The 72,089-nt window shown below is 40.9% G+C and overlaps 1 protein-coding gene across 1 annotated transcript; it reads right to left on the bottom strand.

Annotated features, from left to right (window-relative positions):
• Positions 1-13,653: 13,653 nt before the first annotated feature.
• On the bottom strand, positions 13,654-63,171 carry SI (sucrase-isomaltase). Its single transcript, XM_086468338.1, has 47 exons — positions 63,048-63,171; positions 61,435-61,508; positions 57,096-57,216; positions 56,889-56,998; positions 56,027-56,178; positions 53,699-53,870; positions 52,219-52,318; positions 51,512-51,624; positions 50,582-50,707; positions 49,612-49,743; positions 49,316-49,435; positions 47,997-48,110; positions 46,901-46,985; positions 46,172-46,289; positions 45,612-45,783; positions 44,820-44,936; positions 44,129-44,283; positions 43,465-43,549; positions 42,143-42,199; positions 41,369-41,493; positions 40,889-40,977; positions 38,105-38,154; positions 36,623-36,793; positions 35,557-35,706; positions 33,792-33,989; positions 32,723-32,877; positions 31,329-31,497; positions 30,412-30,508; positions 30,188-30,300; positions 29,968-30,093; positions 29,050-29,178; positions 28,825-28,932; positions 28,480-28,542; positions 28,082-28,216; positions 27,530-27,614; positions 26,476-26,614; positions 23,152-23,285; positions 22,696-22,730; positions 22,488-22,604; positions 21,083-21,231; positions 19,996-20,080; positions 19,846-19,902; positions 19,083-19,207; positions 18,711-18,799; positions 17,163-17,212; positions 14,891-15,061; positions 13,654-13,716 (listed from the first exon to the last, which is right to left on the bottom strand). The coding sequence occupies exons 1-47, from the start codon at positions 63,169-63,171 to the stop codon at positions 13,654-13,656; spliced, it is 5,424 nt and encodes a 1,807-aa protein (XP_086324464.1).
• Between the last annotated feature and the right edge of the window lie 8,918 nt (positions 63,172-72,089).

Below are 72,089 nucleotides of genomic sequence, written 5' to 3'. Positions count from 1 at the left end.
GGAAAATACCATGACGCTAAAAGTGAAAAATTCCCGTGAGAGAGGAAAGGAAGCTTTTTGGAGAGGAAGGCTGATGGAGATGGAGGGATGTGTTATATCCATCTAGAGAAGCTAAACCAACTTGTCACCGTCAAACGCGCGTGGTTTTCGTTCATTCCTTCATTCCTGCAGAAAGCTTTGTCTCTGCTCTTAAATCAGACAATAATTTTGTTGTGGATGGTTTTGCCGTTAGGCTGTCAAATGAGCCAAGTGAAATGGCATTTGCTGTTATCTGTCCTGATTGCTTGCTGTGGTTAATTCTTTTCAGTCATTTTCTATTAAGTATAGATTTTGAAGAGAAGGCAATCTCTTAACTTGATACAGACATATTTTCAGATCCACTGACATTGCGATCCGTTACTTGGTCTGCGCTCCCTTCTGCTAAGGACGGCTCTGAGACAGCTACGTACCCTCTCTGACTGTGGGCACATGTTCTCGGTGATCCCTCCATCCCCTGGGGGCCCATGGCACTGATTTCTGCTAAGCCAGGCTCAGCCAGACTTCGCTTTAGTCTCCGCTCAGCAGCCGACCTATTCACCGTGGCCGTTTGCATAGCCTCGTTTGGGAAGTCAGCCCCTTACCTGACCAGGGCAAGAACCTTTGCGGTGAAGCAGCGGCTGCTGGAAAGCAGATAGGAAGTTGTGCTCTTGCATGGGCTGCCCTCTGATCAAAGGCATCTCCAGTTTTAAGCAGCAATTTGTACTTCAGTGCCTCGTTCGGTGAGCATAGCGCCATTAACTTGCGTAAACGCACGTCAGGAGAAGATTTTTCTTTTTAAGATGTGTCAGAGGCTGCAGTAACGTGGTGAAGGTTGTTGCTGAAGGAAACGGAAGGTGTTCACCGGTCCATAAGTAAAGCAGGTGCTCCTGGCTTTCAGTGCTGTTGTAGTACTATCGAAACAAGGAAAAAAAAAAAAAAATGTGTTAACATTATAATTGTAGTATCATGGTATAGAAATGAACAACGGGCAATTCGGGTTTTGCCCCTTATTTCTCAAAATCAGACAAAATCTCCTGTTAAAAATAACAGATACTGTAACTGCAGTTTAACGGCAGGAGACTATCCACTGAGGACATCACAGGCAACACAAGTGCTTGAAACTCGGGTTGGTTGGTTGGTTTGAACACAGTTATAGACCAAGAAAAATCAAAAGGAATTTTGCTCGTTACTTCTGTAAGTATTAGTGGTAAAATCCTTGAAAGTGTGGCTCAGCTCTCAAGCGATCATCAGTGGTACAGTTCCTTCTTGAATAAGGCTAAACATTCATATACCGTTGCTTCATTTCAGACAGCTTATTTTAATAGACTTATTATTGTCTCACAGTATTTTTCTCTTCCTCAAAATAAAAATGTGGTATGGAAATAGACACATTTAACTTGAGTAAAGGTCCTGGACCCAGCCACCAGGCAGGTTTTCTGACGTCAGTAACACTGAGGTTTCTCCGTCCCGGTTTGTGGCGGTACTTGCAAAAATGGAAAAGGACAACTGCATCAACATTTTGTTTATTATTTCTGCACATTTTTGTGAAGATGCAGTCACCTGTGTGAGAAATAAATAATACCTGCAACTTTTTTAGCATTCTAAGATGTTATTTCACATTTATTGAGGTTTCTGTAATTGTAAGAGAGAAATATGGAGCAGCAAACTGTTTTCACAGAAAGTCTTATCCCCCACTGCTTTCCCAGTATTTGCACCATAGACCACTGCAGTAGGGGTCTGAAAACTGGGTGGTTAATGAAACTGAATTTAGGAGTGAATTTGATCTGACGCTGAATGCCCCAAAATCTGCGTATTTGACTTGGGAGTAGGAGGGTGGCCATGAAGTTGTTAGGCCATGCTTGAAGTTAAATTATCGTGTTTTCTTCTCTGCCCTTTTTAAAGAGGTCTTATTACATTCTTTTTCTTCTTTCCCGTTTCTCTCCTGCAGTAATACTTACTGTCTGTTTCATTAATAAGTTCCAGGATGTCACGTTTATTACATTTTTTTCCATTTTCCCTACCTCCTTAGTTTTATCTTTAAAACTGGGTGCAGTGGCAGGACTTTCAGAGCTGGTAGATCTTCTTAGGGCAAAACTGCTAACAATAAATGTGTTGGCAGGGGCTAGTAACATTCACGATACACGGGGGTTTAGTGGTTTGGGGTAGGCTTGCACCTAACGTGCATTCCCCTTCCTCCTGCTGCTGGGTGGCAATTTTGGGGGGATAATCTGGGAGATTCCCAGCTCCACATCTCTACAGGACTGCCAGGACGGTCAGATAAGGAAACGGTTTCATGTGACTTGGTTGGGTCTGAAGTGCTTGACATCAAATGCCGAATTTCTGGATTTTTCTCCAAACCCAGCTCTTGGAGGTGATTTCTGTTCTGACTTGTACTGACCTGAGTCCAGAGCGGCTGAGCGATGCCTGTAACGTGTCGCTCTCCCGACTTCCCATCTTGAAGTTGCTTCCAACTCATCTGTAATACATGCAGCCCTGCTTAGCTGTTAAATAAGAAAGAACCCACAGAGCACTAAAAATACTTAAATTGCTGCCTTTTCGGCTCCTCTCGCTGCTGTCTAACGGGCCTTCAAACGCGCCTTCGTTGTTTCTCTGAGCACATCGTGCTGGAAGCCCTTGCAGATAGATTCCTTCTGCTTCCAGAACGCATCTCTGTGCCCTGCCTGAGATCAAAATGAATGCTTACCTCAAACTAATGAACAGGCTGCATTTTCTGACAGACTGTATTTGCTAGAGCAATATCATAATGTATTTCTTTTCATCTGTTTGTTTCCCAAGTTGTCAATTAGCGGGAGAGAAAGTGTCACTCTCCCCACCATCTTTAGTTCTGTGACCAGATCTTTCTTGGTACGTTGTTTGTCAAAATGTCAGTCGTGTAAGCTTGCTGGGGGTTTTTATGTGTCTGAAAATATTCTTAAAAGATGTTCTTTCATTATCTAGTGTACATTTAAACCAAATGCTTTTGAAGTAATGTTGTTAGGCTTTGGAAACTTCTGAAGTTGACAACAAAAACGACGACTGGGAAGTTGAAATTCTTTGGTTGCAACAATAACGGTTTTTCTCCTATTGTTAAAATAAGTGACTTGGAATTTAAAAAAAAAAAAAGTTTTCCTGTTTTTTTTACTATTTTTCCACAGTACTACATGGAGAATTCTGCCCCCCCCCACCCCCACCCCAGTGCAGCTCTCGGGGTGGAGGACAGTGCTGCTCCTCTTCTTGTGGCCTCAGGGATGCGGTTTCCCAGCCACATCCCTCCCGCAGCCGTGGGTGTGTAGGGATGTAGGGTGCCCTTGGGAATTTGGGACCCTCCACCTGGGCTGAACCGCCTCATCTTGCCTACTTTTCTGCCTGTGCTCTTCCAGCAGGATGGCAATGAAGCTTTAATTGTACTGGAAAGTTGAAGCGAATAACCCCTCGGTCACCCTGTCCTAAAAGCTCGTTTTATTCCATGGGTCCTGCTAAATATTTGTAGGGTGCCTATAAAAGTGTGATGCTTGTAGTAAAGGGACTGAGGGATTAAAGTTTTCGTCGCTGTGGACAGCAGTTCCCGCTGCTGTTGGGCTGCAGCACGCCCGTGCTTTCATCTTACAGCAGGTACCCAGCACTGCCTTCCGTGAGCACTTGAGCACGATGGTGATGTTCTCATAGGCGTTTTGCAGCGCACAGCTGCTGCTTTTTACTTCGACGTGATAGTGAAACAAACTGAAGGGGTTTTTAATTATTGTTTTATTTTAAAAAATTTCAAAAATGTTTAAAAAAATGATACCGAGCTGTAGGAAATGAAGTATGTATTTTATCATCATTCTTGAAGATAATTACCAAAATGTTAAGAATGTAGTATTTTAGACCTTGCTACTACAGATGTACTGATTTATTAATTTTTGTTATTATTTCAAATTATCTCAGAAAACCGAAGCACACTGCTTACATCCATACATCTACGCAGCTGAAGAGAAGATAGCTGGAAAGGTATGTCTGTGAATACAGGGCATAGAGGTAGCTGTGGGTCTTTCTAAGCATAAATATCCATAAAAGCAAATAGGCACAATCTCTAAACTTTTTACAGACTCACCATAGTATGAAAATAGTATTCTTCGTAGATGCTGGAAAGAACATTGCAATATGTTATGGTTTTTATTATACACGTTATATATTAAGAAAGAGAAAAATGGTATCTTTTGTCAAGTAACTTAAGTATTTTCCTGTTGACATAAGTAGTTCTGCAGAACACGTAAATGCATGGCTGTGTGTGTAAATATTTATCATAATAGACACATTCAATATAGGTAAATGCTATACATGAAAGCCACATTTCTAGCAGCTGAAAATATTTCTTCCCCAGGGTGTTGTTTCTACATAGCAACAACAAAAAGAATATTATGACTCATTACCCAGTATGTAAAGGGTATTGAATCAATCTGTGTTGGAAATATATAGCCTCAAAGTCTGACACTTTCAGTGCTTAGTCATTAAAAAAAAAAAAAAAAGCCGCATTTGGTTTTGTTCCCCCTTTATTTAAGGAAAAAAAAAGTTCCTTTTTGACCCATATATGTATCTGTGTTCTTATAAATATGCTTTATGGTATGGTGCAAAGTATATTCCCTATCTAACGTCTATTGGTAATAAAAAAAATCTCATAGGAATTATCTAGCACTAGGTAGAGGATTCCAGCTTTTGTTCTTCACTTGCAAGGAAATACTGAATAGAAGGAAAGTACGAGTTACCTCTCCAGAACCGTAATGGAAGACTCAATAAGAAATGCATTAAAGTGCATTATGAGAGGCAAAAAGCCTGACCCCAAATTCTTCTCATAAGATATTAATGAATGGTTCTAATTTCTAGGTACTGAGAGAGTATTTAAATAATAACTCTGGTCATGCATGTGGCACTGTCACTGAAAGCCTGCACGGGCTGATGGCAATATTCATTTTCTGAAAGTCGTAAAAGCATAAAAATTTCTGAAGACTTATCAAAAACTCAAGCTCGTTGGAAGCCACTATAACAGGGCATGAGATCCATCCAGTGAGGGAATGCTGATGTGAAAAATGTTTGCATTATAGAGATGAGAAACAACAAACAAGTAGTCCACTGCCAGAAAAGACAAGGGCATCTTCTTCTGGTAGGTTTTTTCAGTGTGATTCCAGAGATTTCACAGAATCACAGAATGGTCTGGGTTAGAAGGGACCTTTGGAGATTGTCTAGTCCAACCCCCCTGCTAAAGCAGGTTCACCCAGAGCAACCCTCTGAGCTCTGTCCTTCAGCCAGTTCTCAACCCACCTCACTGTCCGCTCGTCTGTCCCCCACTTCCTAAGCTTACCTGTGAGGGTGTGGTGGGAGACAGTGTCAAAGGCCTTGCTGAAGTCGAGGGAGACAACTCCCACTGCTCTCCCCTCATCCACCCATTAAACCTGTGCAAACACCCCACAGTATGATATCCCAGCTCTCTATAGTGGCTCTATTCGAAAACAAAAGGGCAAACAAAGTGACTGAAACCATCCCTGTGAAAAAAAAATTATTCACCTAAAAGGATTCCGATTTGATGTACAGGGTGCAGTTACGCAAGTTGCAGGAGAAATGGGACAAGGATAACACGAAGAGGGTAGTTACCCAGGAGTTCAAAGGTAGGTAGCTGATCAAAAGTTAAATACAAGAAAAGGAATTGTTCTATTCAAGTTAAAGATAGGACATTGTAACCTAAATAGATGTTTAGCTTCAATTAAAACTCTTGGAAAAGGCCCTTGTGCCGTGGGAAAGTTCTCAAAGTCAGGCAAACTTTAATGCTTGAAGCGTTACATGGGAAGAGAGTGAGAGATGAGGCTATCACTGGAGGATGGGATATCTCAATTTTCGTTTGAAAATGTTTCTAGTTATAAGAGGTAGAGGGCAGAACTGATTAGATCCATTTAAAATTGCAGTGTGTAGAGGTGGCATGAAAATATTTCGTTTTCTAAAGTTAGAGATGGAATAGGTAGAACCCGTAAAAGCATTTTCTCAAGCCTGATAGCAGCACAGAGTGCTGAACAGAAGGCAAAGGCTGGCAGTGAAAATGAGAAAAGGAGTAGCTGAGGGAGAGATTAGCTCAATTGTGAGAGGTATTTCATTAAAGGAATCAGATGGAAAGTTGTAGAGGAAGCAAGAGCTGCCTGGTATGAAAAATAACAAAACATGCTTTCCATGCCTGCTGCAGTGGAAAATGAATCCAGGAATATAGGATAGCAACAAATTAATCTGAGAACTTGTGTATGCAGTGCAGGAAATTCTATTTTCTTTTCATTCATTATTTAATACAAGGGAAATGTATAATTCTGAAGCATCGGAAAGACCCAGCTGTAAGCAAGCGTGGAGCTGTGGTTTTACCTCGGGCTGCTGCGAGGTGCTCTCTGCCGAACCCAGGTTGTGCTCTCCCGGTCTCTGCAGAGGTAGGGGGAGCCAGGGGACCCTGGGGACGAGGGCTGGGGAGCGGGGCTGCGGGGGACCCCTGGGAATCGGAAAGAAGAGTAGCCGGGGGGAGGCGGCACGGGAGGAGGAGAGGGGAAAGCTCTGGCATTGCTTGCCAGCCAAGGGTCTCCTGGTAGAGTGGCCCAGGGGTCGCTTTCCTTTTGTAAAAGAATGAATGGGCTGCACCCAGAGCAGCGTGGGCAGCAGGTCGAGAGAGGGGATTCTCCCCCTCTGCTCCGCTCTGGTGAGACCCCACCTGCAGGGCTGCGTCCAGCTCTGGGGTCCCCAGCATAAGAAAGACACGGATCTGTTGGAGCAGGTCCGGAGGAGGCCATGAAGATGCTCAGGGGGCTGGAGCAGCTCCCCTGTGAGGACAGGCTGGGAGAGTTGGGGGTGTTCAGCCTGGAGAGGAGAAGGCTCCGGGGAGACCTTACAGCGGCTTCCAGTGCTGAAAGGGGCTGCAGGAGAGTTGGGGAGGGACCCTTGGTCAGGGAGGGTGGTGATGGGATGAGGGGTAACGGCTTCAGACTGACAGAGGGGGGATTGAGATTAGATGTAAGGAAGAAATTCTTCCCCGTGAGGGTGGTGAGGCCCTGGCACAGGCTGCCCAGAGAGGTGGTGGAAGCCCCATCCCTGGAAACATTCAAGGTCAGGTTGTCTGGGGCTCTGAGCAACCTTGGCTAGTGCTGGCCACGTCCCTCCTCGGCATCGCCCGTCCCCAGCAGCACGGAGAGGAGCCGTTGATCCCAGCGCAGTGGGTAACGGCGTCACAATTAAACATCAAACCCAAGTGTTTTTCCTAACAGGACAGATCCTCGCAGAGCTTTCTCTTTCTGTCTGTCCTAATCCGAACGCCCCCGCACAAATGATAAGGTAGAGGTGGGGGCTTGTTGTGAGGAATTGTGTAGATCAAATAGGAGACAACAGAGAGGAGGAAAGAGATGTTGGAGCTGTTATTTTAAATGAATGTAATAAGTTGGGCAGTCTTCTCAGAGGGGGCAGAAAGTGTCATTACAGACAGCATTAAAATATAACTGACAGTGGAAATACTGTTAAGAAATTCTGTTTATTTTCTCATAATCTGTTTAGTAACCAGTAGAATTAAATATACCAGTGAAAGCAGTAACAAAGTGGATGAAGCAAAATGGTTGGCCTTGAAAAAGACCTCAACTCTCGAATTTCTATTTGTTGGCTTCATGTCAAACCTTACAATTGCCAGTCACGGTGTGTTACTCCCCGTTACGTTCATATCCATGAGAAAATACCTCAGGCCGTCAAAGTTCTGTCATTTGAGGCAGCAGCTCTTCTGGATTCAAACCATCAGATCGTGCTCCTCAGTCCTAGGCTTTTACCCAACTATCCAAACCAGACACAAGGTTGTTTTTTTAACGGGCTGTTTCAAAGCATCCTCGTGACGCCTTGTACAGGAACAATCCACAAGCACAGGGCGCTGGGAGGCTGTTGCATCGGCTCCTGTACGCAGCTGATTTAGTTCCAGCTCCCGGGGCTGTGTCCTGACGAGCCCTAAGTTGCACATTCAGGTCTGCACAGAAGTTGAATGTTTTCTATGTTACGCAGCAGATCCTCCAGCTCAGCTCTTCCCATACCAGCGAAGAAAGTTACGGACAGAGAGGGACTCATCTAGACCAGATTCTTTGCTCTCCTCCATCCCCACGGTATTTTTAAGAGGCAATTTATGGCAAATAATGTTTTTAACAAATACTTTTTAGCTGTCCCGCCTGAATGTCACTTTTATTTGCCTTTCCTGCACTGAGTGCTCAATGCAAATTGCTTCAATTTTTTAAAAATAGCTGGAATAGATTAGTATCAGCTGCTTTATGGCCTGACCCTGAATGCAGGGTTTATATCAGTGGGAGTAAATGCTGCACTATATCTGCCTGAAAGGCCTCTTGAGGTTATTAAAAGGGAACCTCTGGTCAGAGAGCGTTTCTAAATTGCTTATTACATAATTATTATAATGTGCATAATGTCTCATAAGCATTAAACATTCAGCTGAAATGACTGAATTTTAGACTAACCATACAATAAGTAAAAAAACCCTTATTTTACATAATAGAATTTAAAACATTAATAATTTAAAGAATATATGTATTGTGTGTACATGTAAGTGTATACAGTTATACGTGCATTTATGAATTATATATATATATGTGGCGTATACCGAAAATGTATTTAAGCACTTAACCTTTCCACAGAGGTTAATTTGAAGTGTTACTTCACATTGAATTAATTTTTAACGTTTTTAGTTTCAATTCATCATCATTCAAAAAGTGCTATTACAATACAGTCGTATCACTAACAGCAGTGAAAACACCATCAAGCTTGACTTACTCCTCAGAACAATGTGAGGTTAGTATTTTCAGCGAATGTAAAGAGGAACCTGCAAACTCTTCATTACTGGTGTAGCTTCTTAAAAAATTTCCTGGTTTAGCTAAAGAAAACCCCAAAAGCTCATCAGCTGATAGGACAAAAGAAACCAAACTTTTTTTTTTTTTTTAATGAAACAGAATTAAAATGTGAGTCTTGGTGCCTGTCACTGGTGTCGGGACAAGCTTTAAAACACATGACCATGCGAGTCGCTCACCACTTCGAGCTAAACGAAATGTGAGGAAGGAAGGGTTTGTCCCACAGGGGAGGTAGAGGTGAGCTCCGTGGGCCGGAGCAGTGCAGACATCTGAAAACTTCCCGCCCTCCCCGTGCCGTCCCGAATGGTGCCACCCCCGCTTGCTTTTCCCAAGCCAGCCCACCCTCCCGCCGTGGTGCCAGATGTTGCCGTCCAGCTGCCGCTGCCAGGCTCCAAGGATAAAAAAATCCAATTAACTGCGCGCGTGCGGCAGCTTCATTAGAACAAGCACAGCCAAGTGTGACTCGGTTTTCTCTTTTACATTAGTAGAAGAGTAATTTCGGGGCCGTCAATGTCTCTTTAGCTACCTGCTCCTGTTCAGCAGAGATCCTCCACCCCCAGACAGCCCATCCGCTCGCTCGTATACGTTGCACCCGAGAGAGGCCCTTCAGAGCAAGAGCGTGCCCCGTTTGGAAATCCTTTGGGGCCACGCTGAAGGCAAATGTGAGCTGATGCTTTATAATTTCCTTCCCACACTAGTTAGTCGTGGTTTTCCTGTAAATTGCCATAAGTGGGCACTTCTTTATTTTTTTTAGCAGTGAAAGAGCTGCTTTCAAAACGCGGTAGCTTGGAGGAAGAAGATCCAAGCTGAGGGAGGAGACCTCGAACAGCTCGCTGCTTCTATCCTTCAGCCGCAACGTGAGACAGCATCTTCCAAAAGGCAAAAAATACGAGCATACCGACTATTTTTTAGTCTGTGAAAAACAGAAATATCTATAAACTCCACTGTTTACGTAGCATGTGCTAGAACAAAGCTATCCCCTGAAATCTGTAGCTTCTGTCCTCTTCCTAGATAGTGGTAATACCAGGTATGACACTGCAGGAATTAACCCTGGAGACTGGGTTCTGGCCCAAAAGCATCCTGGAAACGCTGGTATTTTTGTTATTGTTTCCATAGGTTTTGAGTCGGAATCCGTTTAAGGTCAGTCACTCTCTGGTTATTACAGGGGATTCCTCTGAAAGTGCCCTGCAGCTACTCATCTGGCAAGGCTGTAATTTACGGAGCTGTCACCTCGATGGTGCGCATCGTGTCGTGGTTGCTAGAAGGAAAGCTCCCAGCTATTTCCAGGCTTGTGCTCTGTGTGTTGGATTACTGAAGGATTCTTGGATCCTTCCGCTTTCCAAGCGTGAGGAAGGTAGTGGGCTCTGAGTGCTACACACTGCTGCAGCCACGTAACCGTATTGGAAATGCAGAGCTAAACCACTAAATGGTGCAGGAGGCTGCAGAGAGGTCTGCTGTGCTTGGTGTCTGAGAAATAGGAAGGAAAAGCCGTGAAATGAAAGCCCAGTTCTGCAGGTTTTCTGCTCTCTTTAAGGTCAAAAGCGGTGCTTTCTTAGCAGAGGTCGGAGAGGCCAAAAAAAACCCCGCCTTGGCCTGGCAAACCCAAACGCGCCGCGTTTCGTCAGCGCGCTTTCACCTTCGCTTCGGCTGCGAGGGGCACAAGGGCGAACGCGGCCGCCTGAGGAATTAACAGTTGGGTGCGAAGTGCTTCTGTACAGCGAGGTGCTGCACGTTCCTGTCGCTGGAGGTGGGAATTCCTCTCGATTTGCGGTGGAGCTACGGACCCGGCCTCCACCAGGGCCATCAGGCTGACTTGGGGGGGCTGGAGCACAGCTCGGGCTCGTACAGCGCCTTCATTAGTCAACCGTTTGTTACGTGGGTAAAGAGATGTTTTATATTCCTTAAAACAGTCAGGATTGTCCCTGAAAAGCTGTCGTTTGGAGGGGCATTCGTGGGGCATTTTTCTCTGTGTCCGCTGCTGTCTCATAGCGGGAACGCGGTTGTTCGTCCTGCAGCAGCGTGTTTGCCAAAGCCGGAGGGATCTGCACGACCACCTTTAGCTTTTAAGTGTGATTGCTGTACGTGGCTACATTTCCCCAAGTCCTTTGCATGCCGAGGTGAAAGCAGCTGGAATGCCAAAGTTTTTGTTTGATTCCAACTTCTAATTACACAGCTAGGCGAGACAGTTTATGAGGTTCATTAACCTGTTACTTGACCTTGATTCAATCTCCAGGCTGTGTTTTCGGTCTGCACCAAGGGATTCAAAGGCTTTTTTTTTTTCCTCTGGTAAATGAAGCTGGATCCGTGCTGGGACCCATGCCAGGGGCAGGAGACACAGGTTTTTACAAACCTGACCTCATCTTTCAGGAGTCAATCCAAAGCCCGCAGAAAGAAGCGGGTTCCCATGAGGTTTGGGTCAGCTCTGGGATGAGCTACTTAAAGCTTGGGACAGTTTTTCAAGAAAGAAAAGCGTAAGGTCCTGTTTGCATCTGGCTGCTCTCTGGTGTAGTTCCCTAGAAACCTGAACAGTATTAAAATTTTTTCAAAGCATCAGTAAAGAGGAAGCCTGCTTATGAATGATGAAATAAAGCGCATGTATATATATATATATATATGTATATATGCATGTTATGGTTTTGTATCTATATATCATGGATAAATAGATGTGTATATGGATGATAATAGATGTGTAGGGAAGAGTTAGCTGAAGATTTTAATGTACCAAATAAATTCATGACATTTCACAAGCACCATTTTCTTTGGGTTTATTTTTTAAGACCTCACGGAACAAGAGCCAGTAAAGTTCAGAAAAAGGATATTGAAAGCAGAACTTTATGGGTTGCAGAGAAGATATTGGGCCTTCAGTGAGCAGTGGGCAGGAGGAGCGTGTGAGATCTCTGGGGGTTGTTACGCTCTTTTACGAGTAATTTTTTTTAGTGCTAGAAGGTCAAAATACACAGAGAGCGATAGTCAGAAAACCCCGTGCTCGGCCCAAGTAGTATGTTTGTGGCCGCTCGCTCAATTCTGTTGAAAACCGCCCCGTTGCTCAGCACGGCTCGCGGACTTTTAGGGGACTTGCTGCAGCAGGGGGTGTTTCACAACACGTGCGTGCTCCTGGCCCCAGGAGGAGCCGTGCAGGAAGAGCTGCTGTCGGCCTGCAGAGAAATGCCCCTGCGTTCAGCACAGAGCTTCTCGGGGCGCCCTGTTTCAGAAGGGAGCCGTGGGCCAGGCTCTGCTGGGCTGCACCTCTACGAGCTGCGGGATGGAAGGGTCGCAGCAGGGAGCACCTCCCTGAGGCGGCCGCCCCGTGTTTGAAGCTGTGCTTTCTCAGTCTCTGTGGGTTCCTCACGAATTATTATCTCGGGGACTCAATAACAGCCTTCCCCTGTGGCTGGAACACGGGTAGTTCAGCTGACGTGCTGAGCCTCTCGAAGCCGAGAAAACAATAACAAGGTTCCTCAAACAAAACTAAAGAGTAAGAAAAATGGTGAAAATAAGCTCTTGGAAGCCTCTGGCTGTTCTTAATGTGTCGCGCGTCAGTCGGGTGGGCACAAAGTGGTAGGACGTAACGTAGAGGGGACGGAGCGAAGGCTTGGTGACCCGCACCTCCCCTCTCGGCAGCGATGGGACACGTCCTTACATCTGCCTACTTGGGCAGCTAGCGCTGGAGAAACAGCGCCGTTCGTTCCTTCAGACAGAAATATTTGTCCAAATGGTAACTTTAGTCCCACTTGATTTTCTCCAAATTGCCAATTTCATTATTATTTTACAGGGAGGTTTCCATAAATTCAGCTCTATAATTACGCTGAGCCACCTATGAGATGACGGCTACTTTGCTGTTTTACCACAAAATTTTAAAGCCAAAAGGAATCCTTTAAGTGAATCTTAAGCACAGTCACTAAAGATTACTACTACCACTGACAGCAGTTTATTCCCATCAAATTTAGCTGTAAACATGCTTTACCAATCTGTTTAGATCATATGCTGCACACTTGGGACACAAGGAGTCTTTAACATGAATTACTATTACAGTAAACACACACCAACATTTCCCGCAGTCAAATAAACACTTGGAGACCAACACTCATTAGTTAACCTTGCAACTTCGCGTTCAATTTTACAACTTCAGTTCAAAACACCAGGGAACACAAACGTCTGGCTAAAATCAAACAAAAAAAAACAACTTCAAATGAGTTTTGCAAGTGTCTTAGTGTTTTACAGATGAACAACTTGAAACGTTTCATGCTAAATCAGTAACCTGAAAACATTTAGTTTTACTTCATCTGGCCTTAGATACTTCTCCATCGTAGTGTCTTACATGAGCATAATTAAAAGGAAGATGGAAGTTAAATGAAGGCAGAATTACGGCCCCAAATCCATGCAGTAATACCAACCGTATCTTTTTCACAAAATTCAGCAAGCATGAAGTCAGCCAGAAATTCTACTCTGAGCAAACACAGAGTTTTGCATTCAGTTCTCAGCTTTGAAAGATGAGGTTAGACTGAAGTGCCATACTGTTTACAATGCAGATTTTGCATCACGTGGAGACTTTGTAGTTAGCCTTCAACCATACCGAAAGGTGGCTGCTTTACACGCGTGATACCTTAATGCGAACTGACTGTAACTAGTATGTTTTAACAATTAAAAGTATTCTGAGATGACAGAGAGGCGCTTTGAAAATTGAAAAATTGAAAGATAGTTTTAAAACAATGAGAAAATTCAGCAGTACGGCCCGTGTTACTTTGCAGGCATTTTAGCTCCATTGCACAGTGTAGTTTTTGCCTAATTCGAGCTGAAGCTTCGTGATTGTCAGGAGCTGTGAATGAAACAGACAAAATGAACAATTAGTAACTGCCCTGAAGACCCATGGCTTTTTCTGTGTTCGGTAGAGATAGCGGCTTGTCATTTTAAGTTACAAGAATTTATTCTTCTTGATTTGCTTTTCTGTTTGTATCACTATAAATATAATTTAACAGCATAGATTTTTGGATTTCTGATCATGAGGCTCTGATCCCTTCTCTTCATTCAGAGCCCCTTTTAGAGCTGAGATTCCTGTTATTTAAAAAAAAAAAAAAAAAAAAAAAGAATTTTAAAAAGGCAGCAGAACTGGGAACATACTGTAATTCAACTGCACATATGAATTCCCTTTTTTTCCCATCCAAAAGTCAACAGCAGAATGAAACGCTTCCATTCTCTTCTACATTTTTAGCTCCTCTTTTTGGCTACATACAGAACTTACATAGTTCTGGCTTTCCAGGAAAGAGAGGAAGAACTTACCAGACTTATCAGAGCCCTGAATTTCAAGGGGAGGGTAGTACGATCCTGGTGACAGAGGAGGTTTAGGCCGTCTCCCTCTGCCAGAAAAGCAGCAAGACTGAACGCCTCAGCAGTGCTGTCCATATTGCTCCACAGGGCCTGGGGGAGCGGGAAGGGGTAATGCCCTGGACAGCACGGCCCATGCAGATGGAACCCCCGGTGCTCTGAAGTTGGTGGAAGGTGTGCCAATAGCTTTAGAAGAAGCGGGATTTGACTTGGATGAGTAGGAACCCTGTGCTGCAGGGCCCACAGCCGCAACGTGACATGACCGAATAAGAAATGGTGGTAGGCAAACAGGGCTGGGAAATGAAAATGTTGTCAGACAAAACTGACAACAACGGGGTCACGTAGAGACTATGAAAATACTTGTTGATGCTTTTCCTTCCTTCAAACCTCACAGGTCGCAAGTCAGCTATTAGGAAGAGTGGAAACCAAGCACAAACCAAAATCTGCCATTTTTTCCACTGTCAGAAGCAGTTTGGATTCCTCAACAGTAATTTCTATGCTTAAGAGCTCTACCACACTTACTGCACAATATTTTCTGTGTATTAAACAGTGTATTGTGGAATCGTTACCTGATGGTGGCTTATGTATCTTGCTGAAACATATTTTAAATACAGTATTACAGCTGAATCACCAAACATTTAAGAGCCGACACGCAAACGGCATCTCACCTTCTTGGCGGCGTTGTAGTCTGCGGTGTGAGGCGATGCGCTCGTCCTGCCGTTCTGCGATACGGTCACTTGCTTAACGCGGGTGGGCACCCCCAGGACTTTGATTTCAGTAAACATTAAGTTGTTTGGATCAGTGTAACCGTGATGCAAAACCCTGATATCTAAAATATTCTGAAAGGAAAAGGGAAAAAAAAAATAAAAAAATATTGGTGGTTGTCATCAGACTGGTACAAATCCATTTGAGGTTTTCACTTGCTTTCCTCTCTTCCTATTTTTTAAATTTATTTTTTCTTAAATACCTGTACATTACTTCTTTTCCAGGTATTGAAGGTTTCAGTTTTCTTCACATTGTTAATCTGGCTAGATCCTGTGTCTTTCATTGCTACTCAGCTGATAGATGGGAGGAGCGAAGCAAGGAGATGCTCTTAACCCCTGACATGGGCAGCAAGTGCTGCATGGAGAAACCCTTCGTCCGCTGTCGCAGCCTCATCTGCTAGCTTCTATGAGGCTCGATCCAGGCTCTGCTCTCCTTGCTTTACGTCCTCCCAGAACAGCTCCTCCACCGCCATCATCTCCCTCAGCACTCACAGGGCCCCTCTCATTTCAGTTTGCTGTGATTTTAAGTTGATTACAGGCACAAGGTTTCTTTAGGATGTACCCAGGGCCAGCAGGTCTCCAGAGAGCGAGCCCAGAGATGGTCCCTGCTGGTTCACAGCCCATATGTGATCCCGTGGAAATGTGTTATGACATAATTCTCCATATTTAGTGTTCAGAGGGTATTACTTTTAATGTATTTTTCATTGTTGGTTGATTCAAGATCTTTTTAATAAGGCTTTTCCTTACCAACTTTTTTGTAAGAGCTGGAAAAGGTGCATTTATTTTATAATCTCCTTGCAACTGCCAATACTGAATAGTAGCTAAACAAACTTCTCTTCCTTAGCAATTAACATCCTGCTATTTGACAAAGACAGAATTAAACGAGAAGGAAGAACAGTGTGTATAAAATTAGAAGACACTCTGGCACCCTGGAAATCTAGTGAAATAACAAAGTGTGTTTTCTATTACAATAGAAAAAGAATTTCTTTAAATCAAAAGTCCATATAATTACCATCTAATTTAATTACAGCTATTCAACTGGTTATGATAAAAATTGAAACCCGACATCCTAGAAATGCCAGTCCTTAAAATAAACACTCCTGTTCATTGACTTTGTTACCCAGGAGCGCGTGCCAGATTTTCTGTGCTGAAGACTAAAGAGAAGAAGCAATCCCGAACCGAGGGCGGTGACTGCGCACCAGCTGCTGTGCGAAGCTGTGGCTGGGACCAAGCCGCTTTCCCTGCTCTCCCACCAGGCTGCTTCCCGCAGGCTTTGCACAGCGGCGCGGCCACCGCAGCCATCCCGCGGGGTGCTGAGAAGTTTCTGTGGAATGGGAGTCGAGGCCTGGAGAGCTGGGGCTCGGGTTTGTGACTCGTAACCACAAGCACATCTCTGGTTTGTCGTCGATGGGAGGGCACGAGTAGGGCTCATGAAAGGGGCAGGACTTGTCCCCCGCCTTTGCTCTTTTAGAGAATGATTTATTTTTGTGGTTACCAATGCCTCTGTATTCTGCTTCTTGCTCCAGAACTAAGACTGCACACAGTAAATACATTCTATAGCAAATACGGGCAAACGTGCTACTAACAGAGTTTCCCTCCTTCTGACCCTGTGAACTTTCCTTTCTTTTTGGAGCAGCGGCATAGCTTGAACAACAAGGTAGAGGACAGCAAGGAAGAGGTTGAGCTTGCCGGATGAATTAGGAACAATTCCCATTAGCTGCCCGTTCTTGAGAAGAAACCCAAATTCTTTGCTGGGCAGAGATATTTCTCCTCTGTCCTTAAAGCTCCCTGTCTGCAACCTCCATCTGCCTTCTCACCAGCAAGGGCTGGCGTTCCTGGCGTGGCTGTTCTGACCCATCTACGTGCTCCAGATGTTCTGCACTGATAGGAGCTTTCGCTTTATAAAAATTATTTATGAAATAAACTTGTACTTTCAGACCATATGCCGTACGCTATATACACTGTACAATATACCCTATAATTGATAACGTCAGAATCATTCTTAAATTTGTTTACAGTTTAATCATATTACATGTAATCTATTCAGTCGTGAGCACAACTTCCTGTTAGTTTGGGATATCTAGGATTACGAAGTCCCATTAAAATACCAATAGTTAGAAATATAATATTAATCACTTAAAGTGATTATTCAAAAATGTGAGCTAACGTTACTTACCTGATTAGCAGTAAATGCTGTTAGCAGATATACACCATCTTCATATGCGTCTGTTAAAATGAAAGAATAAAATAAAATGTATTCACAATTCACCTTACTGAACACATTATCAAAGTTTCAGTTCAAGAACTGTGTCCGTGTACTAGACACAACTATATGGTTTGTCTATCTATGCATAAATAAAGTTCTGTATTTCCAGAAGATGTATACTTTTACCCATAAAATGGTTTCATTATGCTGCATGCTGTTTAAATTAGGACAAAATAAGAACAGTTTAGAGGTAAGATACAAAAGCAGGCAATCAAACAGCATTAGGAAGATCAAGGGCGTTAAGACCAGCAAGAGAAGAATGTTTCTCACTGAAGAAGGCGTGGGAGTCAGTTCTTACATCCACCTCTATTCGCTGCCCGATTACACATGACCATGATAAACATTGATGCTTCTTTGAAGTCGCTGTTGTGTATTTGGTCAGTCCCGTTGTTCAGCACTGACTGCACTCAAAGCAGGGCCGAGGATCACGGGCATTGCAGGTTCTCACCTTTCTGCACTACAAAAACCAGGTCACAGGCATCCTGGCAAGATGCACCCTGGAATCGACCCTAATTTCATTTACCATCAGACTTCCACAAACAGAGCCATCATTGCTGAAGTCCAGTGCTAACAGGCGGTGCTGTATGTGAAGCACGCCAACAGACACAATAACAGACCCTGCAAACCTCCCTGTGCAGCATCATGCAAAAAACCACCGTTTTCTGAATTACTTGCAGCCGCCGTGGGTGATGGGTTGTCGTTACTACCAGGGTAACACACTCTGGATGGAAAGGACAAATGGCTTTGAAGTATCTCTTATCTGACGGCAGTTTGCGTTTAGTGATGGTGAGGAAATTAGTTGAGGCTTCCCACACAATCGGTGGTTATGGTTCCCATAGGTTTGAGGACAAATCTTTGTTATCTGTCTTGCCTTGGGTCCAGGGCACAGATTCAGTTACACACCATGTTAATGCTATAAATCATAGCATTATGCGGTTTAAATCAGGAAAAATCATTTTACTATTACACTAATCTGAAGGTTTAATTTCAGTTTTGTCTCTGGAGCATGTTCAGATATGTCCTCCAGAAATGTGACTGCTTTGCCCAGAGTCCATCACTTCCATCTGCTCCTGATGCTCCTCCGCAAACACCCCACTCTACCCTGAGGACTTCGAAGGCAGAAGCAACCACCAGCTCTTCTTTTCCAAAGCCATGGCTAAGCCATGCCGCTTCTTACAGCTTGGACTTTCCACCTTGACAACTGTGTTATTGTTGAAAACCGCAGACAGAAAAGCTTCTAAGTCAGCTCCTGAGCTTGGCTTGGTTTTCAAGGACTGCTGTAATTTGTTTCATCTCTCCCCAGTTCATATTCCTGGGGTTTGTTTTGTCTGTTTTAATTTAGGCTTTGAATATCTCCAAGGGTGGAGGCTCCACAGCCTCTCTGGGCAACCTATTGCACTGTTTGACCATCCTCCCAGCAAAAAAGGATTTTATGAAGGCAAGAAGCATCCTACGTACCAATGCGAACTCCATCGTCCCAATAAAGCTGCCCGTCTGCAAACAGAGTGTCATTCAAAGCCACAGTGAGTCCCATCGGGTTTTTTCGGCTATGGAAAACACAGTAATTTTTTCTCAATTTCCTTGGCTAATGACATGTCTTACTTCTCAAATGTTAGATTTTTTTTTAAAGAAATATTGTGTGCCACTCAATTAACCTCCTATACTTGTCTTCCTAAGCCCATAGGAATTTAAAGGAGACCATTAGGAGGAAACTAAAAAGAAAACCCAGCCATAAAGTTATAGCGCTGTCATACATGGAGCTTCTCTGAGGACTGGTAGTATTTCCATGGAATCGTGCAAAACTACATTTTAAATTTCAGTTACTCATACCTGTAAAAAGTTGTATTAGCAGGTCTCTGCCAAGCAAGGATGTATCCACCTCGAATATGCAGGTTGATATGTTCCAAAGGAGCTGGTAGAAGTTTGAATTGTCCCCTAAAGCCAATGTCTTCATCCTATGTGCGAAAAAAATTTAAAAAGTCTTCTACTGAATTGCTCTCACTTTACAGGGTTCTTTTAGAATGAAACGATAATTTTTTGCTGGACAGATTAATTAGGAGTTGTTACTGTAAGAGTAACTACCTAATATTTTTAAGAGAAACTCTTAAATTCTGGATCTGTAAAACTGGCTTGACCATAAGTGGCAACAGCTGACCCAAAGGTGCCAGTCAGGTGAAATCCAAACTTGTAATTAATAAAGGTTTTTTTTTTTTTTATGCCTGCTCTTGCTGTTACCAAATCTTCTCTTCTTTTCTGTGAAAGGTGATGCGGCTGAACCTGTTTTGTCTTTCTCCATTCCAGCAAAGACGTTCCGTATATCATTTGAGGATTAAAAAAGTCAGTGGAAGGACTAACAATTAGAGGTGTTATTTCACCTTTTAATTTACCCTAACTGTGGATGTGTTATTATCCATTATTATACAGGAATGAAGGATTTTTTATCCGCTGAGTAGATTTTATATGGGTAAGAACTGATACTGAATGCACCTTTGTAAAAGCGAGAGAGAGGGTTCACACCTCACCACACCCCCTGCTGCTGTCTGAACAGCACTGTGAAGAAGACATATAAAATACAATTTTTAAACTGACTTACTGTGTAGTAATCATACCAGCGGGCGTTGGGTAAGTAAGCATTCACTGTTACAGCATTCTGGAATTAAACATACGTGGTTTAGGTACCTTAAATCAAATTGAAGCGTAGCTAAAGTGACTTTACTGATTGTGTAAGTGCTTACAAATGTACCTGTTGCATCACAGGGCTGATGAGCAGTGCAGGTCCCCAAAGGAACTGCTCATATATTTCCCAGGTTGTTCTGTCTTCCACAAACCTGCAAGTTAACAGAATAATGACCGGCCATGGGGCACTGAACTTTTCCAAAAATGTTCTTGCTTTAAGACATTTTGGTCAGTAATTGAATCTGCTTTTCCTAGTGTCTGCTATTTCTTCGGCTTTATTCTACTATTAATAATTCATAGATCAATTAATGCTTACCAGGAATGCATGAAGATCCTAATGTGAAACTCATTAGAGAAATGCAAGCTATTAATTAGCTTTCTTTTTTTTTTTTTTTTTTTGCCATTTCTTTGCATTTGCATTCCAGTATATTTAGATCACAAAGCTCAGAAGGTCTGTTGTGCTTGGCCGGTGTTAGCCCTAAGAAGATTAGGTGGTGCACAGACTGGGAGCCACTTTCTAGTCGGCGCCACTTTTTTCTTGGCCAGTTGCTTTGAAAACAGCACGTCAGTATGTGCAAACAGCTCGGTGTTCCTCAGCCAAGGCATGCACGTGGGTATCAGACCACATCTAACTCCACAACAGAAGGTCTTAAAGCTTTTGCAGGTAGTGCCCACCTGACAAGGAACAAAGGTGTCTTGGTGTGTCTAACAACTTTTTTTTTAAGAACATCTGCTCTATCAGCTTGGAAACGCACAAAAAATTTGCCATTGTTCCCCACAAAACTCTCATGATTTGTGGCAGAACTCCCTCTTTTTTGCTTAACATTTTTGTCCAGGTCTTTTTGCAATGTTTGGTTTTTTGATTCTACATATGTCCAGCGCTATGTCCCCTGCCTCTAAAGAGGTTAAAGGTGAGTTTTAAAATTTAAATATTACGCGTAGCGAATAAAGTGTTCAATTTTGCATAGTTAAAAATGGAGAACTAGTGCTGCTCAAGTGAGACTTGATGTGGAAAGCTCATGTTCTCAATCTCGTGCTTTTTTTTTTTTAATAAAAATTGCTGTAAGAAAGAGAAAACTTTGTTGTCAGAGGGTTGCAACTACAGAGGTTTTAGTGGAAATTCCTGAGAAGGAGAGCAAAGGAGTTGCCCTTACTCGTGGAGCATGGGGCGGATCACGGTGCTGCCGTGGGCGTGGGCGTCGTACATTAATGTGTAGAGGTAGGGTAACAGGGTGTATCTTATATTCAGCACCTTCCTGGAAATCTCCTCAAATGTTGAGTTCCAAGAAACAGGATCTTGCCTCTGGAAGAGAAGAGCCCGTGGTCAGTCAAGCTGCATGGTTTTCCTCAGGAAAGCTAAAACTAAATTCAAGATAGTGAGAAAAAGCCACAGAAATGTCTCCGCCGAACCAGAGCCCCTTCATCTATTTATTCCTCAGTTAAGGAGTAAGCAAGACTAAAACCAGTAGGTATCACTGTCAGCCCTGAGAGGGGAACGAGAAAGAGGGAAGGTGAGAAAAACCTGGGGCGGGGGGAGTAGGGTAAAACCCGTTTAATGCAAAGTGTCCCAAACGCGTGACACGTCGCAGTGTCCATAATTTACGATCCCTCTTTTCTGCAGGGCAGCACTCAGGACTTGCAAGAAGAGAGCGAAGCACTAATGACTGATGTCAGGGAGCACTTCCAGTCTCTATTAAATGGACTGAACAATACCTTGGCAAATTGGGTAAGACTGGAAGCAACATGATAACCCTGAATCTGCATTTTTAAAGGCTTTAAAAGTCCTATCGAAAGGTGTGCCGCTGCGAGATAAAGCACACGGGTTTTGAAAAGGAGACTTTAATCCATTTGATATATGCCGTATAAATAGCTCTACTCCCCTAGACCTGAAGCTTTAACTGGAATAGAAGTGCTGTTTCCATTTTTTTTTATTTTCCAGTTATCTTGTTTTACAGCTTTCTACAATATAGTCCTTAGCCAGCACAGACCAGCATTTCAGCAATTATTTTCCTTTTTACTTAAAAGAAATACAGTATCTGATGGTGGTGAATGTGCAAAGTACAGAAAGTGCTGAGTGTTACTCCAGAATCTTATTACACTTTTCCATTTTCTCATTTGTTGTACAATTATGGGCAATTAGGGCTGAGAGCACCAAGGTCAGTTTTGCTCCTTTACGTGTGTTTGCTGTAACAGGGCTCTATTTTAGTCTTGCCCGTGTAGTGCATTTAAATAAAAAAGGCTCACAGGGGAAAACACGTAGGTGTTTGATTTGGCCAGGGCAAACCTAGAAGAGGCTTCCTTCAAGCGGTCCAAATCCCAGAGCAGCCCCTCGCTGGGCATAAAACCTCCCAGGTGAGGGGGAGGCTCACAGCAGAGCGAGCGCATAAATAAAGACTTTTTTATATATATATAAAGAGCCAAGTGTGTTCTTTTCTCGCCCGTTTTACTTGGAATGTCCCTATTTCTGAGGCAGGCCGGCCTGTGCGACGTTCTGGCCGGTCTCGACATGCGTGTTGTGAAGGCCCAGCCGTTAACAACCATTTAGAAATTGCGACTCACCCTCGTTCCTTTGTGATTGTGATTCCTCGAATACGGGTAAAATGCACCCAGCTGCATCCAGCGGAGACACAGCTCATACTCGGAGTCATTGTAGAAGCCACAGATATCAGCTCCTGTCTGAAATTTTTAAAATGATCCGATTGGCACACTGGAAAATCCTGTACAGCATCAAGATAATTAAATGTAAGGTAATAACTCATTAGCTTACATAAGGTATTCCAAAGAGGCTGAACTCCATCATACCTGAAAGGAAAAATAATTCAACATTAGTAGCTGGGATTTTTTCCCCTTTGGATGCTAAGGGTTACATAGATAATACATACCGTAAGGCTGAATGAGAAGGAAAACTAGTAACAAACACAGATGATTTCATGGTTTTCTGCACCAGAAAGAGATGGGAGCTGGTTGGTCCGGAGCCAACAAAGAAATGAGTGGCAGGACACAGGTCACGAAGGTGGCTGATCCCAAAGGAATAGAAGAGCTCCCAGAACGTGATGCAGAATCAAAGAAGAAGTAGTGAAAGAGGAATTGACCACACATTCTGGTTCCCAAACTAAAGTGCTTATTTCAGCTAACACCTCGTGGATTCTAAAAGCAAGTAGATGAAGGAAAAGAAATCATTGTGCACAGAAAATTGTATACAGATCCTTTTTCTTCTACATACCAATAATCGATTTAGCTAGCTGATCCCAAGCTGCAGTGTTGTGACTGAGCGGGTGTCCTGCCCATCTTCCGCTACTGGGGTATGTGGAACGGGTGATAACGATCCCACGCTCTTTGGTGGCACTCTGCAAACCGCTGACATTGCAAATAGCCAAAAAAAGTGAGAAATATTACGTGAGAATTTATTACATAAGTTCCTGTGAAAAGAAACATAAGGGCTTGTGTTTTCATAGCAAGGGGCAGCATTATGTGCATGAATATGCATGCATCCAATCCAGATGTGCTTTTTACAGCAGTTCACTGTGATTCACACATGCAGAGAAACTCAGCCAATCTGTAGCTGGAAAGGACTGGCAAACAAGGAGGTGCTAAAATTCAGATTTTCAGCTCAGGCTAATTACTGTATGGGAAAATACAAATGTAGCCCAGCTTGCACATTTTCTAAGGGCTCCACGATGTGTTCCAGGGCACGTAATTCCTTTCTTAAAGTACCTGAAAAATTGGGGCAACAGAAAATAATTTAGCAAAACTCATACGAAAAAATAGCATAGGGGGAATAGAGGTGCCAGAAATATTGGACCTGTCAGTATGAATCTAGTTGCTAAAAAGGTATTGGAACAAAAAACTGAGTCATGGATCTGTAGTCACTTTGGAAACACCAAGATCACATAATATTGATATGAAATGACCAACATGGATTTTGTCTAGAAGCAAACTTATTAAACCAGAAGCTTTCTGCTCGCAGCAGGTAACGGGTCTTACAGCTAAGGGGTGGCCACCAATGTGTGTGACTACCTTGGCATTAGCTGGCCTGCCGGTCTGATCATGTTTGGCTTCCTCATAAGCAGAAGACGTTTCAACCAGAGGTTAGCAACCTTTTGAGGATGGTGAGACTTATTTGTCTTTCCCAAATTAGAGGCAAAAAAACCCTACAGGGCAGGATGCGTACAGGTGCTTGGGTTTGGGGGATAGAAGGAAACATGTAGCACCAGGCAAGGAGCGTCATGGACTTTTCAGGATGCTCTGGCACTAAAACCCTAAATCCTTGCTCAGGATCGCTGCTGTTGAGAGGGGAGACTCGCTTGCTGATGACTCAGGAGAAGAGCTCCTGTGGCCCTGGTGTGGGTGAGCTGGATGGAGAACCGATTCACCAAGTAACCCCATTCCTCAAATAATTTAAAAAAAAAATATAATTTTTAAGGTTTTGGCCATTGCCACAAAATACCTGCAAAGGCAATCAAGTAAGCTTTAGGCAAAAAAGAAAATAAATCACTGAGTTCATGGGAATTTGTGCTTTGTCGTTGCCCCGCCAAGGACACGAGCACCTTTCCCTGCAGCAGGTGCTGTCGGTCGATGCCATGGGACCGGCACGGGTGCATAACTGCTCCGCTGAGAACGATCCCTGTGCAGCCCTGCACACGTGCTGTGGATCAGGACAGCCAAAACCTCACCCACAATACTAGTGAGAAAGCCTCGCTGATTAAATCGCACTGCTCTCCAGTGCTAGCTCCACAATAATTGCCTAAACAGCTGCTTCAATAAGGCACTATTTATTTATTTTTCTACAGGATTCGCAGCTTTAGTGACACTATAATTACAGCAAAAATACACAAGTCACTTAAATTACCGCAGTAATTAAACTAGACTAATGTGCTGTAATTATTTCTTCCAAGACAAACAGCAAGTTTTCTGCTATCTCTTATTTCTTTGTAACAAACTATCAAACAGTTTCTGCCTCTGCTTGAATCACAAAACTTCCACAATGCTTTGGAAATTGCAGCAAAAACTTCAAATGTACAGAAAGTCGATGTTGCACATGGAACTGCTCAAGGGTGAGCAAGGCCCGAGTGTTTTGCTGACTCGAGGTGCCAGCTCTCTGCTGCAGGACTGAGCCAAAGCCGTGCCCATGTCAAAAGCTCGATATCAAACTCCACATGGTTACTGTATTCTGCACTTTTCGGGTCGATGCAAAAGCCTCTTTACAAACAGCAGCATTAAGGCAACACCCAGAAGCTCCCTCTGTCTAATGGATGGGGAACCGAAATGACATCAAGTTACATAAAAAACCTGAGGTTCACTTTCACGTGACAGGCTTTTGCAAGCTTGGCCTGCAAACAATCTCCCTGTTTGGGTGGTTTACTATTAGAATAAGTCATATTACAACACGTTTTCAGTTGCACAAGTGCTCCTTCAGTCAATACCAAAGAATAACTGGGGAGCTGATACATGTGGACGTTTCATTTTTAATCTCTCATTTTTCTATACATCTCAAGTGTGAGAATATCTGTATAATCTGCGTAATTTATCACAGTCATTTCTGTTATGGTACCTCTCAAAACAGAAGGAAACCTTTCACTACACTTGAGTTCACACGTAACACACAGAAAAGACGGCCATGTTCCTCGTGCTCTCCAACTGGTGTCTGCTCACAACGCCCAGGTCGCCCCGATTCGGCTGACAGCAGAGGTACCAGACGTTCCCTCCTGTCCTGTCAGCAATTTCGCTCCTGCCTTGACTGGCAGCGCTGCCACGGCACGCTGCCAAATGCAACAGCCACTCAGTCGAAAACTCAAGCAGCCTTGGTATTTTCTTCCTTTATGGTAATATCAAAGTTACCAAGGGCTTTAGGGTCGTTAAGACCTATAAAGTAACACTCTTCCCTGCTTACTCGTTGAATGGGAAATGAAAGAGCGCAGATACATTATCATTAGATCAGACGTTATCTAAAGGAGGCCGGGGTGCTATTCAGAAAGGCACAGATAACGGCGTCTGCCTGGGAACCGAGAAAATAAATTCCGAAAGGGAAAGCCTTATGCACACACTTTGCATTTTAAAAGTCACCATTTCCTCCTTTCACTGCTACTCAGTTTGTTTTACACAGACAACATAACTGAGCCCTTCTTAAACTGAGATTGTTAAAAAGCTGTGCTCATTGTCCACCACTGGATGTATAGTGTAAGGCTGAAACAGCATCAACCTTAGGAGTAAACCAGGCTGTCCCGGCACAACCTAGGGACAGCAATCCTTTTCTGTTTTAATTATTATTAATTCTAATGACTTATATTTAATTAAACATAATTAGTAATTATGGGAGACTATCCCTGAGTAATTACTGTTCCCAGCTGATCAGAATATTCAGACCTGTTCTCCATTCTCCTTGTGAGTGAATCCCCAAGTGAAGGATCAAGGATGTCAGAACGAAAAGGAAGATTTCTCAGGCATGTTAAATAAACTGATGAGAATTTTGGCCGTAAGAATATAGACACGGAATGTTAATTTGTAACATATTTTGGAGGGAGGAAGCAAGTATGGAAACTCCACTTACTCTAGGGTAGGTTTTGTCTGTGACCATCCATAAAGACTGTGGACATCGTAGTGTCTAACTGGCGTACCATCTGGAAGATATTGTTGACCTTCCATGCATGGAGTTTTGACAGTTAAGCCATCTGACCGGAACCCCAAACCTAATGGAAAGGGAACAAAAATATTTATTTTTTTAATAGTGAACATTCAATAATGATTTGAGTTACTTTTTCTTAATTTTCATAATCTCTTAGGCGTTCGGTCTCTTTTAGGCATGTTTACTGTCGTTTATTTATTTTTAATTATAAAAATAACATTTCCAAATATTTCTAATATTCCTATGTGGGCATCTGGGTCTGTGAATGTTTTAATTGCTTAGTTACAGATGCTGTAACTGAAGAGGCTCAAAGAGTAAACAGAGTATATCCAAATTCAGAAGATACTCCAAATCTTTGTAAACACTGTCGTATCATCCATATAAACAGAAAAATGGGTGTGGTGGGGGGTATGGTCTGCGTCTGAATAGTCACTTCCTGACAATTCCTGACACACTATTCATAATAACCGAAGACAACAGTAAGCAACAAGGGTAATTTAATAAACCATTAATAAATATTTACTAACTAGTACTACTTTACACCAGTACTTATCTAATGCCAAGCTAAGACAGTGAAGTATTTCAAGTATTTGACTGTATATACAAATGGTAAGGAGAGGAGACACAAGGATATTTACTAAATTTTTAATTAATTGCATTAATCATCTGAGAAAACTGCAAAACTGAGAACTGCATTCTCTGCCATGCCTAAAGCAAAGCAACTAGATATAAAACAGATATCAAAATCCATATGCAGGCAAGTAGGTGAAAATAACTTTGTTTTTAGAAAGTGCCGTGCAGTTACTGCTCCGACCGAAACAGATGGAATTGAAGCGTGCCCATAATCTCAGGGCCACTTTCAGTTAGGAGCTGTGGTTTCATATACCTAACCTGAGGCATTTATGCTGCATATACCATAGAAGGAATTACACAGTAACCAGAATGACCTAGAACTATTTTAAGGAGTGGTCAGACTTACGAGGTACATATGGTGGCATATTTAGGAGGTCATTTCTACAGCCGTCAATGACACCATTTAGAAAAGCTGCCGGTTCATTCATGTCCTAAAAACATAGAGCAAAACCCGATTGTATTTGCTACAAAGCTAAAAAACACCCTAAATTCTAAATTGCAAACAAGAAGCCTTGTAGAAGTCCTCAGGAGCTCTTGCAGCTGCGGTCTCAGTCTGCCATTCCATGTTTTCTTGGCACGTTCACACGTGGCATGGTGCAGGGACAGAGAGCCGCAAAGTGTTTCCAGAACAGTGAGTCTGGGCTCTGTTTCCCCTGTGCAAACAGTGTCACAGTGGAGGAGGAAAGTCACAATATACCCAGGCAGTGCAAGCGCACAACCTAGAGCCAAAGGTGGTGCCTTTGGCTGCGGGCTCAGGTTCTGCCTGGTGCTCTGCTTACTTTCCCTCCAGCCTATTTGTTTGTACTTCACTTAATTTAACGCCACATACCCTCTGAGCCTCAACAGCAGTACATATACTGTGAAACATGGCCCTCTGCTAGTGAATTCCTACACTTACAATCCACAGGCCATCAAACCTGACGCTTCTCAAGGGGTTGGTGGGATTGTTGTGGAACTCCAGGATTTCTCTCTTCCACCACCTCACCGTGGAATTGCGGAAGAAGTCTGGGAAAGCAGCATGTGCTCCGTAGATCTGTAAAAATAGTAGGAAAGCAAAACAGATACAGGATGGAAAGCGCCCTGCTGTTAAAATGTTGGAATTTGTTTAAAAAATAAAAAAATGGGAAAAAAATAAATTACTTGTTCACTAACATTTTTAGCTCTGTTGGAAAGCTAGCCAGTGTCTGCACCTTATTCCTCCCATGAGATTTATCAACTAGTTTTCTGCTATTTTCCTTAATTAACGTGCTGCTCTGTCTGTATTTGAGTCTATAGCCAAACCATACCAACATTTACCTGTATCTGGGTTTGCTCAGGCAGTGACTCGTTGACTTGTACGTTGGGAAGAAATGGCCGAGCCTAATAGGACCAAGGACATTTTAAAATAATCAGACCACACTGAATATAAACTGAGCGTAAGCAACAGACAGATATAACCATTCTTCCCTGAAACCTGCGTGCATGACAGCACAAACCAAGGACAATTCGGTTTGTAGTATTTATTCAATGTGTCATTTACAGCCAGGCACGAATATACCGTTAGCAGACCTTACCCCATGGACAGCACTGAAGTCTAGGCTGACATGTTGCTCACTTGGATACAGCATGCTTCTACGAGCATCAGCTTTTTAAGAACAGTACCTTGGAATATATAATGTCATTGGTATTGGGCCATTTGATGAAGACATCGTCCTGCACACCTCTTGAGAAGGTAGGATAGTTGGTTTCATTCCCAGAGATGGCTGGATCCTACAATAAAAACACTTTCACCCTTATGCTCAACAAAACAAGTTTAGAAATGCTGTTGAATGTATTCTTCATTCTGCAATGATAGATTGAAATTTAAAAGCAGTTTTCAAAACTGACCAGGATAATGATAAATCTCATTCCTTCTTCTTTTATTCTGTTAATTAGAGCTGGTAATCCAGCAAAGCGTGTGCCAATGGTGAAGTCCAGTCGCCTTTCCATATAGTCAATATCTGCATATTGGACATCCTGCAGTTCACAAAAACAATGAATATAAAATGATTTTTTTGAGAAACACATATTTATTGAAAATCTGCCAAAATAAGTAAACTACTGAACTTTCTAACGGTGAAATTGGAAGCAGCTGTAACTTTAAGCTAAAACTATTAAATGAGTATTACACAACCTATCATCAAGCTGAACACAAAATAAACCTTTCACTACTGCATCTAGTCTGAGGGCAGAAGTTAATACATGAAAAAAGTCCTGGATTTGTACATACTGTATGTCCACAGAAACTGCACATTATGTTACCATATCTATAAGGAAACAGTGGAAACTGTTGTTCTGTATTGAAATAGTGATGTTAATTACATTTAAAATGAAGAGCCACATTCAATTTACAGTATAATTTTGTTAGATCTATGTGCTGTTCCAACTTTCCCAACAACAATCTGTGCCAAACCATAGCTGACTTGGCACAGAGCAATGTACCACTGAAACAATGCTACTCCATCTTCTTTCCTGCTCGTTTTGCTTGTTGATCGCTGCTCCTTCACAGCCAGCATGGCGGGAGCCCGTGACTGGCTAAAACATCTGGGTGCTTCTTTGGTATGAACAATAAAGAAAATAAAGCGGCCTGAGGCCTACACTTAACAAGGCCCAGAGTGTGCTCTGGCATAAAACATAGTCTGCTCTACTCTACCATGGTGGTGGGTTTTTTGGTTGGTTTTTGATTCTATGTTTAAATGGTCTTACTTAATATTACGAAACCAAAAGTTCAGGCATGAGCTCAAATGTTAACTGCTACCAGCATACATAGGGAATCCCAGCAGCCTTCATGCCCTCCACCAGCTGGGAGATTTCCGAGTCGCTCCTGTATCCATAGCGGCACAACTGGAATCCCAAAGACCAGTAGGGTGGCATGACCGGCCTTCCAATCAGCTAAAAATAAGAAAGAATATTTGTGGTGAGTAGGTGAAAACAAACCAACCAAACGAACAAAAACCATTAGTTTGTAATAGAGTAAGAGTCCTACTGCAGTGTACTGCTGAACAACAAGTTCTGGAGTTGGGCCCAAAACCATGTAGAAGTCAAGAATTCCTCCAGTGGTGCGGTACGTCAGGGCAGGGGTTGGCTGGAACATCACATCTGGAGATGAAGGAGGTGAAATGAGAAAAGGATGCGTGGATTCGCCACTATTGCAAAACACTGACCATAAAAATAAAACACATTGTGAAAATAAAGCGAAGGTTTTCTTACCCATTGCATTGCTGTTAAGCAAGAGAACTCCATGGGCATTGCCATCTTCTTCAAGAGCCATGTAAAATGGCTGATAACCATAGGAATTCGACTTGTACTGCAAAGAAAATAAAACACATTTTACTGGGGAAACATTGTGAGCATTCACTTATTTACATTTACTAATTAATTTCATAAAATATGAGACACACAACAAATAAACACCAAAATTACATACATAAACCCTACATACCTACAAAACATACCTACAGAAGATTGCTTTCAACTTCACAGCTTGAGTCAGTCTAGTTCAGACTGAGCAGGCAGGAAGGAAAGCAAAGGCATTACTGCTTTTAAAACTTGCTGATGAGAAAGCGTTTCCCCATTACAAAACTCGCCCTTCTTTTCAAACAGTAGCAGGTGTCTATGTGATCAGGAGATCCTGGTGACATTCTGCTCTCTTTCATTTATTCAAAAATATACTCGAACCAGAACTGGAAATTAGAGCTATGATTAACCACCACTATTTCCTTGGTCATTCCTTGCAAATCGCAAACGTGCTCTCTCGTAGGAAATAACACAAGTATACACATAGACATAAGATTTCTGGTTTGCTTCTGTAAGTACTAAATTAATCCCAAAGAAGTAGGACTTGTCCTGACTCATGTCTTGTTTTCAGAATAATTAGCTGAGAAGAATAAAAAAAAAGGAGGATTGTGCTGTTATTTCTAAGCCATTTGTTGCCTGCTGATGGCTGACTCGGGGCCTGAGCTGCAGACGTTGGTCTTGCTGGTCACAACGAACAGGTTTAGAGAAGACTATCGCCATTGAGATACCATCCAAATTAAAAGCCACGAATAAATACGATCAAAGCCAATAGGTGAAGACTTCCACACATGAGGGTCATTGGTCCAAAAGCCACGTTTGCTTCTACTTACAGTAGGAGGCTGGTCCCTTGTGAACATTCCCCAGGTGTGCCAGCTCATGTTATGTCGAAATGTGCTGTGCTCGGTTTCTCCAAACCCATATACATACTGGGATGGTAAGTGAGTAGAAATCTGAATGAATGTGTCACTGAACATGAAGGTGGGCAGCTGCGAATCCCAGCTAGAATGGAAAGAGGAAAATAAAACCAATAATACAGCATCTTCGGTGCTGTGTTTAGCTGGGTGACACTTTTTTTTAGGCTACTTTTTCTCACTGAAAAATCTCACTCTTCAGTAAAGGTGGAATAAACCTGTTATGGTTACTGAGAAAACTTAAAGCACATGAAATGGGGATGACTAAGATTTTGGTAGACAGTTTACAGACACAAAAATACTATGCACAGGCATCATTCATGGCAAGTTGCATTGTATTTTGGCAATTCAGCTGGAAAATCAGTTTCAGGAGAGTATGATCACATTCTCCTTCCAGACTGATTTCTTGGTGCCACATGAAATACAGTAAATAAGATGCTCTTAATAGTTCACTGGACTTTTTGTACAGATTATGCTGAAACTGTATCATAGGTCTCATTTGTTGTAAATCAGTGTCTTTACAGTCAGAAACCAAACTGCCACCCGATGATGTTCTGCCAAAGGATTACATTGCTCCAGGAGGCTGAACTACAGTTTCAATGATTACTCCGGTTGGCAAAAAGGAACTCATTTTGCAATTAAGTTTTGAGCACTTAAAAAATGACGTAAGAATGTTTTTCCAAATAAAAAGCATAACACGTACAACTGCTAAAATCACTGTTCTGTTTTCTAGCTCTGAATTAAGCTTAATCAAGGAAAGAAATGAAGCTCGTGTCAGACTTATCTGTCATGTTACCAAAATCCATCTGCAAGTGAGTTGAGACACTACTTTCTTATATACTTTTTTTTCTAACTATTCCCCAAAACCAAAGCAAATGATTCAGTCCTTAATGATCAGTGCTGTGGTCACCTAAGGAAAATTTTAGGAAGAGTAGAAAATTGTTGTGCTTCCCAGAGACTTAGGAATTACACAAGAAACGGCCTTTGAGGTTATGTTCCGTGCTTCGACACGTCGTAGACTTTTAGCAAGTGTCAGACTATGAAGTGACAGGGGGGAAACCTTAGGTAATTATGAGAAAAACAGAATATTGCTCAGGGCACCTTCTCCATCCTCCTTCTAGTCAGTGCTCTCATACAAGGCAATGGTGACGCCATCTCTGCTGGAGCAGTATCTGGCATTTGGCAGACAGAGCCGTTTCATGGGAAGGATACAAAAGCCAGTCTTACAGTATTTAAAATGTAGTACACAAGAAAATGGTTTGGTTTGAAAAGCGCTAACAAAACAAGTGGAATAAAATAAAATGCTGGCTTACATGACTGTTCCTGTGCTTCTGCGCCGAACTTGTATACTGAATGGTTTCTGCTGAACTGATACTTCATAGAGTCGTTCCTTGTCTGTGCTCTTTGGGGAACTCGGGAGATTTAGTGGTACTGGAACCTCATATCGTGTGTTTTCATAATCATAAATCTATGAAGTAGAAATCAATTCATTTCAATTAATAACTTGCTTGAAGTCTTACGTGTAGTGACAGAAAACTTGATCTGATGAAAATTTTTGAATATACCTGCTGAGTATTTTCTTTCAATAGGTGTTCTTCAACCAATTCTTTCATAGTGTTTGGTTTGGGGGAAAAAAAACCCAAACCTTAACGTTTTATTTTGTATTAGAAATGGCTTGTCTAATTATTTATATGAATTTAAGGTATATACCTATATCTAAAACACAGGGGGGTGTGTGTGTATATATATATATATATATATATATATATATATGTATGTATGTATGTATGTATGTATGGTAAATGTATGGTCTTTCTGATTCATCTTTTAGCTAAATTTGAGAGATTCCTTTTAAAGTTTTCTGTATTCTGAAAGGTGACAGAAGTTAGTTTTTGATGTCTGACCATTTTAAGGCATCACACTTATTTCAAGATTATTAAATGGACAGTAATAAATTATAGTCTAAACAATAGTGTATTAAAAATTTTAGAAGCAAAATGATTAATGTAAAAATAAACTGTACGGTCATGGTAACATTTATAAATACATTTCCCTGTATATTAATAAAATGTCTTCAGTTCCAGGGTTTCTGGTTGACATTACACATATACATTGACATTATACCTTTGATTCATACATTGACATTATACCTTTGATTCATATAATTTCATTGTAAAACAGAGTACAAAATTCTAGGACAAAAAAAAAAAGATGCAAGTGAAGAGCAACGACAACTAACTGGTTAGAAGGAGAAACATATTTAGGCAAGGGTGCTACTGTCTGTGTAATATAAAATTGACTATAAAAAGGCCTTATAATTTCCATAAATAAGCCTATTTTTAACAATGGGACATTACACACTTGTAGAAATTCTGGAATTACCTTAAATTGCAGCACGTGGTTGAGATGATATTTTACCTCCAAGCGTAGTGTGCTAATCGGTGAAGGGAAATTCTCATTAGCTCTGGTCTTGGCACTGTTTAAGGTGATGTTGGCTGCCAAACCTGTCGAGGTGTATTCTACTTTGTCTACAGTGTAAGCATTTTTGCAGGGTGGAATATCTGAGTTTGATGTTGCTTGCTGCAAACAGAAACAAGTTACAGGTTAGTGAGCTACACTACCTTGCTGTATTTTTTGTTGGCTATTAACATGGAATCCAAAGCTCTTGTTTTTATCAGACATCTGTCAAGTGTAGAAGCTGGGGAAAAACTTAGTGCAACTAGTGAACAGTAAAGTAACACAGAACCCAGTGATCTCTACACCGAATCAGATATAATCAAACCATCCAATCAAAGCTATACAAATACTTTAGTCAGGAAACTGAATCCTCATACAATGAAGTTGGATTTAATTTCTTTCTATCTGTGATCTTCGGCTCAATTTCACTCAACATAACTTAGCCCTGGCCTGTTGAAATTCCTAAAGCTTCCTACCTTTTAATCCCATTGCTCTCTGGTCTGTCTGCCTTCAAGGGGATGTCCCCAAAACCCATTAGATATTCAGGCAACATCAGATGAGACCTTTCCATTGGCTTTATTCACACAAATTATCTTTAAAATACACACTGAGAATTACATCCTCTTTGTCTAAGATCTCCTGACAGCAAGATCAAAATTACTTTCAGTTTCTTTCTACAGTTGAACAGAAACACTCAAACTACGTATTCTGAGGGTAGAGGTGCTGCTGTCGGTTAATGCATCAGCCTTCCACCTCTGGAAACACCATCGATCCTGACTACTTGGTCAAATGAAACTGCCTGTGCCACACATCTTAGTTGCTAATGAGTATTTATTCATCTGCCATCACCAAATTGAAAGTGCCTTTCAGTTTGAGCAAGTGTTCAAAACGTACCCAGTCCGTAACAGCACCAGAGTTCGATTTCATGTGAAAAGTAATTTCCAAATGTCCAAAATGACAATAAATATTCCTAATAGTGCAACAAAATCAGGACCGTTCATCAACCTCTTCAGCTGTTCCTGCCTCAGGAGTAGCTAGCAGAGGATTTTGGTTGTCATGCCTAGGACATGTGTCCAAGCTGTAAAGGTCAGGTTTAGAGGGGCATGGGGTAATTTAGTTGGAGGGACCCTCTGAAGTTCAGCCCTGCCAGGGCACGCTGCTACTGAATGTTTATAGCCATGGGATGCCCATAAACGAAACCATGTGGTAAAGGAACTGTGTGTCAGGGATTATGGTTGGAAAGAGCTCCTCAACATGGATATAAACATTTAAGTTCCTGTGAGAATCAAAATTTCCAGGGAATTCAAGGAATTCTTTTCCAACTGAGATTCAGAGGAGTCTGTTTGACTTAAAATTTGAAAACGTGCTTCAGTGACTATGAAGGTGAGGCAAAGGGGATAAGCCTTGCAGGCCATTTTGCCAGTGAAGCAGAAGAGGTAGCAGAAGATTTTTCAAAAAATACATTTTTCCTCAATTTCTGATATACTCTGGAAGAGCTTACATGGTCGCCAACTACCTTCGTTTGAGTGAGGTAAATAAAATCTGCTAGTACGAACCAGCTGATGCCTGTGCCCCCATTTATTTAAATCTGACAAATCTGTCAGACTACTTTTTCCACTGTAACAACTACAAAGAGAAAGCTGTGATTCTGGAAATGTTTCATTAGTTTCGAGAAATAATTTTTGCTTACTTCCCAGACACAGCCAAGTTGTTCACATTTTTCCTGTGTTGGATCAAGACTGGGATTACGACTAAACCTTTCATTGACGCTCAGTTGTTGAGTCCATTTTACTGTGTAAGATTTTCCCAGTTCAAGTTGAAGTCCTGTTATATGAGCAACCTATAAATATTAAACAATAAACAGTTATTAAATCCCACACCACATCCATCTTTCCTTCAGTCAGCAGAAATGCTGGTCCTCAAGAACATTACATTTTGATACGTGACAACTCACAACCACCCCTGTCCTGTAACATTTGATATAGTCTCACTTTTACAAACACACACAACTGATATTTTTGCGGATAAAATCTGAAAAATTAAGAGTGTAAAAAATTTGAGTCAATCCCACAGCTTCCTTGGAAGCAAACAGGAATAAAGATAAGGGCAGAGCTCTTTCACATTTTGAAATATGACTGCAAGAGGTAAGAAAAAGTTAAAATATTTTGATTTTGATTCAGCAACTAAGATAGCATAACAGGTAACTCAGGTGCTTGTAACAATTGAAGAAGGTGTACAATGCAAGCTCAAAGCAATGTCAGCCTTCAGTGTGGGAAAGCGCTTTCATGAAAGCTTCCCACTTTCTGTGATTCTATGATAAATGCAATGAGCTGCTGCTTTCCTATATTCATCCTGTGGAAATCTGTATAAAGCAATAAAGGAGATTTAAACAGTGTGCTTGCTTTTGTCTTAAAAAAAAAATCAATGCAGAAGTACACATCTAAACCAAGTATTTGTTACCCTCCTCCAGTATCAAACAAAAGTAACAAAGCTGTTCCTCCTCTTGGAAATTAAATGTTGCTACACGAATAACTGCATAACATAACTTTCTCTTGCACTGAGGGTCTGAGGGCAAAACATAGATGCAGTTTCTATGCAGCTGAGTTGAATGCAATTGTACATTTCTTCTGTAATTAAACCCACGATGTATTTTGTTGAAACAACATTAATACTAAGTACTGTCCTTTGCAATATATGAAATGAAGATGGTACAATTTCAAAGATGTTTACTTCCCATTTTCCTGTTATTCCTTTACCTTTTCTAGAGGATAATAGATGATATTAAGCGGAGAATTTTCCACAACATTGTTCTGAGATACAGTAACTGCTGTTATTTCCTGGAGCGCTCCCAATATCTTGATTTCCTCAAATTTCAAGTTGTTTGGATCAGCATAATTGCTGTTTATAGCAGTCATTTCTAGAACATTCTGAAAAATAATATAGTGACCACAATCTTATAAAAAATCTACCAAAAATCCTCCTGAGTTAACAATTTTTTTCTAATTAGATCTTCATACTGTAGCATAAAGTAAGCCAATAGCTTTTTCCTACCATATTCATCATTGCCCTGTTTGTTGTTAGCACAACAATGCTTTTCTACCATGCATATAATATGCTTCACAGTTGTGTTTCGGCTCTTTTTTTTTGCTTATTTCAGAGCTAAGAAACGGCTGACACGTGTCTGTGACAGGGCAGATAACCTCTACTGAACAGTGATCTCACCACTGAACTGTGATCTCACCAGGTTCTAACAAGTGGAGGTCCATATTCACTTTTCCTGATATAAAAATACCAGTTCCTATTCAATTGCATGACTTATTATTAGAGTAAGAGTCCAAACAGTGGAACGGCACCATGGCTGTCACATATGCTGGCGTATAAGTTCCTCATTTCTCTGCGTGTGAAAGTTTATGTTAATTTTTAATTCAACATCATTACAGTCAACTGATGATTTGGCTACAAGAGTTTCAAAATCCAATAGTAATCGAGGTTTCTTATCTGCAAATGATTATACAATTACATATGATTTAAAAAAATGACTAATGCATGTGCTTCCACATTCTGTTGCTTTGCTTCCACTCCCGTGTTCCTACGCATTCTCTCTCAGTAGCTGCTCACCATGGCAAGGGAAAATACCTTTAGCATATATTATTATCATTCATAAAATATGTTATCATAGTCCTTGGAATCTCTAGTTAATATTGAATAGAAACACTATCTGGACTTCACCCTGACAGAAATTAACCCTGCCAAGCCAGCTTCAGTTTAAAAAAAAATTTAAAAACTAAGTAGGTTCCCTGGGTTCAGACAAGACAGAGGTCTTCCTCACTCTTTGGAAACATTCAGCTACATTTTCACAGTATACAAAGACTTTTTTTTCAAATTTCCAATATTTTGAGGATCACAAACACTACATTCACCTCCTTTCTGACTCTGTTTTAACTGCCACGGATGCTTTATAGTTCTCTCATTTAACACACTTTGCTGCAGAGTTTATGATGTAGAAGCAAACAGGAGTTCTTTAGACACTTACATTAACTAGGAGAAGAAAAGACAAAGAGCAGATTTTCATCCCAGTTAAATTACAGTAATTCGAACATGACTCTGCTTCCACTTTGTCAAATGTTTTGCTTCTCAGTAAATCTTACAGGAGAATAAGGAGGCAGAAAAGAATGTGCTTTGAAGATATTAATGAAAATTGTCAATGAAAATAAGATCATTTGAAATAACATACTTACATTGGAAACCGTAAACTCATAATAAACGTAGGCTTTACTCTCAACTGTACCTGAAAGGCAAAGAAAGAAGTTACACTTGCAGTGCAGAAAAGAACAGTATTAAAAACGTGACTGTGCCACTGCCAGAGACCAATAAATTGTTAATTATTATAGTTACTGCATTTAGAGACTGCACTGAGCAACGAGAATATTTAAGTTGTTTGAGGAACTGAAATTTCTCTTATTCTTTTTTCCTTAGGCCAGTCTCCCAGAAGATCCAATTTTCCAAATTTTTCCAAAAATATATTGATATAAGCTTTTCTAAAACATAATATTTTTTTATTTTACTGGTATTCCTTCTTAGGCTCTATTAAATGTAGATGTAGAGCTCAAAATTATTCCTTAAAAATACCCTAAATAAGTGATTTTCATGCAAAAATGACAATAATATCAACAATCTCTGCCACAGAACCATCAGAGATGAAATAACACACCACCGAGAAAACCAAATACAAAAGTTGAGTCAATCTGGCATTTTTTTTGCCACGTATGAAAAGAAAAATACTGTCATCGCAAGCAAATTGTAAACAGTTTCCCTGAAAAGACTTCAGCCTGTAAGTTTTGGGCAGGAAATAAAATCATAAGATGTTTTATTGTTTTGTTTCTCAACAGAAGTGAGTCCAATAATAGCTTCGTTATTTTAGGCCTTGACAAAGGAGGACATAGAGCTGTCACCCACACGTACAGCAGCCACCCCAGGCCTTCAATATTTATGGCAGCAATAATCAGCTGAATCACAGCTCTATTTCTTAAAAGCATCCCTAACTTGCACAACAGTTAAAAAAAGTAAAGCCTTGGAAGTTTTTCTGGAGATACGATTGGTATAGTTAAAATTAAAACCCAGGGAGTTCTTCAGGTTGAATGCATGAGGAGAGGAGAAGGCAGCTATGCAGTCAGGAAAGGGGGATGCAGTGTTGAACCCCAAGAGCTGCTTGCTTTCATGGAAGTTGAGTCAGAGCCCCGAGCCCTGCACAAATCAAACAAATAGGCTGTGACTAAGGATAAAGGTAGCTTTTAGAGGCTGGAGGATAAGCCAGAGTAACTGGATCACTTTGATATCTTGAAGGTGGTTAGTTGTATCAGAAAACAGGCAGAAAAGTACCATGTCAGCTGCTGCCTGTGGATGGACAGTGGTGAGGTTAATTCACCAGGGAAAACCTCTGCCATCAACTAAACACCTACAGATCGCTCCTGAAAACATGCACGCAGAGCTAGACACCTTGTGTATGAAATACTTCCGTGAGTCTCTGTCTGCAGGATCTCTGCCTGGTTTTCAAATGAAACTTGCACACAGTACTGTAGCGTTATTTGTTTTCACCTGAATGGTAATGTTACTCCAACTTCATTCTTATCTGAACATTCTTACCGATGCAGATTTTCCTGTTTTCTAGCCTACATTTTATTCCAGTGTGGCTAAAGAAAGCTCTGACACTTTTGCCATTGACAGCAGTCTATGGATACTGTTGGACATGAATTGGAGAAGATGGGGAGTACTTGAAATGCAACAATATCAACTGACATAAGCCATAAACCAAAGTCCTTAGCTCTGAATGTTATGGTTCGTTGCAAATAAAACAATGAAATCTGTCAACTACAAGTTCTTAAATCATTTTAATACAAGCTTGAGTATTTTGTAAAAGTTCTTCCTAAAATAATTTCAGAATAACCCCGGAATAACGCTTTGAACCCCTTGCTGACTCTTGTAAAAAGTATATACTGAAGGACAAAGGCTGCGAAAGCAGCCTAAAGGATTTAAGTATCCCAAACCCTTTTTGTTTAATGGAAACAGGATGCCTAACTAAATCCTCAGAAATACCAGAGAAAATCCCACTGTTCACAACACTCCATTTTTCAAAACTTCCCTCATCTCAAGATTAAAATGAAGAATACATCTACGGACATATAATGGAATGAACTTGAATGAACTCAGCTTTCCTTGGACATGCGGGTGTTCCAAAAGCATTAACTTTATTGAAAGCCAAATTAAATTTAATCCTATATTACAGGTTTATGTTGTGGTTGGTTGTGGGTTTTTTTGTTTGGTTGGGTTTTTTTTGTTTTGTTTGTTTGTTTTTATTTTTAATTTTAACTTCAGTTGGATTAAGTTGCGACCTTAATCTTACCCTAAGCAAAAAAGGTATGTGAGTTGTGAATTGTTTGACAGAAAAAGACTGGTGAGGTAGGTAGTATTGATGCCAGTGATGAGCTTGACAGGCCTTGGCATAACGATACTGACTGCCCCCATGGCAAACAAGTTCGCCGGCAGCTTTACTAAAGGCGAGGTTGGCAACGTGACAGAGCCCGTACACGCTTACTCGTGTGCTTATGCACCAGTGTGCTGTGGAAACCAGATGGCATAAAAAACATTGATTGCAAGTTTTTAATTTCTATTGATTCTTAGCGTTGAACACCAGTTATCTGTGTTCTTGCACCCACTGAAACTAATTTGGATCCACACAAGAATACATATCAGTCTTGACAGCATGGTATAACAGTCAGCATGCTACCGTACCAAAGCTGTACATACGCAAGTCTACAGTGAAACCTGAACAAGCAGAAAACAAATTAAGAGTAGTTACAGTTTTCCACTTGAACGTGGTTGAAAATGCAACCATTGACTCTGAATAGCACGTTACAGCATTCCAAGTGTCTTATTCTTGCTCCATGAAATCAGCAGGAAGACGGAAGCTTGCACGTACGAAAGCTGTGTTCATCAGACTTCTTTCCCTGTTGACAACAGCTCACCTGTGGATTCTCCGTCATCCCAGAACAAGTCCCCAGACGCTGCGTTGTTGTCATCCAGGGCAATTATAAGTCCCATTGGGTTCCTCCGGCTGAGGAAAGAGAGACTTTCTGTCTGGCACGTGTAACAATTACCTAAACAAACATCTTCGCACGTCCTTCGTGTTCATGTTAAGAACGTGACACTCAACAGGGCTGCAATACTTTGAGAATTGCCTTAGATTAGTCCTTGGTTGCCTTTCGTCTTCATGTAAGCGGATTAAAATACATGGCAAGTTTACAGAATGCTATGCAAATAAACCTGTAATTAATCATTGAACTTGTAATTTAAACAGCCGTGGAAGGGGGCGTGGCTCAAAGGGATTCCCATATTTCAAGGTGAAAATCCTAAATGCAATGGGCTGCTGCTGGTTTGTAACCTGAAAGTCCTTAGCCCCCTCTCGAAAGCAAACCCCTTAACAGCAGTTCCGTTTCGAAGCGTACCTTGCCACTGTGGTGTTCGCTGGTTGCTGAGTAGGGTAGATGTATCCTCCTCGCAAATGGAGTCCCAGCTTGTCTGCTGGCAGGGACATCGTGGTCCATTGTTTTCTCACTGAGATTTGTGCCCCCTTGTTGACAGGGATGTAAAAAAGAACGAGTACGTTGCATCACTTGCTGCTGTCAACGTTTTCTTACATCCTGAGTTTCATCTTAATGCTTCTTTTTAGAAAGGGACTTAAGTTGTGTAAATATCTACGTGCCAATGCACACATAAAGATAAAACAACTGCATATCTAGATGATCTGATTTCATAAATCAGTCTCTCACTCTTCATTTTTGGCTCAGTCAACTCAGAGATCAAGTCCTGTTGGGAATCTGGTGTGAATATGGGAATCTGATGTGAACAATGTCCTTTTTTACCCATCAAAAGGATCATCACAGCAGCAGGATACTTATTGGCAGAAATGAGATTAGTGAATTATAATTGCAAGCTCTTCTGGATTATAATAATTGTATTTTAATTTATTTCAAACATGGTCTTAGCTAAAGTTTCCACTCAATCTCTCCTCCCATCTCCTGTGCTATATTTCGTGCTTCCGTGTCCTTTCTTGAGGTGTTGATTCATGTGCTTACCCCAACACCCTTCATCCTTAGTCTCACCATTTCCTTCCTTCGGGCTTTGCTTTAGGTCTCTGTCACCAAAGCAGGGCTGATAATCTTATTTCATCACATAGCCATTTATAAAATCTCCCCATAGTATTCTCTGCATTTACTTACCGTATCGTACTCATACCATACTGCATCAGGAATATATGCTTGAATTGCATCCACACCCTGAAAGGTGAACAAAGAAACGACTTTCACATTTGGAGGCAACTTAATCAAACACAGTACATTTTCCAGTAAAACTAAAAGTCACATTGAGAAAACCATTGATACTTGTCCTCTTTGCTGTTTTCTTTAGTGGTTTTTATGATGATGTCCAGAAAGGAAGACAGCAATCCGAGTACAATTTCTGCAAAGCTACTGGGAGGCAATGGAATCACCGCTCCACAGCGCGGCAGCTCCTTGTATGCAACCCAAAGTCACAGTGCTTCAAACCCAGTGGCTCAGATCATATCCACAAGTATCTGTAGATCTTCTTTATTTTCACATTTTTCTGGGCTGGCATCTTTCAGATTCTTGCTTTCATTTTATATATTTAACAAATGTTTTGTGTTTTCCATGGCATATGTGTTACTGGCATAAACAATCATTATTTACAAAATTCTGCCACAGATCAACCAACAATCTATTTGTTTTCTTGTACCACAGACAAGTTGAAACATAGCAAGAGAAGCTGATTCTGAAGGAAATTCAGAGATGATGCAAAGTTGAGGTGAATCAGAATATCAGACCAGATGACTTTGACTCTCTAGAGGACTGGTGGAAAATAGGAGCAGGATTGAATCGCACCAGATTTTCCATTTTGGCAGTGATAAAAATATGCTGTGGGCTCCCTCACTGGAAGCAATAAATGAAGGGGGAAAAAAAGAAAAGAAAAAAGAAGCAAAATCTAGGCTTGTTAGGAATCCATCCATAGCTGTAAATCAGTAATGGGATGTACCACGAAAAAAATCAGTATAATCTAAGGATCTAGCAATAAACCTGTTTGCACTGGAGACAGAGCTCTGTTAATGCTCATAAACAAGGCTGTCAGCAATTGCATTGCCAACAGAGTTTAGAGGTCTTGTCAAGACAGAAGAGTTCAGACTAGAAGAGGACCAGAGCAAATTTCTTGGGATCCTCAGGGAAATGGCGGCAGCTACTTTTGTGGTTCAGCTTGTTCAGCATGCAAAAGGAGGGGGAGTGTGATTTCAGCAGGAAATGCCTGTCTAGTGGAGGAGCTTTAAGCTGAATAACAGAATTGTCACGAGATGAAACAACAAAGGCTCAGAACTGTTTCTAATCAGGGCAATAAAGGAGTGACAAGAATACTGTAACTTGGGGATTTTATGCTGCAGTCCCCTGCCAGAGAAAAGAGCTGGAACTGATGACTCGGCGTGTCCCTGTGCCCCATGAAGTCGTTATGAGACAGACACCAAACCAGCCAAACCTACCGGGTCAAGTACAGGGGAAATAAGCAGCCCAGGACCCCACAGGAACTGCCTATCGACACTCCACGTCACTTCATCAGAGTAGAACCTGGGCACATGGGAAGGATATAGCAGTTAACTGTTTTTTTATGAACTATACCATCAGCAGCTATCCCAATATGTCAGGGTACTGATTGTTTAGAATCGTGACTGAAGAGTGTCACAACAAAATTCCCTTTTTTTTTTTTTTTTTTTTAATCTGAGGCAATCTGAAGATGAGAAGGTAAAGTCTTACCAGTTAGTGTTCTCTACCACTGTCTGAAAGCTAAGCGTGCATGTGTTCTTAACACAGCTTATTCAAGACTTCCAAGGCAAGGAAACATATTCTAATATATATGTATATATGATGGTGGAGAATAATTTGATTAGCTGACAGTAACATCTCATAGCAACTCATAAATGTGACTGACAATAATATATGCGTATATGCAGAAATTACAGATGGCTTCTGATTGCTCTTCTGATTACTCCAAAATGGTGTTTCATGAATTGAGAAGTTGTCTATATATATTCCAGTGTGCATTTTCACAGGCTACATCAGTCTTTAGAAAGTCTCTAAGAACATTTAATATGTCTGAGTTTTTTCATTCCTCATAGAGCTACCACAAAGGCTGATGAGCAAACTTACTCGTGCAAAACTGGCCGTACAACTGTGTCTCCTTGAGTATGAGCTTTGTAAAAGAGTGTATACAGGTAGGGCAGCAAAGTGTAGCGGATGTTCAAGTAATGCTTGGAGGTTTTCACCAAGACTGAATCAGGTCCAAAGGCAGCTGGATCCTGTGGCTGAAAACAAATACCAAATTATTATTATTTTCATCCCTCAGAAAACCCTCTGCCAACTGTGTGAAAAGTGACTTTCATAAATGTGAAAGTTTCAGAAAGTCTGAAATTCAATGGTGCACATCTGCATGGTGTTTTCCTTTTCAGTGGTGTGACCTGAGGTCCTGCTCCTTGGGGCTCCCTGTATGCAAACACTGCACATCCTTCCTTGCCCATCTGCAAGGAGGGCACATCAGGGTTTGCCTGGGTTTCATCCCAGCGTGCAGTCAGGTGCATGCTAAAGGACTCCCAAGAGTCAGTCTGACAGTGCTTGCCCTTGGTGGTAGGCACAATGAACTGCCAAATAAGGGTAGTCTCAATTAACTCTTATGAAGCTGAACCTCTCAGAGCTAAGATTTCATGAAGAGAGCTTAAGGTTCTTCTGTTTTCAAACCGGTCAGGTCTATCATCATCAGTGTCAGTAATGATTACGAGTGATGCTATTAAAGGGAACGTGGCAGTGTAACACAAGGCATTTTGTAAGAGAAAGCACAGCTTACTATGTATCCTTCAGCATTGTGATTCCTGGAAAAGGGGTAAAATGCTCCTACTTGCATCCATCTTCTACAAAGTTCTTCTGTAGTGTTGTCATAGAAACCACAAATATCTGCTCCGATCTATAAACAAAAGCAGAACATGTTGGATGTACAGTATGCCACACCTCTAATCTCTAAACAAAACTTCTAGTTTTCAGAGATACATTAATTCACCCTTAATTGCTAACCTGAGTGACTGAGCCATTCAACACATTTATAACTTTTTTTCTTTCAAATTCAACTATGTTGTACAGAAAAATTAAACCAACTACTAGCTGACACTGCCCATACTTCTATTTCTTCCAACGCTTTACCTTCCTGTTTGGTGCTAATATGCATATGTTAGGAAAAAATCTCAAGAGGCATACAAATTCAAATCATGGAAAGGAACTTGGCTGTTTCCCTTATAAATCAATGTCTCTATTTCATTGGAAATGATATCAAAAACACTGAAGTGTTTTTTATTGCTTGCTAGTGTTTAAAAATGACTAGAAGGAACAGGCAGCTTGGGATATATCAGATAATATGTTTGTTATCCACCTTTGCCTCACCATACACACACAGCCATAGTATTAAAATGAGTGGCCTAAACCAGAAATCAATACCTAGGAAATAAAATGTTAAAACCAGATTCCTAAAGGGTATTAATTTAGAGGTGGAAAAGTAAGGTGGTTGTCTAGATAGCATTGCTGTCACAGGGGCAGAGTTACTATTTATCCATATGTTTTGAAAGGATGTCACAAACTACTGTCATACATAAGGAAGTCCAAAGAGGTTAAAGTCCAGCATTCCAGGTATGGCCCATCTTAAGTAATCCCATGTTGCTGCATTATCTCCCAGCCAGTGTCCTGTGTGCTTCCCTGATCCCATAAAAGTAGACCTTGAAATAAGAAAGCTTCGTTTTCCAGGAAACAGTGCTTCGATGGCTCTTAAAAGGAAATGAGATTGGAATTATGCAAAGGAAAAGAGACAACTCAGACATCAATAATTTTATACAAGGCCGATTTACGCTGACTGATTTACGATAATTATTCATCCCAGGGATGTGGAGTCCTTTGCTGTTAACCAGATGTGTTTGAGCAAATTTCAAGACATTAGTTTTAAATAATCTTTCTATACAGCTTTGACAACCAACGTGAGGCTTTAGTACCAACTTTAATTAGTGGATTTTGCCTTAGCTGCATTGACTTAAATATAATATAGTATTTTCCAGGAATTGGGTTCCTTAGGAGTGAAATCTCTTGCTGTTCTGGAAAATGCAGGCCTTTTACTGTTATTAAAACTTTTTGTAAAAGATTTTAGGACACATTCCTTACTTCTGTGTTGATAAGATCATGGAATATCCATAAAGACTGTGGACATCATAATGTTTCCCCCATGCCTGCACTGCGTCCATACAAAGCGTCTTGGAAAACATGAGCTTATCAAGAATACCTTCAATAAAGGAATACAAATATCACTTTTAAAGTACATTTTTATTGTTAATATTTCCAATCTTTTCTTTAATGCACATTCATGCCATTCAAGCCCTGTTTTCTCTTTAATATTTGCACTAAGGCCAGTATTACTACTACAAAACCAAACTGCTGCTCTTGGCTGCTGCTTTGATTCGCCTTCGCTCTGTGACCTTTTCTGCTCTTGAGCTTTGCACCCATGCAAGGAATAACTGAGAAATACTCTCTGAATCATTATCTGAAAACATGTTGGCAATTGTTACTTAAACCTACTACATAATACAAACTGTGAACTCCATTTTACTTCTGCATACTTCTCAAAAACTATTGATAATGAAAGAACATAGTTATATTATCAGACATAATTAACGCAACGTCAATATTCAGTAATAATTTGAGAAGGGGAAAAAGCCAGTTATATAAACCACGCCTTTGACGAGGGCCAAAGGATACCGGTGTTTTCTGTCAATAGTAACGTCCAAACCCCACCCATAAGAATTACACTAATCACTTTGCATCCTTGTAGCCAATTGCACACTTATTCATGAACTTTCTGATGTTTTGCTCTCTGATTAAAGTAGAAGGACTTACTGGGAGTGAAAGGAGGGTAGTTTAAGTCATTCTGCGCACAACCATTTTTCGAGCCTTTAATGAAGTTTGAGACTTCATTCATATCCTGAAAAGGGAAGATGCAGAGTGTAATGAAGTTTCCTCAAGTACCTTTTCCTAACAAAGTTTTACATTCTATTCTCTTAGCCTTTATGGGTACTTAAGGGGAGTGACAGAGGTGCTCTGGTGGGCACCTGGCGTTCAGCCAGGGTCAGCGCACCGCACACATAGCAGCTGAAGGAATGTATTTTGCCATACAGGTTAATTTAAAATTGTTACAACTGTTTAAAATGCATGGCAAAATATTCAGTAGAGTCTTGTTTTCTTTTGAAATATTTATTTAAGTAAAAGGAAGCAGGAAAACCACAAAAAGAATAAAGGGAAGAAGGCGTTGAGACAGGGACTGAGAAGTTTAAGTACAGATTTCCTTCAGACAGACGCTTTTAGAAGCTTCATTACAGGATAGTCCATTAAAAAACTAATTTGGTCGGTCAAAATGGTTCTTAACCTTGTCTGATTTCCATGAACTGTACCTAAAATCCACTGTGCCAGACTGTATTTTAGTTCTTTTGTGGGACAACTTGTCTAGGGAGTCTGTTTTTTTTTCGAAATTCTTATCTGGAATAGCAATTGCAGATTCACTAACCATAAATTATCATGAGCTACTTGGAGCACCGACACGCAGATTAATTCTACTATACACTGTATTCTGGACCTGTTTAGCACACATTCACTGAGCAGGTATGCAGGTCTCCAAATATTGCCATTCTGAGTACAGGACTGTGCTAGCATTTGCCTTTAGCAATGGTTCATCAATTGAAGCATTTTAAAGTGTCACCGAACATCCAAAAGCCATCACACTGATCATTTAAATGCCATGATTAATGATTCAAATTAAATTTAAAATTCAAATTTGAATTGCAAATTCAACACCAGAAGACATACACAACCCGCACTGCTTTCAGGTTGGTAATAGTAAACATCCCTTTCAAATTCAATGCAAATTGAATCTGATAAACATCTATCCTCGCCTATTTTTAAAAAATGAAAATAAAAACGCAAGTTCTGCATTACTTACAATCCAGATCCCATCATACGGCACTGCATCATAAAACAGTTTGCATTCTTCCACCCACCAGCTAGTACAGTCCGGGTTGGTGAAGTCTGGGAACACTGTTTCCCCTGGCCACACCTGCAATATTAAAAGTTAAATAATTAATTAAACCTGTAATGATATTAGAAATTCATAGAATCGTAGAACAGCCCAGGTTGGAAGGGACCTTGAAAGATCATCTGGTCCCACCTTTCATGGGAAACAGAACCCAGATGAGAGCATCTATCACCCTGTCCAACCACGTCTTGAAAAACACCAGTGATGGGGACTCTACCATGTCCCTGGGGAGGTTGTTCTGGTGATTGATTGTTCTCACTGTAAAAAATTTCTAGTGCAACTTGTACCCATTGCCCCTCATATTCTCCATGTGGCTCCTTGTGAAGAGAGAGCCTCTGTCCTCTTTGTAGCTGCCCTTTAAGTACTGGAATCCTGTGATGAAGTGCCCCCTGAGACTTCTCTAGGGAGAAAAGACCGAACTCCTTCTGTCCTTCCTAATAGAGCAGATTTTCCAGCCCTTTGGTCATCTTCACGGCCCTCCTTTGGATCCTCTCATCTCTCTGCATCTTTTTTGAACTGTGGGGACCAGAACTGGACACAGTACTCCAGGTGCCACCTGACAAGCGCTGAGTAGAGTGGGGTGATCACAGCTCTTATCTAGTAATGCCCCTGTGGATGAAGCCCAGGATCCGACTTGCCCTCGTTGCTGCAGTGGCAAACTTCTGAACTCACGGTCTGTCTGTGGTCCACCAGGACCTCCATAGATAGCCACTGAGGGCAGTGCTCACAGAATGCGCTGATGAAGACTTTTGAATGACAAACTGCTAGAGTGACAAGAGCTTGCGTGCAGAAAGAAGGCAGAAAGAGTATGGGCTTCTCAACTTGGGAGTTTTCAATTGCTTTTGTTTTAAGTCGTACAAGGAACAACACACAACAGAAAAACTTCTCGATAAAAGTTAAAATTATAAATTAAAAGGATAACATGGGAGCTGGCTTTTCAGTCACTATTGAAAATAAACAGGAGCTGGCTGGTGAATTTTCCCTTGAGCCTTCAAGCTACCTTAGTTTTCCTTTTTGTTTAATGTAAAAAAATGCAACAAAAATAATCAAGAAACGTTGAGAAGTATCATATCCTAAGTGAGACCTTATAAACTTAGTTCTCACTGGCAGACAATTTTGCTGAAAGAGGCGACCTAGAAAATGAGAGTTTAAAAGGAGCCCCCTGACCTAAATTAGACCATAACAGTGACAACCGACCAAGTTCAAATTCAGAAAAACACAATTACCTCCCCAAGTAATGCTGTTACTCCGTCTGATTCATTAACCCAGACTTTCTTGCTCTCTCCCCTGGTGTAGCTTTCATATGGAGTACCGTCAACTAGATTTTGTGTGCTAATAGCAGGATCCTAAAAATAATTAGAAAACAAAAAAAAGAAGAAACCAAGATACACTCCATCAATTATTACAGACTACTATAATATTAGGCAATAAATGTAATAATTACATAGAATAAGCAAAGCATAATAATAAATATTTATAATTATAGTATTTACAAGGGAAAAATAAGTAGTTAAATGCTTACCAATATAATAATATATTTTTGATCATAGGCATGCATATAAGCTGCAAAATTAGGGAGATCTTGAAACTTCACTTTGTCATAAGTAAAATCTTTCTTTTCCTCCATATAGTCAATATCAGTGATCTGAGCATCCTGAAAGAAAAGGGAGTTCAGCTTTAATATGAGAAGTGGTATGTAAAGGTTTTGTATATTAGTCCAACACAATTTCTTCTGAAAATTCCCCTTTGTCATATAGTGAAATTACTGCTGGGACTTTACTGCAGCCTGGCAGAAAGTACGCTGTCAGGACCACTTGCATACAATGTGCACCTCATCTCATACTTACATCCCTAATTAATGGTACTGACACATCTTTTGTGCCTAAAAAGGGCTGCATTTATCATTAACAGATTTTAAATGAATGTCTATATTAACATTCTTTCAAATACCCCCTGGACATGTGGCTATTTCATTGCAGTTGCCTGGCTTCAAGAGCTATCCCCTTAAATCCAAACATTTCTTCTACAACTCTTGGCTCAACATGCTATTTTTATTTGATTTAAGCCATCAGGCTAACGTAATCTGAAATCTGATTTTGATAGTTCATTGTGCTTTGCCTTTGGTTGTCAATTAAGAATAATATACAGTCCCATAATTGTCCACAGGACAATTAAAGAAAGTATTTCATGGATTAGGCAACATGAGAAGATAAGTGGATACAGCTGGAAAGTATAACTGAAAAAGTGTTACAATAAAGTGCTCAAATAAAACTTACTATAATTAAGTCCCACCATTTCCCACATTCTGATAATGAGTCTACCATTAAAATGCATAAAAACCTGTGACACCAGCAGCCTATGTATTAGAAATTTGCTAGTTTAAACTGGTGTCAGATGAACCAATTGCAGAATGCCATGGTCAGGATCTCTGGGTCATTTCTCTTGCAGAGCTCTGCCTTCATGGCGCTACTGCCCACCAGCCCCATACTTACATAAGGGAGTCCAATCGCCCTGTTCCTCTCCACCACTCTCTTCACCTCATCCAGAGAGCCGTAATTCCAGCGGCTGAGCTGGAAGCCCAGGCTCCAGTAGGAGGGCAACTGTGGCAGTCCCACGAGCTGCAAGTTGAGAGCAGAAATCCCACACACCGTCAGCGGACACTGCCGTGTCGCCTCGGTGCCCATTTTCCTAGATCCATACTCCTCAAATCTATTTGAATAATACACACTAAGCCTGAGCGTGTGAAATGAGCAGCGCACCCCCAAATGCAATATTTTTCTCTTTTTTTGTTTATTTTAAGAAATACAAATATTTTGGGACAATGCCCATTCTTTAAAGTGTCACAGAAAGCTAAGCAAATCTCAAGAAGTATAGAAGATATTGGTGGTACCTTATGACCATAAAACCATGGCAGACCTTTAAGCACATTATCTACCCTATAATAATGCTGTATGAAGAGGAATCGTCCTTATGACAAGAGTGGGCCCCAGCAAGGAAGCAAAAGTTATTCCATGTAGACCATCTCTGACTCCAATAACCACTGGGTAAATCAGTCAGGCCATACTGACTGATGAATTTAGCAGCTACAGATTTCTTGGGCCTCGAGCTGCTGCATAGTCTCTGCTCCAGCATCTTCAGCAAAAGTAGTGCTTAAGTTTCAGCTGCCTGTAACAGGCCAGCTAAAACTATCTACAGCCCAGCTTAACCCCAGCTAGGTATTACTAATGACAGCAGTCACATCAGGGACATACTAACAGTTATTCTTAGTTAAATATATACCAAGTCATGTTTTCAGTTAGTAGATAACGTAGTGAAGACGTACTGACATATAAAGAGGTGGGGGAAAAAAAGAAACAAACACCAAAACTTCCCAAGCATTTTTAAAAATCTCTTCATTACGGAATCTCTCTAGCTAAAGGTACCTTCAGGTACTCCTGGACTACTTGCTCTGGAGTGTTCCCCAAGAAGATATAGAAATCAAGGATCCCACCAATGGTTCTGTAGGTCACTGCTGGAGCAGGCTGCACCACAAAATCTGCCAGACAAGAGTGGGCAAATCCAATTCTGAATACCAGCTAATTCTAAAATAACATTGTCATTTTCTAACTGACGATTAGAAAATTTACTTAAGAAAAATACTAAAAAATAATACCGAATGAATCCAAAACCATTAATTGAATTTGCAATGGAGATGAAATGTTTTGGATGATGCTTTTAAATGTCCGTATTTCCATTCCTTTACATGCTACAGAGAAGGGAATAAGAAGAAATCCAACGGCTCAACCTTTTATCTTTAAATTTTTAGTACAAATTTGCGTCCTCAAGAGATGCGCTCTGTAAAGCATACATACACGCATGCTTATCTAAAGAGACTAAAGGGCATTTACTTTCAAGTACTGCTCACTCCAAATATAGGTTGTGATTCCAGTGTCCTGCACATCTGCACAGAGCTGCACAGGCTTTGGAGAGGTTTCCAGTCCTCAGGTTTCCAGCGCAATCTTCCTGTTAACCATGTGCTTCTTACTGCTGACATCATGTATGCTAAACACCAGTTCTGATCTCGTTCAGACAGATCATTTAAGAAGATATTTAACTGCAATGCTCAAAGCTACAGAGAAAGCTTTCTCACCCATGGCGTTGCTGTTCATCAGGAAAACACCAAAGGAGGCTCCAGTGCTGTCTTCCAAACACAGGAAGAAAGTCTGAACTCCATATAAGTTATGCATTTCCTTAAAGGGTAGCAGGAAAAAGAAAGCTGATTACAATCTAACAACAGTATCTCTTCTGGAATATTTCAAAATATATCACAGGTAGAACTTGAAACTCCTCAACAGACAGCAAACACCAACAGAAAAATCCTGACACCTTCCTACAGTTCTGTTTTCCCTTTCCTGGCATTCTTCTCCTTTATGAGAACATTTTCCATTAAAAAGAAAGTTTGCCCAAATACATAGATAACATCAGCAAGCAGCTATGATGGATTTTCAGGCAAATCTGCATATATTGCAGTACTATTTCGGGGTAATATATATGCACATTGAGCACACAACAGAACTTAAAGGTGCTTTCATCACCTTTCACCAGAGATTAGATTTTACATCTAATCTATATCTCTATTAATTCTGCAAGGTAATCATTTTTATGTCTAATCTATGGAAATAAGAGAGTGCCTTGCTTCTTTTTTTTTTATTTCATTTCTAATGTTTTTTATTTCTGTTATTATTAGCAACAAAATCCTTAGAAATTTTAGCAGTTGCAATAGTTGTGCTTCTTCCCCTGCAAAAAAAAGCTCGTAACAAATTCATGAGAACTTGAGCAATTTGAAATTAGCTGAACTTGATTCTGTTAGATAAACGATAGCGGTTCTGTAACAGTTAAGCTGTTAGTTTAACTTAATGAGTCTACGCTCAATAGAGCCATTCAGGTAAGAACTGTCTTCAAACCAGAGAAGATAGTGAGGAGGTGTCTCAAGGGGTACAAATTCCAAATTGTTAATTAATTTCATAGAGTGGTCTCACCTTCTAATATCCGTTAGTATATCTCCTATTTCAGTACAACCCTGAAGTGCTCCCTCAAAGTAAAGTAAATGGGTTGTTGCTTTATGAAACCAAGGTAAAATCAACAAATAGTCTTACAATCAATGAAAAATGGGTGCCCCAGAAATTGGTTTGTAAAGAGACATCCATACAGACTATAGAAACAAGTAACAGCTGACAGACATATTTTATCTTGTAAAGAGACAGCTGTTAAAGAGAACTTTTCCATCATCTGCCGAGCTACAAGGAAGTTGACTGAAGAAGCATGTGTCATCGGTACTGAATGCTGCACACAGCAATGCATTAGGACACATTGTGATTTATTCTGTTGATCAGTAGACTCCGAACACTCCCATTTATTGATGTTTATCAGCAGGTTTTCAACTGCACGTCAACAGAAAAATCAGAAATTGGGGAATGTTCATCAGCACCATCTTCCAGTAATAACACGCAAGTGCCTGACAGGTCTCTGGGGAAAAACCCGCTGGATTTTATTAATGCGTCTGCTGCGTACGAGGTTTGGGTTGCAGCAGTCATCTGCAAAGAACGGGGGGTAATAAAACCAGTCCTTACCCCAGAGGGGCCAATATCCCTGCTGAATAAGGGCCAGGTTTTCCAGTTAACGTCGTGCCGGTACTGCTTGTGCACGTGCTCTCCCACACCGTAAATGTTGCTGCTGGGCAGTTTGATTGACAGCTGCAAGAACTGGTCCGCGTACTGCAGTGGCCCTATGGTGGTATCAAACCTGGTGAAACGATTTAAAACAAGAGACAAAAACGCCTTTTCCCAGGAACCGGTGCAGTAGCTGTTTCCGCTCCTTCCAGTTCCAGCTGGCCGGCAGGTTCAGGTCTCCATCCAGAGACCCGGAGGAGAGGGCGGCGGGAGGGTGCGGGGCTGGAGGAGAGCGCCCCCGGCCCCGACACCAAGAGCAGCGGTGCCTGTTGATCCCACAGACGCCTCTCACACAAGCGGCCCATCTGCTTTCGGGGGTACGTCCGCACTGCCCTCTTCCACCAAAGCTTCCCACCCCACATCCATTGGGCCAAATCCTGCACCCACTCTCTGTGGCCACTCGCAGCAAGGGGGCGGATGGAAAATTCCCATGGGTGGGCAGAAGCACAAAAAGAATCCGCTCCATCAGATCTTGCAAATCAACAGCAGTGTTTATCTTAGTGATATTTGTGACATTTAACAGTTGTGATATCCATACAAGGAGAGCACTGTAACTTTTGGTCTCTATACAAACAGCCATACTAATTTTAAGTGGCTTTATCACTTCATATGTATGATACGCTATAACTACATTTATCACTATGAGCATGTAATTATTTGTAGATTCTTTTATGCCTAAAGAGGCCCTTAAACTATTAAACAAATACACAGTGCATTAGCGACTACAAACACAGCACAAACAAGCAACAAAAGCAGGGAAGTTTGGGCTACCTACAATTTAATCTGCTCATAGTAACTTTTCTTTCCTTTTTTTTCTTTTTTTTTTTTTTTTTTTTAAGTTACAAACACTAACACTTGTGAGAGGCTTCATAGGCCAAATCCTCAACTCTCAACTGATGTATTTCTGTCCGGTTTTAATGATTCCAAGGACTATCTTACCCATCTGCTCACAAACTGTACTGAAACTAGGTTTTTTTCCGGCGGAGGGAAGAAGTTTGTTTTTCCAGTGAAACTATGGCAGTCTTTCAGGTTGTCTTGCAAATGATGATGGTAATAGGTCTGTCGGAACTCTAACTCTTATGGAGGGCTCAAGGGTAACAAACAATGATGGAAGGTCGCAGCCTCTGTGACTATCAAAACAAATATTAGGATTTTTCTAAAGAAGTGTAATACCACATCCGTCCTAACCCTTCTTTTTCCAAAGAAGGTTTGGTTGTTTAAGAGTTGGGGACAAACACTCATCTTGTGTAAACAAACTTATCAAGTATTTATCCCTGAGGGACTGCCCTCATCCCATGCTAATAACAGCTTTCTTTAAAATACTCAAACTCAGAGTCAAGGATTGTGGTTTTTGGTTTGTTTTTTTCTTTTAAGACTGAAAGTGCAACCACTTTTATCAAATTAAACAAAAGATGAAGGAAAATACAGACAGTCCTCCAGAGCACCATTTCAATATGGTTCTATCGGACCAGGTTTCTTATTTCCCCTCCATACACCTGGTTAATCAGTCATGCACTGCTGAATACCAAGTCCACCTTTTGTGCTCTCTATAATTGCAAATCAATCATTACAGAGGATTCCAAGAAAACAATACTAATAAGAGCACAAAAGTAATCGCTAATTAATTAAACTTGAAGCACTGATAATCCACCTGGCCCAGCACTCTGATGGGTAATCACTCTTGGCCTGAATTAATAAGGATGTTCATCCTGACACTTCCCCCCTCTAACGGGACCTAAAGCCATGCCGTAGGTTTGTAGGGTTATTCATTGGCTTTTAGAACTCAAACGGGAAGGAAGCTTTCAACGTACAAGTCCGTCAAATATTTCCTACAGCATCCCATGCCCAGCTTCTCAGTGGCTTGCACCAGCTGTTCTTGGATATCACAGGTCTAAAGGGCAACCTGGTTTTGGTGGTTCAGGGCTTCAGCATGATTGTGACAGAGAAGATAAAAGATGCAGTGAAGAGTGTTCCTATGTGATTTGAAGCACTGGCAAGGAGTGAACAGAGAGCCAGACCTCAAACCTTGTAGACTGAGCTCTCGGTATCACAGAATTTGTTTCCAAAGCCCTCGCAGAAGTCCTTGCAGAACATCCATCAGTGAAAAGGGGAGGAGAAGTAGATTACATGTCCAAGAGAGCATCTTGGATGTACATTGCTTGCAACAGGGGCTTTCAGAGAAAACCAGTGACACCCGTGTCACTCAGAAAAAGCACCAACGTTACTTACAGCACTCTGCCGTTGCTCACTCTGGTCACCACGATGCCAAAGGGGTTCTGCCTCACATCCACTTTGTAGTTTAAATTGGAGGCTGCAGATCCAGTGAAAGATTGCACATTCTCATGAGGGACTTCAAATCTTTGTGACTTAGGATCCGTGATCTGCACGTATTGAAACATCAGAAGTGTCAGACCTTTAAAAACTGATACCCAATTCTAACATTTTCCAGCATTAACACATAGTTCTGACTTAGGATATTCCCAGCCCTATCCCAGTCTCCTCTTCTGCCTTTGTTGCTATTCACTTCCAACTTTCCTCACTCATTTGCAGACATTTCCCTCATCATACTTGACCCTGTGTTTCTCTGGCTCAGTAGGAACCCATCAAAAGAGGAAGGTCTCCCACAGAAGAGGCCCTGCTCAAATCCAGAACCCATCGATACCTCACATTCACAGCACAGACTGTTGAGTTTTTAATAGAAAATAGAAATCATTTGACGAGCTAATGGAGCTAATGTTGTCTATCAAAATGATTGAGAGATATGGCCAGGCCATAAATAAAAAGTAAGTAAACATATTTATCCCCCAAATTTTCCTATGATGAGGAAAAAATGTAGATAATATAAAAGCTGAGCTTTTCAAAGGTCTCTGTAATTTTTCATGCAGAAATCCTACTGTGCTAAATGCTCCTTAACCTGATGCATTGCAATAGCAGGGAGGACAAAGAAAGGAGGAGCCGAGCACTTCAGTGGGAGTCATGAGAGGGCATCAGAGGGATTAATCCAGCCCTCCTAACCTCACTGCACAGTAACAGCCAGCCCAAAATCTTGCACAAAACACGAACCTATAAACAGCATAGAAAAAAGATTAACCTTGAAGCGGAAGCGATTTGGTGTCTGATACTCTCCCGTGAGGAGGACAGTGTTGATATCATTTCCAAAGAGGGAAGGGGATGGCAGCCTTGTTAATGTAGTCTCAAATCCTTGGGAAAAAGGATTGGGAAAAACAAGTTGCAATGTTATTGTCTTGAATTGGACATTGGCACCTGCATAAATTGGGGAGCTCAGCTCACAGCTTACCTGCCTGAGTTGATCTTGTCGACCCATCCACTTTGTACCCATGGCTTGAAGAGAAAAAACACCAGGGCACGCTGATATCACTCTGAGGACTCCAGCAGCAGCCACGCAGGTTGCAGGTGATCTGATTCAAGGACATGAGGGACACAAATGAGCTGATTTTACACAAATAAATCCTCTATACTAGAAGTTAAAATGCACATGGAGTGTATTTTAACCCAAACACCATAAACCTTAATAATATCTGCAATCATATCAACTCCTTCTCTGAAACTCTCTTGAATGATTTCAATGGCACAGAATACACTACGGGATTTTTTGTCTGGATTCAGGGGAGAAACTTGCTTGTTAGATGTTCATTCTTTCTTAAAACCACAAGATGCACAGACAAAATGAACATTTAAAAAGAATTGTTGCAATGTTTGAGCTGTGAGAGATGCAATATAGTCTGACCAAGAGAGGGGGTAAAAGTTATAGTTGGCTTAATATCTGGTGAACATCTGGTTAAACATCTACATATGCATAACTGATCATCGTGTATAATACCTACATTTTAATGTAATTTGCCAATATCAGAAATGACAGATTGCTTCTGCAACCTCAAATTGAGATAAACCAACATTTTTTTTCCCCAAAAAACCCAAGCAAATAAACCTATTGTTTAAAGCACACATCTCAGTGCAGTGGCACCAACCTTTACACTACCTGTCAGTAGCCTAATAAGCTACACCACCTTTGCTTTGCTGTTAGAAATTAACTTATTCACGTGCTGTTTGTGTGAGTTTTATGTTTGAAGATAAGATTTGGGTCATACATCACTATGTTTCCACACATTTTCTCACATGAAAAACGCAAGTCATTACTTAGGGCAAAGGGCAGTAGTGACACAACAAGCTTCGCTGAGGGCAAAGGGCAGTGTCCATAGGTGATCTCAGGTATCCAAATCCAAAATGCAGCTCTTCAAGACCTTCCCCTCCTCCTGCCCACTAACAGGAGCTGTTTCTGCCTTCACCTGATTGTGCTCAAATGTTTTTGGTGTCATGCTTATTTAGAATATTCTGCAGCTTGCAGCAGGTGGAGATAGTCCCAAATCTCTATTGCTGCTGTCCTTTGTGGCACTTGGGTAGGCACTACAGTGCCTAACCTGGTCGGTACAGGTCAAATGATTTTCTCAGCCTCTGAAGAGAGCAAAGATAAGCCAGCTCCAGCCCAGAAATCATGCCAGTGCTGAAAAAGAGCACAGAGGGAGCTCACAGAGCTACTGGCTTGGGAAGTCAGTGCATTTATTCGGTAGCGATTGCACGGAGCACAGAAATCTCTGCAAAACCACCCAAGATAAACCCCAGATTCACTGAATCGATAAATGTTAGTCTCTGTCATGAACGCATCACATCAGAAAACATGTCTGCTGTCCTTTTCACTAGGTTCCAAGGGAAACACCCAGTTGGAGGAGAGATATAGTGGCTCCTTTTCCCCCACATCAATCAACAAATCAGTGTGCTTTCTAAGGCTGTGAAAAACCTATGCTCACTTTCCACCTTACGGACTCCCACCACGAGAACTCCCTATTTCCCATTTTATAAACTATTTCGGAGGAAATAAGAAGCACCAATGCCCTCCGAGACTGCAGAGATCACAGCTTTCCTCCCTTACTTCATTTACTTCATTTCCTTCATACATAGGGGAATATCCTCAATATTTAAGAACAGAATTGCTACCTCCATCCTCTTACCCCTTCCTAGACCAGTGACTATCCCATGCAACACAGAGTAGCTTGAACAATAGATTTTCCTAAAGTCTGGCAGTTCAAGCATCTGCATTCCCAACTTCATAAGCATGCTTTTCTTTTCCCCCAGCTACTTCTCATGTCTATTTGTTGACCGTTTTCTGCAGCTACTTTACAGTCCAGTGACATTCTTCCAGCTAGATCTTATTCTAATGGATTTGTAAGCTATAGCTCTCTATTTTGTGGCACGTTGAGCTTGCTGCATAAGGAAGTAAATCAGAAGTGCAAGATTGGTTGCGCCTGGCACAGGAAAAGGAGCAGAGTTCATCCAAAGACACCAGAGAGGCTGTTATAAAAGCTATCATGTAGTGTAAATAAAGATGTGAGCTGATCACAGCCTCTGAGCTATAAACCCAGCATAATGGATACTAATACCCAATAAAGCCAAAGAGAAAATCAAAGCTTAATTAGAAATAATCCTGGATACGAGGAAACAGTTTACACTGGGATACGGTGTGAGGCGGCTTCTGAACACTGAACGGAGCACGAAGGATTAAAAGAATAGCTTGTCTATGTGCTGAACTAAAATGTTTCTCTTATGTGCGCCCAAAAAAACCTCTGCCAGCAGGATATTTTGGGAAAAAAACCAAACCAAAACAAAACAAAAACTACACACCCTTCCCCAAGCTTTCAGAGGTATCCGTCCAATAACGGACTACACTAGCTTTGCTCATGGTAGTTCATTTTTTACTGGTTCATTCTCCTTGTCTAATCAAATTTCACAGCAATTTTCCACAGCAGTGAATAGTTAATAAATATCTACTTTCTTTCAGTATGTCTATCTTCGTCATCCCTGTGATCGGTTAATAAATATCTATTTCCTTTCCATACTTTTATTCTCTGCAATCCTACTCATTTTCTGGCTTCATCTAGGACATCTTCAGAGAAAAAAGAAATCAAGACAGACACGAACCTGCTATGTGAGTTTAGGCAAACCATAATTTTCCCAGCTGCTGTTTATTCTGGAGACCACCAATGGAAACCACTACAAAAGAGTTCTGTTATGCTAAGCAGGTACCTGTAGTTTTACAGCTCTGCTGTCTGCCGTATTAAAATAGCCTAAAGAAGGACAACCAAAATGCTTCCAGGAGAAAATTTATACAGGAATGAATGGACACACTGGGGTGGGACTCTGGCTTGTGTGAGGCATGCACCTAACAGCTTTCGTCAGGGCACAGGTTAAAGGTGGTATTTATCTCTAATCCTGTGAAATCTGCTGCCTGATCTTCACTAAGGAAAGAACAGAATCAGGAATCATTTATTTTACCTCTAATTTCAGAGCAAGCACCCCAATGTTGAAATCTGCCTCTGGCCCTACTGTTCTGCTGGTATCTATAATCTGATTATTTTTAATTCTTTCTAATTGGTGGTGGTAAAAAGCAAGGGCGGGCGTACAATAAGGCTTACAGTTGCAACCAGACCAAAACTATTTCCCTCACTGTACGGTGAGTGCAGCCCTTAATGTGGGACAACTGGTTCCAAGGTAGTAATTAACGGGGTCTGCATGACTGCTCCTGCCATGGTGTGCTTGCTCCTGGGGGGGTGAAGGAACTGAAAGACTAGAGGAACAGGCTGTGATCTGAGCCTTTACTAACCTGTTCACCCGCAGGACTTTGTTGAACTATGTATCATAACAAAACCTATGGCATGACAGAAGCTTTAACAACTGCCATTTCTGGAATTAGACTTGGAATTTCCTCAGACATTGAGACAGCTGGTTAATAATTTTCTTTATACCTCTGTGAATGACATAAGCACCCCACATCGTAATATATTCACTATTTTTTTCCTAAAATGCCCCCCTCCAAACCAATGAAAAATGCCAGGTGTCCAGCAGCTTCCATCAGAAAATGAGAATATCCATCATAAAGATGAAAAATAATAGTTACAATTAAAAAATAATAATAGTTTTTCAAGACCAACGACTACAAAAATGTTCTGCATGTGAGAGCACTGAAAAATTAAGATGATACTTTACACTGGGGATCTTAACTCATAGATTCTTAAGCCAAAAGGTCATCTCTAAACTCTGCGCTCTCCCAGATAAAAGACATCACAACCAAGAAAAGAAAACACCGAGATTCAAATTGGTTCTGAAAGAAAACTGTGACCATGTTTTTTATATTATAAAAGTCTCGTGCATCTGGGTAAAGTGCACCTTCACCTGGTATTTCCGAACTATTATAAATGCTAGTACTTCCCCAGAAGACAAACAGAAACTGTTCGAGCAAAGTAAAAAGTGGCCTTTTTTGATTGCTTGTGGTCTGACAAATTTTGTTTCCACCTCTCCCAAACCCAACCTGCTGGGGAGCACTTTGGTGGTGGTCTTCAACCTTTGACAGCAAACTGCTACAGCGACTAGAAGAATTAGACCTGTCAATGGGCTGAAATGGGTTATACAGGAGTTAGACTTCCCTGCAAAGTGTTTGGGAAATCACAGATTAAAAAATGTAAGAAAACAACAGATATACTAGAGACAAGTTAAATCTTTGTAATTAACCATGGGGCTTTACAGGATAAAGCTGTTTTCTAATATTTTCTAGAATGTTTTCAGACCTTTGTTGCTACTTGATCCGGAATGCAGTCAATTCTCTCTGCTGTTAATATGTTCTGACACTGTGGTGAAAATTCTGTCAGGGAAATAAATTAATAGGTTATTACCAGGATTTCCAAAATGTAGGAATAACTTGATTACCTCTTAAATCAGTAACTGCTTCTGTGGGCTGTTTCTTACCATCTTGAAACTCTAAATAATATAGATTCAAATGAATGTAAACTATTGCTAGTGTGATTTATTTTTCCCTTTGAAAAATTGCACACGACTGTTTCAGGTAAAGATAGGACAACTTCACTTCAGAGTTTTTGAACAAATGGATGACTGATAATTTTATTTCTTAAGGTATACATTAATCCAGTTTTCAGTAAGACCTGTGGCTCAATATGCACTGCTTCTTGTGCAAATACATGGCAAATTAAAACTGGAAGGACTTTTCTTTTTCTGAAATGGCACTGGGCTGCTGCTCTCACAGGTGCTCCTTCCCCTGAAATACTGTTCTTCCACAGCATCAGGTAAAAGCACCTCCAAGCTCCATTAGGAAGCTCCATTGGACTTCAGGTTTTTCAGCCCAAATCTGAGGTGACCTCTTGGCCACTTTAGCTGACGACAGGGTACCCTATGGTCGTTTTCAGTTTCTCCCAACACTGAAAGTTACTTTACATATACTTTGGAACACTGTGTATGTTTGGAATGAGAACTATGATGTGTAGAAATCCAGTCTCAGGCTGAGATGCACACAAATACACGGACTCGCCTGTTTGCATTATCTGCCATATACACTCTCGTACTTTTTGCTCAGGCAGACTCCTACTCATCTTGAGATGGAAACAGGCAGAAAAGACGCAGATATTAGTCTGCATGGGCAGTTTTATCCTAAACCATCAAAGTGTTTGTTTTGTATAAGCAATTCTTTCTATTTTACTACCATTTTCACCTCCAAAATTTTGCTTCAGTCCCGGTGTGTGAATGGGGTTACTGACACAAAGTGGGACTGTATGGAAAGCAGGGTGCTCCATATCACATTCCTGGAAGACAAGTGGTTTCTAATGTACCAGTGCAGGCTTTTATGGTTGTGGGCTTTCTTTCTACACAGTGTCTCTGCTCCCACGTAGTCTCTCTGATCCCTATTCTTCTTTTCAGTGCTGTATTTTTATATTCAAAAACTATTGAAATCATATAAAAATAAACAGACTAAAAATCAGTCTTTGGAGGATGGGATAAAAGGGTTTTTTTTACAGTCATAAATTCCTAGACATGTTATTTATTTCTTAAATTTATAACAGATAACACTATTCATGTTATCTGGAGGAAGGAATGACCACGGTTCACTTTGGTTAATAAGTGAAATACGACAGTGACACTGAGAACAGTAAAAACATTGATTTTGCAAAGGATGGCAGAGAAATGCTTGTGTTTTTTATGTTTTCTTTTTCCCTGCTTTTCACTGAATGTCCGTCTTCTTGGAAACTCTGAATCCAACAGTGACGGAAATAATGCCAGCGGTTAGTTCCTGAAGTTCTGTGGCATTTACAATAGTTTCAGCAAGCAGAGCTCTGCAGTTCCCACTCGGGGTTTTCGCTCTTGTCCTACAGCAGCAATGGGAAGTACTTACCTCTAGTTTTGACTCCCGATTGTCCTGATGCTAAAAGCCCAATGAGGACAGCGGCTATAATCACCACCAGGCAGAAGAGGACGATCAGGGTGGTTTCCAGCCCACTGTACTTCCTCTTGCCCATCTAGACCCAGAGAAACAGCGTTGGTAAAAGGAAAACGCAAGGAACAGCTTTGAAAACTCTATGAATTACATTACCAATTTAATAAATTAGCAAAATTTATAAATGATTCAGATTTTAAACCATGTCCCCTAATCCTGGAGCTTAAATGAAACACTCCTTAAGGACTATGTGCAATATACCTCCAATTCAGGACAATTCACATAGCACAGATTACAGCATTATTACACTAGTGGGCAATCACTGAGAAATATATTTTATCCCCTGCAAGCCACTTTATACACAAAGAACGATTTCCTTCTGAGGTTAACTGTGGAGTTTCTTATGTTACTGAAATTCCTGAAACGGAAAACAAACAAAATCCTCTTCCCCATTTTTTTTTTTCCCCCCGTTTTCTTTGCAAGTTTTCTTTCCTTCTTTGGTACAAATACAAACTATACCCTGTTTTAGAAAGCAGGATGTTGATTTGTTAAAAACGTGCTTGACAAAAACCTCTAATGAGCTCTGGTAGCGTGCTTACGACACGTGGGAAAGACAAGACAAGACAGAGTAAACGACTTATTTGTAAAGTGGAAGAATATATCGTGTGCATCAGCCCATGGCACGCTGGTAGCTTTTGAATTCACAACTGAAACCAGGGAGTGTATTTTGATGGAGTCAGTACCTTAATATGCTGTGTAAAAGTCACCTTTTCCCCCGTACTGCTTTTTTCATTTGTGAGGCACAGTGGAGCAAGGTGTGCTAACACCAAGGGGGCTGTGCTGGCTGCAGGGCCACCTGCTCAGCCCTGCACCATTAATGTTGAACTGTGCACCAGCAATAAAACTAATTAAAACTAATCTCCAGCATCCAGATCAATATACATTGGCAGAAGCCACTACATTTTACATTTGGTTAAGAACATTTAACCTTGTAAGACAGCCTTAAATACAGATAAATTGGTTATTTTAAGAAAGTGCAGAAATACGTGTGCGCTGCACTTATATCAAAACACTTTTACATGTTTTACTGATGACCCAAAGGAATGAAAAATGCTTTAGAAGAAGCACTTTCTATTTTTGTGTGTGTGTGAAATAACAGTTTAAATCTATTGTATATTCTTGCCTCTTATGTCTTCCAAGTATAACCCATCACTTTACCTGGCACCTCTGTTCATGGAAATCCCACAGCCACGGGAATGAACAAAGAGCAGAAGCAATACTGGCCCATCAACAGTCCCCAGAAGAGTAAAGCCAGTACGTAGATAACCAGGTGCTTTTCAGTATGGTGATGAATAAAGAAGCTTTTGTAAATAACATAGTGCTACTCGTATTTTGTCCATTAATATCAAAATTTGTAGCCTTTTTTAATATTATGATTTTTGTTACTCCCCCAGGGAATATTGCACTATGCAATACACTGCATATTGAACAGAATACATCTTAAGGCCTGTTCTTTATGATGAGGAGATGATAGCCCAGCAGTTCCTCTCCTGAGTTCCCTTCAGCATTGCCTGAATACATGTTGACTAAGAGCCCTAAAAAGTAACATTCATTTTTCTGAAAACTAGAAATTTATTAAAGTTCTTATCATCAAGACCCCCAATTATAATGTTGCATTTCCTTTCTTTCCTTCTCACGGTCTCCCCCAGGAACTGAGACTTTGCAAATAAGGCTTCACAACTTATAAATGTAAGTCCTGATGTGTGATGCGTCCTCAGCAGTGAGGAAAAGGTCTCCAGCATCGTGGAGGCAATAGAAGGAATGACATACCTTAAAGGCCCTCTGGTTCCTTCATCTGCTGCTCTTGACTGTAAAGCTCAACATCAAACCCAACGCTTTATCCTTTGCTGTTATCAGCTCGCTGCTCTGTTTGCCAACCCATCTACCAATGGCAGGTACCTACATAATTACAGACAGATTGCAGAAACTCTTTGGACTAAACATAGTTACTGTGATTATTGCAGCCAAGGAATAGCTGGTTAATTAATAATATTTTGGTTCGATATGATATATCAGATTCTACAGATGAGAGAAAAGCAGCCATAAAATGCCAATAAGCTTATCCACGCTGCATGACTAAACAGTTTTTATTCTCTTCTTTTTCCAGATTTTTGTTACTAGAACCTTCACGGAACCTTCACATTCTTTGTCTATCATTTCTTCTTAAAGCACCACAAGAAGGCATTAAATCTTCCCAAATGAGGAAAAGAGCTGCTAAAATAGTTGCAGAAGTGAACCAAATTTATGACCATTAAAACTTTTTAAGGAATGAATCATAAAGTATTCATTTTAATACTAATATAAACAGATTTCATGGGATACTAACAATAAATGTCAAAAGCAGAAGAAAAATATGAAATATTAACATGGATAAGAGTTTATAGGGAAGAAGCTTCAATCATAATCTTAATATAATTAATAAAATCCTTCATACGTAATTGGGTTTTGCCTTTTTCACACAACAGGTAGATAAAATCTTAACACTAAGTCTTTGTTTTCCAAAGAAAATATTTAAATTCATACTACTAAAGAATTTACAAGTTATTTTTCAGTAAAGTAGCAATGTCTGAGAAGTGCCACTCGTATTTTTCGAACTGTTCACAAATTTATTCAATTTCCTCTATATCTCACCTCTGACTGTGAAGTGCAGGAATGAGATGTGTCCTCTCTGAGCACAAAGGGAATGGTCCTTTTTTCCTTAGTAAGCACGTAAAAGAAAGAAAATCAATCATACATATAGAGCACTGGGGCTCTCTTGTAACCATCCATCTTTACACAAATCAATGCCACCACTCTCAATGACTCTGTTTTTCAAATGCAGCCGTTATTTAGCTACCTCACCCTCTCCCTTTCACTGTAACATCACGCATGTCCGCACACGTGCAAGTAAGCTCTGGAAATGTAATTCTAACATCCCTCTCAATATTGCTAAACCTGCTGCTTTATGAGTGCATATTGAGAAAGAATGGTTCCACGTGGATTATGAAGATATCAGCAGTTTGGGAGGCCTGGGGCTTTTGTTTGATAGATATTAGTTTTTCAAGGTTTATATCTTCATTTAACCGATCCAGGAAAGTACCCAGTCCGGCAAAGCATACGGCCGTGTGTTTCATTTAAACTTACCTACAATCACCCTGCCATCAATATAACCATTTGCTTAAGTGCTTTCCTGAATTCATGGTGCTACAAATTTATATTATCAATCACCCAGTGAACATTTTCTATGCAACTTGAGCGAGTAAAAGCACTGAACAAAAAGGTCTCGCAAGAGGGTTAACCAGCAGGTTTCCTAGCTGAGTATCTTTTCATTAGTCTACGAAGGACATCAACAACAGGGCTTTCAGGTCAAGATGTGATATCGAACTCCAAGAAGTAGGAATGGGGAAGGCTCTTCAGTCAGGGACACTGAGAGACCATAGAGACAACTAAGAACTCTATTAAATCAAGAGCTGGAACAGCATGGTCTCTACTGTGTCCTACTTTAGTTTCCAGGAATTAAGAGCTGATTCGTTTCTGACAGCTGGTGAGCAGAATTACTAGAAGCCCAAGAGTATAGGCTAGACTGTAGAGAATACTGTAGGAAAACAAGCTAGGAAATTAGGAACTGTTCAAAAATGTAGTAATTTAAAAAGAGATATTTATCTCTCAGTTTTTAAAAGGTCAATTTTTAATTAAATCACATACAACTTGAAAAACTTGTTAGCTGGTCATAGTTAGCTCCCTGGTTGTATTCATTCAGGTAGTTGTGCTAACAATTGAGTTTTCAGCTGAGGGACCATGTTAGGAAAAAGAAATAGCTTATGCTTTTCCTGTGGTTTCACAGATTTGTTTATCATTGTTTCGATATCAAACATTTACTTTAATTACCGTTTGGAGCCCTTAATTCCTGCAAGAAGCTGCTTGCAGATCACCAGTTCAGTCAGGAACATAATCATTAACCACCATGGAAGGACATCCATCATAGTTCCAACAGGAGCACACTCCTGTACTCCTCACGTGTGATGTTTGCATGGCTAAAACCACTCTGCAATCACAGTTCAGCAGATTAGGAGCTCTTCAGTGCAGCCATGTTCATATTCACGGAAGGAAGAAGGCTGAGCAGTTTTTAGAGGCAGCAATAGGGAACCTTGTGCTCAAAGACTCATCTCTCAAGCCTGGGGAAAAGAAACTATCCTGATTTACCTTCTGCACGTGACAAGGCAGGTGCCAACTGAGGTCTCTCCCTTCTCTGAGATACTAGATGCAGCCCTTATTCCTTCAGAAGAAGGAGATATCAGCCCTTACCACCTTTCTGTGTACTGAAGCAGAAGGGACTGTTCAGTGTAAAGAGCTATAGGTCTGCACTCCACGCCCAGGTCAGCTACTCATTCGCTGACTGTCATCTGCCAATCATCATGTACTCATCACCTGCTTGTGTCATGATTTTTCCATATGGGTAAAGAAGATGAAAATAGTTCTGTGAATGCTTCTACAGTCTTTAGATGAAAGGCGCTGTGTGAAAGCCGGATAATGGTCTTACCAAAACACAACATGAGACTAAACCAGGCAAAGATGGGAAAGCTTCAGTGAGAGCTGTGAGAAGATTCAGCTTTAACAGCTTACACAGTTCAGATCTGAACAGATTTGCATCACTCTGGTGTGAACAGAATATTGCAGGGCCTCAATGAAACATACATGTTACTGTGAGGCCCCATGAAGTGAATTATGGTTTGACTGGTGATGTATAGAGCTTTTTACCTAGAGAACAGAGGAGGGTCCAGCCTCTCCAAGGAGTCACTGGATTGTTATCCCAGGGAGCCTTACAGCCCCTGAAGTTTCTGGCTGAACAAATGCCTTGTGGTCTGTGACCTGTGGTGCTGGTCCCCAGTCCCCTGCTTTGGCAGGAGCACCCCATGGCTCCCCTGCAGTCGGGCTCCTCTCCCAGGTATGGGGACAGGGGGACCATGCACAAGTCCCTCTGGCAGCATGGACACAGTTGTAGTACAGTTTATAACTAGATGCATCTGCATATATCTGAACAGTACAGATCCTGCATACATTGTGCAATAACTTCCTTTTCCTGAGACAAAACAAATATCCTAGTTGGGCAAAAGTTAAATAAATAAAATCAACATTTTGGTGAGAGTCTCGGATTCCACATGATAACGATTGAACAGGTTGTTGGCAGGAGACCCAGTCTATTCCTGCTGTAACTCTGCTGCCGTAAGTCGGTTTATACTGGTGATGAATTTGCTCCCAAGAATTTCAGGACATGTTGGCAAACTAATGAGGCAGACGCACGCAAGCAGAAAACCGGTACAAATTCAGCACAGCTCTTAGAGGGCTCCTGGGAACCCCTTGATAAAATTCCACCAGCAAATAACAAGTGGATCGCATGGATGTTACTCCTGCCCCCAAAATCATCCTCTTTGACACTGAAATCACAAAGGATTTGTTCCAGTGTTCAACTGAAAAAAAACTCCCATACCTTTCAAAAATAGAAGCACAGCTCCTCTTCATACTGAAAAAGATCAGGTTTTAGAAACTCCATTAGGACAATCCCAGCCCACAGAAAGCTAAAAGAAACTGTAACTTTCCTATATTCATCTGGAGAGAAGACTGGATGCTTTCAGGGTTATTTCTCTATTTTCCATAACCAGTGAATAAAATACACAGTGCTGAAACAGAGGTTGGAACCTAGGACTTCTTAATTTGAAAAGAGTGTCTTAACCTTTCAGCTGAAGTCATTGCATCCTCTCTCTGGCTTGATCAGCATTGAATTATTAAACTACCCTGGCATTGCTAAACAGGAGCAAAGGAAAATTTAGGTTGATACTTCTTCCCCTTTATTTTTTATAGATTGTACCTTATTTTCTATATCACGTGAGTAAATGGAAACCTGGATAAAGACCTCAGACCTTTGCAGAACACTGCCAAGCAACGTGAGGTGTGATGAGTTTAGTGGAATTCAAGGTGAAGAAGGTTCAGCACACTTCTTAACCAGTTATTCAGCACTCTCCAAGACTGCAGTGAACAACTGGAATGAGCAATGTGGTTCACAGAACAGCTTTGTCTGCTGCACCATCACCCTCCAGGACTGTACCAGTGCCTGTGAGCTTGGTAAGCAGATGGACTGCGAAGAAAACACCCTCAGAGAGTTCATTAATATCTATAACAAGGTAAACCTTTGCCACACCATAGGCATCTATTTCCTCTTTCAAGCTTCAATAACCAGTGTTCAGAAAAGGGCTTTGAAAACCAGCGTGAGGCAGGGTTTTTTTATTGAAATTTCTAGACAGAAGCCTTACCAGAGCACCCTGAGAAATTTTTGCCGCAGCTCCAAATCCGACCATGAAGGCACGCTGTTGTTCAGCTTTGAAACATGTTGTAGGCTGCTGAAGAGGACACAGAAGGTGCCTATGTTTAGGAAAAAAAAACAACCCACAACTGTGAATCAATTTTAAGGAGAAACTGAGCAAGAAAACCCTCATGAAAAAAAAAAAAAAAAGGAATAAAAAATCTGTACCTGCCCTGGAGTCTCCTTTGGACACCAAACTGAGGTTAAAGAAAATCTGGCCAAGCAAGACAAAGAACTGGGAAACCTCACAAATGCATTGCAAACATTTTTTTTTCCCCCAAAGAGACTCTGAAGAGAACAAATTTGAATTAATTCAAAGTTGTCTTATTTTCCCAAAGCACCTCACAATTCAAGATCAGATACTGTGAGCTTGGTCTCAGACAAAAGCAGTTTTCAATTTATAACAACTGACAGCCAAAAGAATCTTGATTTCATTTACTAACCAGATACAGAAATAACGTCAATTGAGTAATTTCATTGTCATGGAAAACTAGAACATATTTGAAGTTCATTTTCAAAGTATGTGTAGATCTTCTAAAAGAAATGCAATTTGACATTGTATAAACACTATCTTTTTGTAGATACGTAGGTTTCTGTGTGTCTAAACCATGGGCCTTTACCCTCATTCAAATAACACTTTTGGGCCAACAAAGTAACGGCAGAGGTAATGAACACAGTCAAAAACTGAATCCCCATGTTATTTACGAATTTTTAGTTGGAGACTGGTACAAGCCACGATAGTGATTACAAAGATAACAATTCCAACTGAACATACACTGTATAGAAAGAGGAAGAAATTTTGCCGCTTTTAGGTCAAATGAGGAAACTACTCACTGTAAATCTCTAAAATACAGCAATCATTACTGCAAGTCTTACTGTAGTTAGCGCAGTACACGTTTCTCAGGCGCTTGTGACGATTCAGATGTTAAGAGCAGAAATCAGAGCAAAAATCTTATAGCAAACCTCTCATTCTTTTTTTTTTTATAGCTAGTGAACACAAAAAGGAGAAACTGAGAAGGTGTCTGATGTAGAAGGAACGACTGTCATGATGGTTTGAACCGTAATCATTAATATAAATCACTTGATTATGTCTGTAAATTAATAACTGCTATTCTTCAAGATAGCAAGTGGTAAGTCTTAGTAGAGCCAGATATTACGTATTGCCTATATTTATTATCTACCTTTTCAGCTGAGAAAGGAATTACAAGATTGCTTGAAAAAACCAGCTGTTTTCTTTGGCCATTCATGCATCAAGATGTGTTTGACACCATTACTTGATCAAAAGCTATTGTCTGCTTTTTTACTTTTTAAGCTGTAATGAGACAGCATTTAGGGATGGTCAAAAATGTAAAGTGTCCTACAAGCTAGTGATCTGAACCTGTCATCTGTAGCTGACAATGTTAACTTTAGGATAGACCTCACCGCCTATAAACAAAGAGGAGAAAAGAGAATTAATATTTGCTTCCAGCTAATTGCTAGCTCCTGACAGTGCACAAAGTTCAGAACTATACCACCAGTAATTCTCAGCTACATCCTCACAGCTCTGCTCCACCATTTCAAGGATGCTCCAAAGAGGATAGCATTGTCCATGCCCTCAAGGAAGCTTTGGGCTGCTGCAGCACATTCACGCTGAAGCCTACTGTGGGCACTTGCGGGCCTGTAAGGTCCAACCGCTGCCTCTGTTCCACCACCCTTAAACTCCTTTTTTCTCCCCTTCTTCACTTCGACCTTCTTAAGAGTCGGACAGTCTCTTTAGCAGTGACTCTGATCTTCCTGCTCTGCTTCGGGCAACGTGCAGAGCACAGAAAGGCATTCTTGATTTGCAGTTTGATGAAAACACCCATCATAGCAAAGCCGAAAAAAACCCAAACAAACAGAGAGAAGTTTAATTCGTTAGTATGTTTTCCTCCTCAAACACCTGAATTCATAGTTCAAGTCAGCTAGCAAAATTACTTCAACAGAGTTCAGATGCTTTTTCAATAAATGCTGACTTTTCAGACAAGGAAGGCGTTATTGAAGGGTGGAACTTGGCAGTGTGCTAAATCAGAATTGTTCACGGGGCATGTCGTAAGCCCATAGGCCAAGCCCATTGTGGGTGCTTGTTTTGAAGTCTTTTTCCTGGGAATGGCTCTTAGGTTTTACTCAAGTCTTCGTTCTCTCAAGTTCTTCAGCTCTACATGATTTTTTTTTTTCATGTTCCTTCCTATCAGAAATGTACCAGCAGAAAGGAATCTTCACTTCTGCCAGCAGATCTAAGGACACCAGAGACATCTTCCGAACATGGACATGTCAAGGTTAACATTTAAGTTAGTTTATTGCTTTGAATAAAAAAATTCTGTTGCTTCATATGAAACCTAATTGGTGAAAAACTGAAGAACGTGTTTCAGGAAACAATAATGCATGTATCAGGTATTAAACCTCTTTAAAAAGAGAGTCCTCCCGCCTCCTTTGATTCCTTACAAAAGATGGAAAACTGTCTCTTAAACCAAGGCATGCCCTTTATATTTTGCCTTCTATAAATTCACATATGTATGTGCTTAACTAAAGCATGTACAGTCTAATAATTCAACCATAAGCAAAAGACAGCCTTGGATTTAAGAGCC

This window comes from Leptosomus discolor, chromosome 7 (genome assembly GCF_034619465.1).
Source record: "Leptosomus discolor isolate bLepDis1 chromosome 7, bLepDis1.hap2, whole genome shotgun sequence".
In the NCBI taxonomy this organism is placed as follows: Eukaryota; Metazoa; Chordata; class Aves; order Leptosomiformes; family Leptosomidae; genus Leptosomus; species Leptosomus discolor.
Note: the sequence above shows the minus strand (reverse complement) of the source record. Positions and strands in the feature narration are given on the sequence as shown.

Bases quoted from the DNA above. Each gene is read 5' to 3' on its own strand.
- SI (XM_086468338.1), bottom strand. From the start codon at position 63,171: ATGGGCAAGAGGAAGTACAGTGGGCTGGAAACCACCCTGATCGTCCTC. The intron at 33,990-35,556 runs GTAAGCAAAAAT...TTCTGTTTGCAG, and splicing joins AACTTGGCTGTGTCTGGGAA to CAAGCAACATCAAACTCAGA. The intron at 22,605-22,695 runs GTAAGCTAATGA...TAAAAATTTCAG, and splicing joins GCCTCTTTGGAATACCTTAT to ACAGGAGCTGATATCTGTGG.